Raw genomic sequence first — 72,089 nt, forward strand, 5'->3', positions numbered from 1 at the left:
TAGGATTTATATATTTCTTGAATGATATCACATCCTAAATGATTTTAGTGTCATGGGTCTTTGAATCAGTGTAATTCTACGAGAAAAAAGTCTTTATAATTCCTTAAGGAAATGAAAAAATGTAGCCCTCTCAATAGGCACGTATCCAATACCTAGATAAATATTTTGTGGGTATTATTTGTTACAGAGATTTGAACCACATATTTAAGAAATAAGTTCTCACTCTTTGGTTTTGCATCTAGAGGCAATATATTAATTTGTTGATCACAATGTCAATTTTCATCAATGGTTGATCCCCTAAAAGTATCTCCCTATGTGAGGAATTCTAAAATAGGGGCATCATCATCAAAAAATATCTAGTTTGTAATATTGTTTGGTATAGAAGGTCTGGAAAATTGTTCATTAGAAAACATGTCCATAGAAAAGTTTTCCAATGGTATAAATATAGGAGTTGTGTTTGAAAGTAAATTTGCATTTGCATTTTGACTTCAATGTACATAATTAATATTGAATGTTTCAAAATTAGAAATAATAAACAATGCCTCATCTCTATAATTCTTAAGGTGATTAAAATACAATGAATTGAATTTCCTAAATGTTTGATAACTACTTGTAAATCCTTATTAGTTGGAGCTATTTAACATCCAAATCTATCACTTTTTTAAGGCATTGTATCAAAGCCTCATACTTAGTGACATTATTTGTGCATGGGAAATACAAGCGACAAGACATCAAATATTTGTATCCTTTAAGATCTCTACGAGTGCATCTAGAGCTTAGTCATGAACTCAAATTAGAGCCATCAAAAAATAAAAACCATACATTTTAATTTACATCTAAATTTAGTAATTTTAAAGACCTAAGTTCCTCTTCTCCCCATTGATTACCTCTGTCTTCACTATTCCAGAGCTCTGACGCAAGTGCCACGCATAAGGTTAAGATTTTTTTCATCATAAGCCTTAGATTCCCAATTTCCCATTACTCTTTTTAAGAATTGCGATTGATAGGTTTAGTAATCTCAGTTTTTGAGCATCTGGGTACTCAAGAAACTATTGATTTATTGTGTGAAAAGGAAGTGGGTCTAATCAAGCACATCTTCTGCAGGATAGAATTTGGGAGGGTTTTCATCGGATTTGGGCACCTGCGGTTGTTTGGCATGCTGGGAAAAATTGCCCTGTTCTATTCCTTAAGGGCCCAAATACCTCTTTTGTGATACATTTTTTATTGTTTGGCATGTTAGGAAAAACTGCCCCCGTTCTTTTCCTTGAGGGCCCAAATAACCCTTTTGTGATACATTTTCGATCTGGAAAAACGACCCACTCCCCTTATCAGTATGAGTTCTTTGTTTCTTGAAACCCTCTGCTTCCCATGGTAATCTCTCCTTCTGCTGCTGCAGCAATCTCTTTCTCTGATATCAGCTACAGAGGACGACTTACTATGAAATGCTATACTAGTGTTCGGGATTTAAAAAAGGTTTGGTGCACCTAGTTTGGTAATAAAAACATGTTTAGAAAGTAGTTCCTTTTCTTTATACGCCAAGTTTGGTCCCTTGGATCCTAATATAATATGCATTGAGTTTAAAACGACCTTGCCTCCAAAGAAAAAGGAAGACCAAAGAGTCCTAGATGTTGAAGCCCTAAAGGCCTTATAATTTGTCCTTGAGATGAAGTGGTGTTTGGCTGCGAGGTTTAGTTTGAGATTAGGAATGAGGCCACATGGTGTAAGTTTCCTAGGCAGCGTGAATATAATATAACCCACTACTAAATTTTCAGCATATAGACAGGTAAATATACAAATAATGCAAATCTAAATTGTGTCATAGCTTTCCTTCCTGCTGTGAGTCAATTGCATTAAAACATGCCTTGGTTTCAGCATATAAATGACACCTTTTCAAGTGCATGTAGCACAAACACTTGGCTATAGAATTTCCAAGCCTTTCTAGTGTAAAAGTGATGTTACGTTCTGAACTTAGAATACCCGTGTAAACAAAGATAGAAACCCAAATCTAAAGCCCTATGGCCAACATACAAGTATAGACATGAATACTGTTATATAGATGCAAACCAATTCTTTTAATGTAAAATAGTTTTCATTCAAACACATAACAACTTCAAAGTTATAAATTTTGAGTCATAATTAAGAGAGTATTGTTATTTCCAGGCATTAAGAAAATTCACGAATGTTTACTTTGCATCTATAGTCATCATCAAAAGAATAAACCAACTTTGTTCTGCATGTACAAGAAAATTCATTCAGAAAATTCATAAAAATTTAAGTCTCTTGTCCAGCCAATTAGGGCCAGTCTGTACTGGTTAGGTACCAGTCTAGTCAGCAGGCTGTTTCAATACCATGCCCAGTCCAATGGGGCGATTTGACCAGTTCTGATTCTAACAGGACCTACATATGAAAAAGCATTCAAACAATTGCATTGCTTTCTGGTGTTGAATAATAAGACCCTAGTGCCTGTTTCTACTCAGACAAACCACTAGAACACTTGCATGATAAAGATAGGATAAACACCCAGGGGGTTCTATCAAAAATTCTCGAGACCTAAAGCTAAATTACTGGCACTTTTCATCGTCTGAGACTGAGAAAGGGAAGCAAAAACACAGACTGAAATTTCAAATTGTCAAAAATGAAAAAACATGGAAAGTTTTACTTCTACTATCACTTCAGTGATCAATAAACAGCCTCCTCCAGTCTCTTAAGAAGACCCTCAAGTCTGTCCAAGACTTGTTAGTGATTGTCCTGCCATATCTCTCAACGTGGCTCTCAAAGGTAGAGAGTGCAATATTGATATGGAAATATGCATGGGTAATGAAATTTCTTGAAATAAAGATGCACATTTAGCACCTAGAAACATCGGAACCCACAATGGAAAGCTCACATATAGGGCAGATATTTCGTTGTATGACTGGAACAAAGCATGTTGTACAATATGGATAGGACACATCCTTCTGATTGACCATGGTATATAGGTGTAAAAGTTGCTGCACCACCAACAAAAGGATTTCTGAAGTCAAAATCATAATTCAATTTTTTGGCATCCTGCAGCTGCCTTTCACATGTCTGCAGAACTTGTTGTACCTTTGTTGAATGGTTGCGGGGGTTCACTTTCCAATAGTCATCAAGCAAAGTTAGCTGTTGTACTAAAGCTCCATCCCTTATAACAAACACCCATGGTATTCAGCAAAGCCAACCTTAAATGGAATTTTTGAAGGTTGCTATGACTAAAATAAACTGCAAGCTCTTTCTGTTGAACAGTATCATCCTTAACTTCCTTTCTCTTGAACTGCATCTAAAGATCCAGAACACAACCGCAAGCTCACATATAGCACATAGATTTCCCTTTATGATTGGAATAAAGTGTGGTGTACAATGTGGACAGGACACATACTTCTGACCACGGAATAGAGGTGTAAATGTTGCTCCAAAAAAAAGAAAAGGATTTCTAAAGTCATAATTCAGTGTTTTTTGCATCCTGCAACTACCTCCCACATGCCTGCAGAACTTGCTGGGCCTTTGTTGCATGGTTTGCAGCGAGCTCATTTGCCAGCAGTTATCAAGCCAAGTTAATGGCCCTGTAGAGTTCTGTGCAGGGGGGGCGACAGCGTGAACTTGCTACAGCAAGGCGGTTGAGGACTAAAGGAGTAGGCCAAGGCTTTGAAGCCTGCTACAGGAGGACTGAGGAAGTAGACCATGGCCTACAGGACGTAGCTAAAGAACTGCAAGATGGGTAGATTGCTGATTGAGTGTACAGGGGGCATGCCAGGAGGGCTGCCAAGTCACTACGAGTAGTCCAAAGTGTCCAAGGAGTTGGTTGTTGGAGCTGCTAAAGGAACAACAGCTATTGCATGTTGGGACTTCAGTTTATAGTTTATATAGAGCTAACAGCTGTAAGTATTGTTTCGTATTTGGAATTTTGTGCAGGGATTGTAAAGGGCCATTATCCCTAGTGAATAGAAAAGAAATTATCACTGGTGTTTTATTTCCAACTGGAATGATGATATGGTGAAGACCTTGTTGTTGTAGTTAAATGTACTGAAAAACCAAGCTTTTATGTTTTGGAAAACTTGAATTTCCCTAGCAAACACCTATGGTGTTCAGCAAAGCCAACCTCAAATGGACTTTTTGAATGTTGCAATGAGTAGAATAGGCTGCAAGCTCTTGTTGTTCGACAGTATGATCCTTAACTTCCTCTTGACCACCATTTGAAGACCCAGAACACATTCTTTAGCAATTCCAATCAATTTCTTCACCTTCTCAACCTCCTAAAAGAAATCTACATCAATAACTTGAATTGCGTGCAAGATTGTAAGAAATAACCTTAATGCTTCACTAAACTTCCCATCTGTTGTGGCTTTGTAAGCTAACTTCCCATCTGTTGTGGCTTTGTAAGCTAGTCTAAGTTTCTCATCTAATAGAAAAAGCTTAAATACCAAAGCTCTTGGACCTCTGACAATTGAGCTAACAGTCTCACTCTAGCCTCCCTCTATTGCTAAGAAGACCACAGTGCAGAAACAAATGTAGGGAGGTATGTATGGCTGCCAATGTAAAGATCCAAAAACAAAGGTTTTAACTTTCAATGGAGTGAAATTCTTAATACCAAGTTGTTGACTTGAGAGCTGCATCGCCATATTAATGTTACTAGCAGCTGCATTCTCACCTGCAAGAAAAGATTTTCTATATCCATATTTGAATTACTGGCATACGTGGTGATGGTGTAACTAATGACATTATGAGTTGTACCTGCAACATTTGCAGCTTAGACATCTGTAGGGGGGAGGTTCAAAGCTTCTACATCCCATCCTACCTCATCGTCATTATCTCCTCTCACTTCTCTATCATTGACCACTACAACCTCGCCATTTTGTTTTTCAACTCCAAAAGTGTCAAGGTCTTAACGCCTATTGGCTGCAGCTCCTTCATCCTCTTCTTCATGGACTGCACCCCCTGCATTATCCACCCCACCAGAAGTGTCAAGGTCTTAACCCCTATTGGCTGCAGCTCCTTCATCCTCTTCTTCATGGACTGCAACCCCTGCATTATGCAACCCACCCTCAAAAAGGCCTTTGGTAACCCTCAATAACAGTAATTCACAATTGCGAAAAATTGATGGAGGAGGCACTATAAGTGATGATTTCTTTCCAGATGGCAGAGTGGGCAGATTGCTACCTAACAATTAAGTACAAGCATATCAGCAATCTCTGTAAGCCCATGAACTGCTGCACAAACATATGGGCATTGTGAAACTAACCCATAACATCAATTTATATTTATGCAATCCCCAACATCTTCAAAAACTTATCAATATTGTCCATGACAAGATACAAAATGAAAGCCTTTCAAAATTCTTTAATCTTTGGTAAGAATATTCAACAATGGCAGCATTTCCTTACCAAAGGGCCTCAGTTCCAAGTGTATACCAGTGACCTTAACATCTCTCTGTTTTGCAGAAGCAACATCAATTTGATTAGTTTCACCCTACACTGCTAAGTTAAATCATGCCTTCTCATCTTTGAAAAAGTGAAGAGTCGCTTCTGGGAAACCCTTCAGAAGCAGCTAAGCAATCACTGCCTGTCCACAAATCAATTCCTAATCATGCTCATAACATTGTCATACTTCCTTTTTATCACTGCCAGCTTGAATATATACTCATGCAAAAATCTGTATGACACGGTTATTTCCAACTCATTCATGCGATTGACAGAATTCTCAGACACCTTCATTATACATACTTGAACATCAAGTGTTCCAATAAGGCCACCGTTTCTGTTTGGAAGACAACAAAACACAATTGTCACCCCGACCACCACTCTTAAGTTTTAACACAAATAATCTTATGCAGAGAACAATGTACAAGCTCCTTGCTTCCAATGATCATTGCATGCTTGCTCAGCAAGGCTACATTTTCCATGTCATCTGACTAAATGTATTTAACAAATGGAATATGGAGGTCCCCAGGTACAATCCTCTGTTGCAAACCAAGGTTGTTGTTTTTTCTTCCTGCATTGTGTCACTCTTATGTCCCAGCACTATCTTCTGGGCCAAGAAGGTGGTTTTATGTTCCTGCACAGAAAATTGTATCCACAGTTACTGGACAACTAGACTTCTTGATCACCTTATTTCTGCGATTTTTATCACTTGGTTATGACTCATGTCAGTGACTGCCAATTGATTGCAAGTAAAAAAGGCAGCAGGTCCTCCAAGTCGCTGTCTTTTCTTCTTGCATTGCGTCACTTCTCCCAAGTCCCAACACTATCCTTTGGCCCAGGAATAAGTTCATATCACCCACCATCAACATCCAAACGTATTAGGACAACATTCTCCATGGGGCTAAACAACAATGATCATCATCCTTGATCCAATTCATGGATCCAACCCTTCTTATCTGTATAAGTTGAGAGTATTTTTGAGTTGCAAATTGATGAGAAAACAAAAAATGTTCATTGTTGCAGTATAGGGTGCCCTCATAAACAACAAAAGCAGATCTTTCTCTTTCTAACTTGAAAACAATCATCCCACGGTCATGCCCAGCAGCAAGAAGATTCATATCAAGATGTGCTACAAAGATCCAGAAGCAATCATGGTCTCTACGAAATGTTTGGACACCTCTACAATACTTGGATAGATCTCAAACTCAAATAATTTTATCTTCTAAATGTTAACAAAAATGTCGTGGCGTGGATGGAACATCACATGAGACATATAGTTCACATGCCCTCTTAAAAGTTAAAATATCCAACTTCCCAAGCTTGGTACCTGAGAATAAGAAACATACTAACTTTTCACAAGTGAATTATCTACAAATTTTTCACGTGCCCTCCTAAAGTATTCAACTTCCCAGGCCTTGATCTCTGAGAACAAAACTAACTTTTCACAAATGAATTATCTACAAACTTTTCACATGCCCTCTTAAATTATCCAGCTTGCCAGGCCTTGGTATTCGAGAACAAAACAAACTAACTTTTCACAAATGAATTACATGCAAACTGAGATGCTACTCAAGAAAGAGGAGTAACAGACAAAGAAGGAAAAAAAAAAGAAAAAAAAAAGGTTAATATATCTCTAATGAAATAGATATAACTTCACCAAGCAATTGAATCTGCATGCCATTCAATCTGCTTGGTGACCATCTGCTCCTGACACAATCAATGCAAGCTGGGATGAAAAGCAGCAGCCCAGTTCACTCCACGGTCATGACATTCCTAAACATATTTGACAATAGCATCACCCTCTCCAAAAACATCTGTGTTCATTTGTGTTAACCTTAATATCATCAGCATACGGTTTTCCTCCTCGGAGCACAAATATCCCATACACAATCAGTCTGATACAAGGGGCTTCAAATGACCAAATCTTCCTTATGATGAAAAGAAACACACATTACACAAAAAAATGTCGCCAGTAAGGTCAGATACAAGTTCAAGATTACCAGTTCCATATCATTATTGTTTGTTCGTCATTGGCATTGACAATCTAAGGATACTCATTGTGGAACTTAACTCTCCGGATATAGGCAGCGGTGCATATTGTAGTTCCATATATTGATCTTAAAGACATTCCCTGTAACATTAACAAGTAAATTGGAGTTATAACAACTTTTCATAATTGTATTTTTTACTGTTATGTCAGATGACTTGTAGTTAATATCATTTACAATCGAAGGCACTACTCTTTAGATGTCATAAATATACACGTACAATGTCTACATAAGAAGCTACATGGTTGGGTAGCTTCGCTAAACCTACCAATTCTAAAATAACTTTGTTCCTTGGATGGGAGAGGGTGGGATTTTTTCTTGCAGCTCTCCTTTGGCTAAGTGGTTGCACTATGAGAAGCATTTCTAAGTCTGCCAAAATCACCAAGGACTTATCATCTGGCCCAATCTCCGCCCATTCAGAAGATTTTAAACTAGGTATAAGAGTTTGATTACCTTGCGACCTTTTTCCTTGCATGTAATTTCTCACCCCACCCTCCATCCAGTAGTGAGACTGATATATTCCTCATAGCTCCAAACAACAATTGACTCTATTCCTCATAGATCATGAAGAAGAGCTCCAAACAACAATTGATTCACAAACAGGAAAGATAACATTTTCTTCCCAGCCACCCAAGCTAGACCCAATTGACACCACTACAAAACTTGCCACTAGACATGTGTAATTTCTAGACATTTTACAATACAGAGCAAGTAAAGGTAATCTCCTAGTTGATCCATGAAAAAATTTTCAAAATACATGAGGGACTCACACACCACCAATGTGTTCAAGACCCTCTCCATGTCACCAAGGTGTTAGACACCCACCATTCCAGGATATAAAAATGTATCCATTGAAACCCATACCAATCGTCCAATTGATGGAACTACTGAAAAATGAACGTTGGTGATTAGTTTCAAAGCGCTTCTCAATCTCTGAAATACAAAAAAAAAGAGGTTCACATGGACTACAAAACATGCAATAAATATCCAAGCCAGTTGGCTTACCTACAGACACAAACACGGCTGAGCCTTGTGAAAATGTACTCCTCTAACCGACCCATCATGCTCATCAAATCTATCAATGTTCCCACCTGATAATGCCATTGTTAGTGTCAGTCTTTGCAGTCTTCCACCAATGATCAAATATGCTCTTATAAAGTGGTCTTGGGGTGTCGAAATCAAATTTTTGTCATTTTAGTGAGTCTTCAAGTAAAATTTGGTCACTAGGTATTAGGTCTAGGATTGTTTTCATTCCTTCCAAAGTTTTCCAAGTACTGGTCCATGTCATCATTCGACCGAGTGTGCCATCATTCAAAGAGTTGTCATCATTATTTCAGGTTCCAATGGGCCATTTTACACCTTGTTTGTGCTTCAGTTGTGCTTAAGGCTCATTTCCCTCTCCTAGGGTTTTGAAGGTAATTTTTCTTGGATGGTCAAATCATCAAAAAAACTTGTATCTTGATGTTCATACACCTTCCCCTATCCTTAATATACCTTCTTAAACACTTCCCATCACTTATATCCCTCAAATTCATCATTTTCCCACAAACCCTAGCCTACTGCTACAATTTAACACTTTTCTAGGTTAGGCCTGTGTTTTGCCCTTTTAGACCCCTTTCCCTCACTCAATCTTTGAAATTATACTTTCCCCTACTTCCTAACATCCCTCCCTACTTCCCAAAATTTTCTCAAGAAATTAGAAGCCCCTCATCCCCTTCATTTCCCTTCATTTCTACAAATGCCCTGTTCCACACATCGGGATAGGTTTTATTCAAATGATGTTTTTGAGCAAGAAAAGATGAATTTGAAAAAAGTGAGAGAGGTTTTTTCCCATAATAGACTCGAGAAAAAAAACCTCATTCAGTTTTTACACAGGTGTCATGGTTTAGGAGAAATGTCCAAAACATCATTTGCTTTGGGAGAGTTGCTGCATTTCTTAAGTGACTTTGGGAAAATCAAGATTTCTCCTAGCTGGATTGACCAAATGACTTGCTTGATGAGTAAAATAATAATTAGACACAGAGATATTTCCATTGAGCTATCATGAGCTCAATTTGGAGTTGAGGAAGACCTCCAAAAGTTGATTGAAACAAAACTCTGCATTTTGGCAGCCTCATTCTGCACATTTTGAGCAGTCTTGGGAGATTGGGCTTTTGATAGGGTAAATGAGCTCCAAATTGAAAAAGTAAAAATATTCTGGAAAGTAGACTCGACAAGCATTCCAACGACCTATCCCACGCCCAATTTGGACATCGGGAAGGCATTCAAAAGTTGATTTGAAGTCGGCGCTGCGCGTTTATCCAGGAGAGGTGCTGCGCGTTTCCTTAAGGCGCTGCGCACTTGACAGGCAACCCAAATTTTCAGTGTTTCTTTGGTTTTTCGCTTTTCACCTATGGGATTTTAATCTTTTCACTAATGTCATGTAAAATCATGATGTAATTAAAGTGTATTTATGTTACCTAGGGTAGATACATTAGATGAAAAGCTTAAATGAGATGATGAATCAGTTTGCTTCATAGTAGGAATGTTTTAGTTTCAGCATCATAGTCTTCAGCTATCTGCTCAACTTTTTGTGCAACTGACTCCTCCTCTCATGGAATTCGACCCCTGAGCCTAGGATTAGTTGTTTGGGGGTCTATATCATGTATCTTCTCAGTCATTGTGTGGGTTGGACTCATTTGGATGCTCAGAGCTTGATTGTACATCATTGTAAGCAGTTTGACAAGGAGATTAATAACATTTGCAGCTATTTCTATGGGATCCCTGTGGTATGGATTTTTAGCATAGTTTCTTCTTTTGTAATCATTTGTTTACATGTTTTATGTATGCCATCATTCATTTCATTGCTTCTTATTGAATGTTATCAAGTTTGATGGGTAGAATCCATTGTAACAATGCTCTGCCTTGGGAAATAATTCAATAATTCATGTTTTCTACTATTTGAGAAGGATCCATGATTGTCACATGCCCTCCTCAGCTCCTCATCAGTCTTAAACACCTCACACCATTAAGCCTAAAGTGCTAAAGCCTATGCCTACCTTGCCCCATAGAACACCCTGCATTTTTGACCTAATTTCCCAGACCTAAACTACCCAGCTCCATCTGATCCAACAAAACACCAACAAATTCAATCAAAACCTTTCGTGCTACTATAACTAGCCTAAAATCCTTTACCTGATCAAGTCATATTGACTGAGATCCTTATGGAGAGATCCCTCTCCCAGCCTAGTAGGGCTAGCTACTAGGCTAAGCTTGGTTTGTGGTTACCCTGGAATTGTCTCCCTTCAACCTGAGGTCAATCTAGGTGATAACAGCCATAACTGAATAACCCCACCGTGAAGACTGGCCAGGATCCATGGCCTTTTCATATAAAAGCTCAACCCCTTTACCCAGTTACTCTAGCACTCGAATTTGGTCGACATTGCAAATGATCTTCCAGCCTATATACCATAAAAGGGGTTGAATCAGCATACAGAACCGGTACAAACCCTAGACCAAACCCCACATGTAATGGCATGAACGATCCAAACCATTTTCCCCATATTTATGTGGTATTGTAGTGATGCATTATTATTTCTCCTTTAAGATTCTTATTTATAACAAACGTTTTGAGGCATTCCCCTCCTTTATGGGGAGAAATTGCTTAATGTGAATTTTATAGATGGCCTTGTTCTCACTACAAAGCTCATTCAGTCGTTTAGTGGATGGAATAGCACAATGTCTTGATATCGTCACTACATCAACAAGCATCATGGTTAATCAAGAAAAGATAGGGGCCTTTATTATTTGGGCAGGAATACTTTCTAGATTGGCTTGTCAATTATGGGATTATTGTTTCTTAAGAGAACTTAAGGAAGTATTGAATAGTTCAGAGAATTCCTTCTTTCATGTATGAAGGCAGTTGTTTACCTTTGGACACATATTAATGGAAAGTGTATTCTGTCTCCATTTAAGAGATTTTTGGAATTGCCTTGCACTATATTATAATCAGTATTTTGACCTTTAATCAAAATGAACGAGTACATCTTCCACAATTTTCTAGGGTTCTAACATTAGAAAATACTCTGACTGCATTTGATTTCGTGTATAAAACGTATTTTCCCATTGGATGTTACATGGTATTTCTGATGCCTGCCTCTAGTATTGTTGTCGTCTGGAGTCAATGAGTTTACACCGGATTCTTTGTTTAGAGACTTGATGTGTTTGGATGTTTCTAATATTGTGTAATTGCAGTGATGAATGGACTGAGTTTGACCCAAGTAATGGTACAAAACTTTTGTTTAAGGTCCATTTTTGTCGATTTAACTTCATCCTATTGCCATTGAAAAATTAGAGCCTTCAAGGTCATGCACATTTGATCCAGAAGACCAATAATACTTACAAATGGTCGTTTCTCATTAAAAAATTGAACACACAGTGAGGGGAATTAGAAAGATGGAACCTGATTGTTTTATAGTGGTCCACTCACTATAAGTAACGTCTTAGTCTCTTAGAATCTGTTTATGAAATATAATGCCCAGAAATTGATACACAGACACAACACTTCATAACGGTGCTTGTATCACCATCAAACCCTAAACCCCATAAGCTGAGTGGTCAGAGCAGCCAGATCTTGTTTATGACTAGGTTGAGGAAACATCCTCTTGTTGGTTTCGAGATCATTTTGACCTATATCATCGATCATTCCAAAGTGCACCTTTTCCAGGCCCCAAAATTGTCCCTCAGTGTTGACTTCATGTGGATTTGTTAGAGGTTCGTTGTCTACATTTCCTTTTAAAAATCTAGTGCATGAATGATTGTCCAGATGTTCATGAAGAAGAGAACATCTTTGCATTTGATGTGGTCCAGAGAAATTTTTTATTTGGTCAAGCCTGTATTCTTCATCAATTATTTTCTTGACATCGTTTTCATTCTTGGCACTGTAGTTGTATATGTCATCGAGGGTTTCATTACAGGTTTCATCAATATCCTGGGCTGTCCAACTTTATTATTGTCAATAATAGAGCCATCTAGAGGTGGAAATGGATCTGTATGACTGAAAGCTTCAATAATTGTGTGTTTATAACATACCCTTTTTTCGTCTACCAAGGAATATCCATCACATATGTCAATAACATTTTCTTCTAGATGAGTATTGGCAGTAAAAGGAAGAGACTTCCCTATCCCATCAGGCTTGAGGAATAAATTCAGATTGTAGGCATAAAAAATAGCAGTACTGTCGGATTCCATGATATAGGATCTTTGAGGATTGAACTATAATATTAATTGTTTCTTCATTCAAATAATAATAATGGTCACATTATTACTTTGCTGGCTTTGAAAAACCTTTTGAGTTTATTGACCTCAAACTGTAGGAAATCATGATTTCTTCCATTTATTTCTTACATGATCATGATTAAAATCAAAGTGCAACGTGGGGGTTACATGACTCCTCAAACTCACAATGAAATGTTGAGGTGCCAAGTATATTACCATGAAAGTCTACAGCTCCCTTAATTTCAGTGTCTATGAAAATAGGATTAGTGTGATTGAACTATATTTCTGTGACCTCAAAAGTGTTTTCAGGATTTAAATTATCAGCAAGGGAAGCATGATCTTCATCATCCTTTTCATATGGTTGATCTTTTGGGGTAGAAACATGGTTTCTACCTGTCTAGAACTGCATTTGGGTTGTATCATTGGTGGAAATATTAAAAAAATCTTCATTTCCTCTCTTTATCACTTTGTCATGTAGGAAATCATGACTGGCATCGTCACAATGGTGAAAACTATTATCATGCTCCTTGTTTTCATGCTAATCATTCATAGAATCTAGGACAGATACATCAACACATAGTTGTTCTTTGATGAGGATGGGGTTTAATGTGGGGCCACATTGGTCACAAGTAGCCTGTCCATCAAGAACTAATCTTGTGAATTTGGAGGGTCTTTTCAGTGATACTGTTATCATCTTCAAGAGAAGTGGGAACTTCTTCTTCTTGTACGTCTACTACAAGGTCTTCAAAGGTATTTTCATATCATCGGAACCCAGGGCCCCAACGCTTGAAAAAGCCCTCAATTAGACTAGCAATAGAAGATATTCCCTTTAGACTACCGGATCTAACCCAAGCCTTTTGTTTTTCCTCAAGATAGTATAGAATTAACCTCATGCATAACGTATATATATTCTTTTGAGAAGAGTATATATATTCTTTTCAATCCATGTCCTTTCCTTGCAGGACCTTGAGAGGGGTATATAGATTCTTCTCAACGGAAAATAGATTCTGTTTGTATGATTGTTTATGATCTAATCATCTGCAGAATATCATAGTGCAAGGATTGTTAGGGGATCTATATTCAAAAGAAGGCTTGAGATAATATCCACTATCAAATCAACCAAGGGTAGGCTTAAAATATGAAATTGAAAAACATTTTACTTCCTAATTCTCCCTACAAAAGAATTTTCAATTGCAAAGACTAAGCACAAAGAATATTGTGTGACTAGTCTTTGACCTTGGGTAAGCTAGCTGCTACCCTCTCAAACATGATCAATGATGATGGTAAGTCTTGGGATTACACAGATTCCAGTGCGAATTCTATAATGCTACCTAGTACTTTGTCAATCTAAACATTTTGTATAGGTTTACAAAGAATCCATCACAAGAGCAATCATTGAGAACCAACTTAAACAAAGGTATTATCAAGTTTATACCCAAACCCAATGATTCCAAAGTGACTATGAGCTGGAAACCTATCACTCCGTTGAATGTCGCATGTAATAGTCTTACCAAAGCTCAATGCTCATTATCAAGCATATTCTCATGATTATTATCAAACTTGGGCAGACTTGTTTCATCAAAGGGTGATTCATCATCGCCAATATTATTGCAGTCTGTGAAGGCATGGAATGGCCCAGTCATTATGGCCATAACATCCTTGTCATCAAAACCAGCTTTGAAAAAACCTACGTGATAGCGTGGTATCCCTTTATTCTACCTTTTGCATTTGAGCCAATTTCTCTAAAGGCTTTTAAGATATTATTCACCAAGACCTAACCTTGCCTCTCTCTTAAAGAGTGTAAACCAGAGTTAATCCTTTTCCGATCAAGTTGTCAAACAGAGGCCAGTGTATGTCTGATATCTCATAGGGTCAAGCAAGGTGTCATTAAAATGGATTCATCTGCACAAACCATATCCAAATAATCTTTTGAATGGGCTAAAACTCATTGTTCTAGATTGGAGTCAATTGATAATGTGTTATAGATTACTTAGGCATTTTCTGCAAGGCCCTTAGCTCTAAACATAAAATGAGTGAAAACCTATTTCTACAGGTAGAGCTCAAAAAACATGCCCGATTGACTTAAAGGTAGAGCTCACAGAAGATGCCAGATTTACTTAAAACACAAGGGTGGGTTTGGGTCAAGTCAAGCCAGATTTTTAAATTCCTAGGAATTCCTTTTATTTTCAAGAAACATGTGAGGAAAATGGGATATGCTTATTCAAATGTGGGAAAATAATTTTGGTAAATGGATTTATAAGCCCAAGACCTTAGCAGCATGATTTCAGATCTGTGCTAAGTGTTGGCTTCTATGCATGTTATTCTTTATTGTGGGTGCCCTTGGTTGATTCTTTGTGCCAATTTTTACGGGGGGATGGGTTTCAACTTTTCGTAGATTCAAGAACCTTTAATATAGATGGAGGGAATGGAGTGGCTTTGGTATTCCCAGGACATCTGTAGAACTGTGGTTGTGTGTACCTTTAATGTATTTGATGACCACTGTAAATTTTTGCAAGAAGGAAATCCAGTTGAAATGATGTCTTTGGTGCACCTTGGAGTGGATTTGAAGGAATTAGAAAGGCTTATGATATAAAATGATAATTGTCTCTTGTCCCAATAATTTAAGTTATTGATGTTATGCATAACAAATGTTGTTATATTCGATATTCTGCCAACATGCCATGCAGATTTTGTTTTTCAATGTGTATTCATGTATTAATTCAACTGTTTTAAAACTATTTTATGTGATCAATGATATGCAGAGGCACTTTCATGGGTGCTTCAGATCCTAAAAGGCTAAACTTGCATACACAGGAGTTTATATATAAAAGTGAAGATATGACAGGAAGTAAATTTTATCATTCTCTAATAACCAACTAGGGTTTTGGTGAACAACCTTTTGAAAATATGGTCTAATGGTTCTTATGTGTATTTGTATTCCTGTAGCAGGATAGTTCCAATAGGATTTGATTTAGACAACTTCCAAGAAAGCCATTAAGGTAATTTTTACATGTGTTAGCTACAACTACATACTATTTTAGCACACTTTGTCTTGATGCTCTTTGTTTGTCACTAAGGATTAATGAGGATCACTGTTTCATTGATAGCTTTGTGCACAAACATTAATGATTAAATAGGTTATTTTAATGATACCACAGTTGTGCATATTTGTTGTGATTACCCTTTTGTTCCCAAAATTGGTTAGGTCTCACCAAAATCATCCTACACCTTTTTCATCTTTCCACTTTATTTTCCCCGGCAAACAATTCCCTATCTAATGCATAAGGTTTATGGTGGGTCACACCATCTTTAATGACGAGAATGTGTGTCATACATTATGACAATCCTGTTTCTTGTGTCACTTTATTATAGGTGACATATCTGTCAGAGGTTGACTGCAACCAGGAAAAGCCATTTTGGGATCTTGTGATTTGATGTGAGCTATTATAGGAAAGGTCCTGAAAGGCTTGCCTTGGTTCTGTTGTTAAAATGTTAGGTCAGTAAAGTAATGGTCAAATTTTGAAATTAGTGTACATGAAACAATCATGTGTGGTGCAATTTGAGGGTCTGTAAAATGGCAAGTCAATAAGAGGACAAACTTGGCTACATATGTGGTGAGAGAGAGATTATAGGAAGTGAAAGGTTATTGGGCAAATAAAGAGTCATAGGAATTGGAATGTTTAGTGTTAAAAGCTCTATTATGTGTTCATGTGCTTCCAAATCCATTTTCTTTTGCTCTATATTTGTAATAAAATTGTCAGTGTCTCATTTTCATAGTATTTTTGTCTTATTGAATGATCTATGTGATCCAGTTTCAGTGATAACATGATGCTAATTTGCTTCAAATTTGACCTGGCATCAGAGCTGAAGCATGTGTTTTTGGAAAGCTGAAGATGGATAGCTTTGAAATATCTACATTGAGAGCAACACAAATCACGAGTTAATTCATAGTGACATTTGTGGTCCTATCTTAACAAAATCACTTTGAGGAGCAATCTACTTAAGCATCTCTGCCATGTGAGCCCTGGAACTCTTGTTTCTAGGAAAAAACAAACTGTAAAAAATAACAGTTTCTGGGAATCTATTGAAACTGACTCTGTAGCAATCCCTAATCACTATAAAGACCTAGATACACCTGTCATCAAATATAGACCCTAAGATATATTGACTGCTCAACAGATTATGAATCTCAACAATAGATTTTATTCAAGGTCGAATATGCCAGATGAAGGTATTGTACTTCTGGAAAACTGAAGCCCATACATCATCAAGATGTGCCCTGATTGTCATACATAATCATACTAATAGTAACATATGCTGACTTCCCAGGATATCAAAGAAACTGCTTTAATATTCTATTCAGTTGTAGACATATGACAAATACTTTGAAAACCTTGGTAGCTTTGCCTAAGCTATTAAGCAGGCCTTCAAACTTCTGATCAGCAAGTCTTCCATCTTTCATCTTCTCCCACATGCATCTTGTCATATGAGTTATCAATACTGTAAATCAGCTATACAAAATTTTGACAAATCTCACTCAAAGACAAACCCTAGGCACCACCGAAAACATGACTCTCAATCTTGATGTGCATTATACTACCCTGCAATCGTTATTTCACAATTGTGTATGCAGTAGTACTGACTCATGTATAGTGATCTCAATGTCAAGACTTTCACAATTCTCAGCCTTTGCAAAATGCATACAACACCTACTCTCAACAAATGTAACTATCTGAAAGTATTGTCAATAGAATATCTGGAGAAGCAATTGAAGTGACCTTTTGAGCTATTGCTTTAGAGACAATGACTTGATATTTGAATCTCCAGAAGGGATATAGCAATATTCAATAGTAGTAAGCCACCAATCAACTATGGATGATCAAGTGAACAAGGTAATCATCATATTGTTCCAAGGGTGATCTTCACATGATGAAAAGCTTAGGACATACTACCTCAAATTATATTCTTCAGATTTGAGCCACAGAGGTATTTCAACTAATAAAATTAGATATTCAAAGATTGACACAATACAAGGTTGTGATCAAATTGAACCCCATATGATGCTTTTGTCATTTATCTTCATCCTCAGGATTGTGCCATTTATATTTATATGATATACCAGCAGCTACAGGGTTTACTGTGCTAAAGACTTAACCTTGTCAATGTTACTTCTATGCAAGGTTCATGTCAATTTATAACCAAGATCTAAGGAGATATGTCATAGATACTGATTTCAGGGCACTGAGATAAGGTCGTATTACAGGAGCAAGCTATCTCTGGCTAGAACATAGTTTAGACAGCTTCAAATAATAATCACAGGTGCAAGCTTGATTAGTACGAAGTTGATGAAATCTAAATTATGTTATACTACGAGGTTACAACAGTACACATATGTTATAGATAAGAATTGTAGTCACTATCATGGGATTTGTAGAGTATCAATTTCCATGTGTCATATCTTATCCATCGTATCATGGCCAATATGGAGTTTGAACGGACTATTTTACATATCAAGGTGTTGTGTAGACATAATGAGTCATTGTCATGCGACTGGAGAGATCTGTAGTGATTCTTATGAACACCAGGCAGGCCAGAGTTTATAGAATGCAAATCATAAAATGTGAGTCATAGAAACAATGTAGGTCAAGGATCTTAAAGGGCTGAAACACTTCTGTAATGATGAACTGAGATAATGCCAATTATTGAGAGGGTTTGATGGCAAACTGTTACAACCTTCTTTCTTTGCTCCTGGACCCCTACATGACTGTGGCCTTCCTCCAAACACCTCTGTTCCAATTTGCTGATGGTTTGGACTATTATTCAAACAAAAGATAAGAGTCACAGTCTCCCATCCAAGTGATCCAAGGCCTGCAGCCTCCTGCCAGCATTTCAACCTCCCGTCCAAGGCTGTCAAGGCCTGCGATCTACTTGTAACACACAGCTAGGGCTGTGGCCTGCTGTAGAGAGAAAAATCCAACTATGACAAGCCCAAAGATCATGAAGAACTCGCTCTCGGATGCATCTTCCTCCTTGCTGCAGTTTGGACCTATGAGAGATTACAAAGCAGTCCCAAACACATGGAAGAGTGCTTGACCTAGCTGCGCTCTAGCCTAGGCATATGTGGCCTAGAGAGAAGGATTTTACACCCTCCAAATTGCTTACCAATAAGTTGTTGTAGCAGCCCTCTTTCCGTGGCTTGTAATAGAGATGCAACACACCAAATGGCACAGAAAAATACCCAATGAGCATACCTCTGACTGCGGCCCTATCCAATTAGAAACTCACTCTCATAATCAAGAGTTAAACCTCCCAGACAATCCTCTAGCCTCCACCCATGGTGCCTCAGACCTACGACTCTCTCCCAAGGAAACTGCACCCTAAATAGAGATAAACATCTTCATAAACTTGACTCTTGGCACCTACGTCCTTGCCTTAGATGTCCACCTTTTTCAGAGGCATGGATGATGCACTTGGATGTGTCGAAATGTGGTGAGAGGACACCTCTATATACACAATTCGATGGGGGCTCATGGGACGTGACCATTAGGCTTGATGAGTCGACATAAGGATGAGGCCGACCTTATAAATTTACTTGAGAGAACATACATTCGAAAACCCATTTTCCTTATCCAAGTTTGGCGATCTTTAGATCGATTTTGGTCTTATCGAAGAGAGGAATTTAATGTTGCAATAATCTTTCCCGTAGGAGCTGTCCAAAGTGGAATTTGGCTCTATTTTCCAATTTTAACAAACCAACATGATGGAGTCTAGCTAGATTAACCCTCCAGTTGTGCAAAGAAATTTTGGGTTGACAGACTTACCTTTTATAGGACCTAGTTCATTCTAACAAATGAGAAATGCTTGAGAATCAGTGCCATGTGTCATTTTCAAATGCTGCAATGGATTATGAGTTCTCCGACAATGTTCTCGAGGCAATTGTTACAAAAATAACAAAAAATTATCTTTGGTCATTTCATAGAGATTGTTTTCCTTTAGAAACAGAGAGAGATTGTTTTTACAATACCTTCTTTTGTTTGTGGCGTGTAAGTAGATCTTGAGAGTAATATAGAATAGGAAAACTAGTTGGTCAGCTTGTGATAAAGGTGAGTAACTGCTTGGACACCAACTTCTAACCCTACCACATTCTTCTAAGAACACTAGATCCAGAAATATCCAAGGCTTCAACTACACTGATTATGTCATAGAAGTTGGAAGAACCAAAGATGCCATGGATGTGTAACTGTTAACATTCTGAAGATGATAGCACGTGTGTCTTTCAAGGTTCATCGCCAATCATAGTGAAAACAACACATTTTACTTCTAATATAGTTCCTTAGTCATGGATATCAATCAAGCCTAGTTAGCCTTACTTGCTTGGTAAGGAGATGAGGCTTCATGTTTTCCATCCTGCTTTCCCCAAAGAAAGTTATTTTTCCAATCTAAAGTATTCATTACTTTCCCCTTTTACAAGCAAACACTTGGTGAAAAAAGGATTTCACACCTGGGAGTGTTTTGTAGGATAAAGGGAAAGGTGAGTGGGTATCCTAGTAGTAGTTGCATTGGTCTTATCATCATTACAACACTTTTCATATGGGTCTTCACAACAAAGAATCACCATTACACTTTGTTGATTTATAAGTAATGATTTGGCTGAGTGACTTGGTGCAAAGTCACTACGATATATGTCATTTGTAGATCAAGAAATGTCAAAAGATTCTCCTTGTATGGATCATACTAGAATAACTGAATTGTTTCAGAGATATGGGAATGACGACCTTATATTGTTTGACCTGTCAGAGATAGCAGACCAATGCCAAAGAAAGAAATTACACATTATATATGATAAGTGGGATCACCCATGACAATCTTTACTTCAACCTAATCTAGATGAATTCAAGGGGCCTGCTCTCATAATTACTTTTGAAGAGACTGTGCTAAGTATGGAGGAAATATGCATTCTCCATCTTAATCCTCCATGGAAACTTCGAGGTCAAACCCTTAGCTATGGTTCAGGCTTACTGAGTTGTTACCTGCTATGTGACCTTCCATTGATAGTTTATGATGGATTTCTTTATTTATTTGATCCTTTGGGTTTGGTCCTTAATATGTCTTCGAACCCTGGTCATTTTATACCTTCAAGATCACCAAGTGCAAAAATGTATTATTTACGAGGTAAAAATTTGCCTGGGAGAGTCCAAGATCAATTTCTTCCACTTTCTGTTAGCAAAACTCTTTCTTGGGGATCACCTGATTCTACAATTATTTGTATGCCTTCGAAGTCTAACTCTACAAAATACACTGTTGAAAGTGGTGATCAGATAATCAAATGATTATTTAACAAATTTAAAGATCATGGTTTTGTTGTATTGTTGGTTTTTATATCAGTTGAACAGGTGTTATTATCAACTCGGGAAACAGGATTATAATTTCCATGCTAGAAATATGTTGTCTTTGTGGGTCCCACATTTTCCATTCTAAGGAGTTTATTTCCTGAAAAAAAGGTGGAGAAAATTTCAAATATCAAATCTATTTAGTAGCTCAAGTGTTGCGACAAAATTGCATACTATAGATGTATGCATAGTTGAAGATGGGAGCGAAATTACTGACAAATGGCTTGTTGCCATTACCCTTGGCTCCGGACAGACAAGTGTGGCATTGGACAGGAGGTATATGTCTTACAACTTAGCTCAAATTGCTAGTGTTGCTACAAATGTGTCCCAAAATGGAAAAACTGTGAGGGTTTGTTTAGATAATTACATCTTATCCCCCCTTCCATTGAATTTCTTAGTCAACATGCTAGTGACGATCATTGTATGTTTTCTTATATGCCACATTGTGGGGCGATATCTATTTGAAAATGAAGCCTTCGTAACTGCTTTTAAAAATAAACATGACACACACAATCAAATTATTGCCTCTTGGAATAAGGAATTGATGGCTTTTGTTCACCATTCCTATGTGGAATTAATGGTGGAATTTCAAAGACTTAGAAAGGATCCTTTAACTTCACATGTGGACTTATCTGTTGCTCAAGTTGTGAGTGGGATCTTGCAGATATCTACTGATAAATTTTATTCATTTTGGCCACAGGAAGCCTAAAAGACTATCTCTTAATCAACTTCCATCTATTGAAGGTTTTATGAGTACTTCGAAAATTCCAGATGTTGAGTGGCAATGTCTGATAAAGGGAGTTATAAGGTCTTTTTACTCACATCTTGTTGAACTACTTGTTTGGAAAAAATGTTGTTGTTTGCTTGTGTTTCTGCTATGCGTAAATCTAACACATGTTAGATTTTATTCACCTTGCAATGTTGTTATTGACAACATGCTTCTATTTTGGCTCGAAGAAATCTAGCATGCACTAGATTTTTTTTCACTACAATGTGGTTGTTGGCAATATGCTTTTGTTTGTTCTAGAAGTAGATATTACCAGGTGCTAGATTTCTTTTATCGAGAAATGTTATAATGTGTTTGTGATGGTGCTAGAAGGAAATCCAACATACATTAGATTCCTTTCACCCTTCTATGAGTTTATTGACAATGTGGTTGTATATGCATTACAAGGAAATCTAGTGTGCACTAGATTTCTTTCGCATTGCAATGTTGTTGTTTGCAATTCAATTGTTTGTGCTAGAAGGGAATCTAGTATGCGTCACATTTCCCTCACCTTACAATGATTTTATTGGCAATGTGCTTGTGATTGTGCTAAAAGGAAATGTAGTATGTGCTAGATTTCTTTTTCCCTAGAATTTTGTTGGTAATATGTTTGTGTTCTTGCTATAACAAAATCTAGCATATGCTAGATTCTTTAGCCCTACAATGTTGTGTGTTTGTGTTTGTGCTAGAAGGAAATCTATCACACACCGGATTTCTTTTGTCTTGCAATGATGTTTTTGGCAATATGCTTGTTTGAGCTAGAAGTAAATCTAATATGCGGTATGTTTCTTTCACCCTACAATATTGTTATGTGCTTGTGTTTGCGAGAGAAGGAAATCTAGCATGTGTTAGATTTCATTCACCTTGCAATGTTGTTATTGGTGACATGTTTGTGTTTGAGATATAAGTACAAATAGCATGTTAGATCTAATTCACCTTGCTATATTGTTATTTGAAATATGCTTATGTTTGTGATAGAAGAAAATATAGTATGAGATAAATTTCTTTTACCCTACAATATTGATGTTGGCAATATGTTTGTGTATGGTGGAAGGAATTCTAACATGCACTAAATTTATTTTGCAATGCACTATTGGTGTTAGAAACGTACTTGTGTTTGTACTAGAATAAAATCTAGTATGCAATAGATTTCTTTCGCAATGCAATATTGTTGTTGGCAACGTGCTTGTATTTGTGCTAGAATGAAATATAACTTGCATTGGATTTCTTTTTCAATGCAATATTGTTGGAAATGTACTTGTGTTTGTGCTAGAAGGAATTCTATTACACGTTGGATTTTGTTTGCCCTACAATTTTATTGTTGGCAATGTCCTTGTGTTTATGCTAGAGGTAAATCAAGCGTATGTTAGATATCTTCCACCTTGCAATGTTGTTTTTGACAATGTGATTGTGTTTGTGTTAGAAGAAACTCTAGAATGTTTAAGATTTCTTTTACTTTTAATGTTTTTGTGAGTAATATGCTTCTATTTATGTTATAAGGAAATTTAGCATGTGGTGGATTTCGTTCACCTTATAATATTGTTATTGGCAATGTGCTTGTGTTTGTGCTAGAAGGAAATCTAGCATGTGCTAGATTTATTTGACCATGTAATGTTGCTTCTAGCAATATGCTTATGTTTGTAGTAGAAGGAATGATATTGATTGTTAGCTTTCATTTGAGGTGCAATGTTGTTGTTCGAAATGGGCTTCTACTTGTGATAGAAGGAAAGCTAGCGCATTATATTTCCTTCATAATGCAATGTTGTTATTAGAAATATGTTTGTCCTTATGCTAAAAGGAAGGTTAGAATGTGTTAAATTTCCTTCATCTTGCAGTTGAAAATGTGTTCGTGTTTGTGATAGAAGTAAATCTTGCGTGCGTTAATTTTTTTTCGCAATGCAAAATTATTGTTGGTAATGTGCTTGTATTTGTGTTAGAAGGAATTATAGAATGCATTAGATCTTTGTTCTTGTGCCAAAAGGAAAAATATCAAGATTTCATCCTCACCAAGGTTAGTGCTCTGATATTGTTCTTGGCAGTGCATTTGTGATTATGCAAGAAGGATACCTAGCGATTACTAACTTTCTTCTAGACACCATTACACTTATGCAACCAATGCTCTAGGAGTGACATTGTTTAAATAATCACAATGGTTAGAGTTATAGCTTTTGATGTGCCTTTTTATTGAATTTGGAACAATTTATGAAGATCAATGATAGTGCAAAATAATCATATATAAATATATGTTATTGTTGGCACTACATTTGTGCTTGAGTTGGAAGGAAAGATAACGGTATAGCTTTCCTTTTGGCACATACACAATAATCCATTCATAATTATTTGATCCATGGAGAATAATGTGAGCTTTGTATAATTTTGAAGTTTATGAATAAATGTCTTATTGAGGTATACTATAATTTTCTTTCAATGCAATTTCTTTGCTTTTAGAATAAAAATGAGAATTATCTAGTATTTACATTACCAAAACTTTTATTTGGAAGAAAACCTCTAGTTTGGCTTTCGATTATCAAGTTCAAACATCAAACATCTTCACTAAGTGAAATATAAATATAATTTCTCCTTCTCATGGGGATTTTAGACATCTTATGTAGCATCGATCTTGGAATTTCTTATATTTTCCAAAGGACCATGTTTTGGTTCTTCAACTTCTACAAATTTCTTATGGTCATTATTCATAAACATGCATCAAGACTACAAGTGTCATTTCTAAAGTTAAATAGGAACTTGGTGGTTTGATATGAGGTTATATTTTTCATTCTATGATACTATCTACATCTCTAATTCCCCGGTCTTCATATATATATATATTTTGTGTAATTTGCATGTAAAGTAATTTTTGGTAGTAGGCACTAGATGGTGGGAAACAATGTTTCATTACATACGATATGACTACCATACTATTTAAATTATTGCATTTATATTACTTTTTTGTAAGTTATGTTTTTGCGAAAATATAAAGTCACACTTTACATGGTTCAACCTTTTAATTACATGTTACGATTTAAATTTTGTTACAAAATTGATACAAGCTACAATGGAAAATATAATTTTGGCAAAAGGGGACTATGTTGATCTCCTTATTAATGATTAGGTCATTGGGCTAGGAAGGGTCGAATTTGTAGAGTCTAGAACTTATTATGTCAGAGAAAGGGTTAATGCAAGTTATGTTACAATTTTGATAATTGGTATCACTCAACCACATTTGATTGATGAGGATGTTAATGAAGGGGACATACATCCATGGAAGATCATAGATTTGAGACACAACATAGGTAAGTCAAAATATTGAGGCATGTGTTAAATATTATTGATAGTATAGTAAATGTTTTATTGAATCAATACTAACCTTATTTACATTCGTTTATAGGTGCAAATGTTTCTTCTACATTTTCTATTGGAGACAAGGTAGATTTTCTGCAACATGGATTGAAGTTGGGTGAGGGCTCCATATTCAATACAAAGCTTGGGCATAAAGTGTGTAGAAATGTGGTAAATAAAGGATGCATAGTGGTTAAAATTGAGGTGTTAAAACATGATGCTCCTCTACCACATGCAACAGGATTTGAGCATACATTAGGGGGTGCTTTGGAATCTTATGAGATTTGGCCAGAATCAGATTTGGAGCCTCACTGTCATGATCATGCCATAAATATTCCCTAAGACAGGGTTAGATTCATATGTACAAAGGTTTCTCTTACACATGAATGCATGGGAACATACATGTGCATTGGCAACAGGTGTATGTTGTAGAAAAGATTGTCTTCAACATGTGGATAGGAAGGCCATTGCAGGTGCTAGGAAGGGTATGAGACAAATAATTAAAAAGAGGGAATTTGTCTTGAATTCACTCATGTCAAACACAGTCATGTGAAAGAGCCATGGCCATGGCCTGCCACCTATTGCTAGAAATGTAAAGGACATGATATTTAATGGGAATATTATTTGTAAGAAAGCCTAGTATATGATACATAAGATTCCTCAAAGCACATTCTATAACTACCAACGTTATTTCCAACATGAATAGATCAAAGCTATTCATGGTAACACCAACACATGCAAAGCATGAGCTCACACAAAGACATCCATAGAAATATTGCACAAAATTGTAATGGATAAGTCAAAATTTTCACCAAACCAAACACGTCAAGTTGAAGAAGGATGGAACATATTCTCCTTTAAGATTGCTTCCTTCGACTTACACACAAAATTATTTGTTAAAAGAGATCAATGACGCTCTTCAAAAGCTCAACCACCCATCAATATCACAATCAATAATGAGCAAGCTCTGGAATACTAAGTTTCGAGATGTGGCATTTTCAAAGAACCCCAACTTTAGTAAACGCAGTGACTGTATTGTGTTGAAAGCACAAATGAAGTCAGAAACTACAAAAGAGTTGGAAGAAAAGGCACAAGGTAGGTTGAACAAACATAACAAGATTGTTATGTGTGGAAGATAATGCTACTATGCCCACATAATTATGTTAGAGCGGTTTCCAGAGGAGTATTTGAGCATTATCCATGATAAAATGGACGAAAAAAAGACTTCAATCCCAAGGCTACGTGTCAAATCAAAATCTATTGCAGGAACAAATTTAGGTTTGTAATTGAAAGGTATGCTTACACATGGGCATAAGACAAGAGGTTTTGGTCATTTCTCTTTACCATTTGTACATATGGGATCACAATTTACTATTACATCCCTTGCAAAGTGCTTAAGGGACCTTGAAGACCCACAGATGGATATGTATGGTGATCCACTTTATGAAAGTGGAAGTTCAAGAAACCCACTTACAAATGCATTACTTGACACCTCTATTTACTCAAAATGTCAAGTGTACAAGGATGATTTTATATCTCATGGAAGATCAACAAGTCAAAATGTTGATTTTGAACCTCTTCCTTGACATTTGTTGTTACATTTGGACAATGCAGCAAGTGATAATAAGAATCGCTATCTTTTCATGTTTCTATCACTTTTAACTGCACTTGGTGTCTTCATCACTATTGAGGTTGGGTTCTTTCCTGTGGGGCACACCCATGAATACATAGATGGAACCTACAGAAGAATGTCTCTAACCTAAAAAGTAAAGATATATATTCTTAACCTGAAATGATGGATACATATCGCATAATTGAAGAAAATCGAGTGTTTCCACCTATACTTATTGACAAGGTCTATGACTTCAAAAGTTTCCTTAGCGGATACACGGAGGGAAAAAATGCACTAGTTGGACATCTTAATGTCCAATACTTCCAATTTCTTGTACTCAATGATGTTTCAATACTAAGGTACAAAGAATCAATTAGAGATACTAAGTGGTCAGAACAAGTTGAGATATGGAGATGATGAAGGTCGACCTATAATTCCCATAGGGAAGACATCTTTCTGAGCTTCCAAACAGAATGATGTCTATTTAAAAGAACTAAATGAAGGGATAAAATCATACATAAAAATGTGGAAAGACACTATCGGGAATGAGGATTCACCAACTATTATAAAGGAATGGAAAAATAAAGTAGTGTATTGGGAAAGATTTCTTGATACATTAGAAGGAACCTATGATGATCATAGAATAATAGATGGAAGTGATTCATTTTTTGAGGAATCTGGCCCAAGAGAAGGCAAAGCATTGATGTTGATTGTAATGCATTCCATGTAATCTCAAGTATTATGGATGGAGATTTTGATAATGCAATAGATGAACCAATATATGTTGGATCCAAATGAAACAAGCCAAAGCCAAAATTCAATATGATGATTGATGTTGAGAAAGGAAGGATGTTACTAGTTAGATCAGGAAATGAGGATGCAGGAGAGATGATTAGGATGGCAAAATCCATCTCAGATATATTTAAGTATAATGAAATTGAGAATCTTCATGTAAAGATTGACTAGTGGAAGCCTACGTCAGGGAAATACAATGGAAATTTTTTAGAGCAATATTGGATACCAAAACCTGATGACACAGAGCTTGGTTCTATTCTAATTAATACCATAGTGTGGGCATGGATACCAAAGAAAGAACATTGCAAGAACACATATCTTAAGATTAGGTTTATATGATTCATGAATGTAATTTTTTTTTGAAGGATCTATTAATATACATTGAGACACACTTTTCAATATTTGTTGTATATAAAATATTATCTTCATATTAATTTTGGAGTTTTATATTATTCATTATTTCAATGTAATCATGTGTTGATACAAATTACATGACATTGCCATAAAATATTTAAGTTTCCATAAAATATTTAAGTTTTCAAAGCTTTATTTGACCAACATGACTTCTCACCATGTCAAATATGCATAATCAAATTCAATAATACACTTAAAAACATCTTCTAAACTTGGTCTATTAAAACAATAGTGGGGTACCTAATTAGTATTCTATTTAATATAAATCATTTAAACACTTAATGAATAGATGCTAGACACTTGTAATAATGTTTGAAGTGAGTTTTCCTTAATATTCCTTATTATAATTGATATAAATCCAATTTGCTATTTTGTTGCACTCTAATTTATAAGAAAAATATTTTGATCATTGAACAACACAACTAGACTTGTAAAATATTCCCTCTTATAGATTTTGAAGCGGTGCCAACATTGTACCATTATAATAATTTTGTACTCAAGTTAGGAAAAGTAGCTAGTGTCAATTTAAAATGGTCAATAATAGTAAGAAAAACAATATTAATATATTGTTAAAAAACTTTATAGGTAAGAATTCTTTTACAAAATCTACTATTCATGAGTCAAATTTAATACATAAATATAAATATTAATGATAATAGAAATAATTTAAGGAATCTAAGTTTTAGATGAATGTTAATATGTTCTTTTCAATACAATATCCTTAAACACTACATGAACAAAAACTAAACATTTGTAATAAATAGTTTAGTCAATTTTCTCTCTTTCCTCTTGTATTTGAAAATAATCAAATTGTACTACTTTGTTACTATTCTAATTCATGATTGATTTTAATCATTAAAATGATTAGTAATTGAGTTGAGAGGCTCATCCTACAACCCAATATGACGAGATGTGTAAGTTTGTTTGTCCGTTTGTGCCCCTTTAAAATAAAAATTATGTTCTAAATAGAAAAATAAAAAAAATGAATATGTTGTAAAGTAATTAGAAGAAAAAAAAATGTGTGAATTAGATGTTTAAATATTATACTTTTCAAAAATATTTCAGCTAGAGATTCAAATAAACTATTTGAAGATCTATATTAACTAATTTATGTCAATATCAACTTCATATATATCTATACATATAAAAAAGAAGTTTTTATGGTTAAAATTTTTATTGGTCTTATGTATACTCTATTTAGCATTCAAAAATATAGTTTCAACAATGAAAAATAACACATTGTATTTTACACTCTAAAAATGTTTGCACGTGAAGAAATTTGATCCCTACATTCACACTTAAGATGGATCTATGTTGGTATATATTGGACACATTACTATGATCATTTGTCATTAAATAATTTTATACTTAATATGTATCTTGCATATTAATCTATTATTCATTAAGTAAGCCTCAATCAACTTAGTTTTTAACACAAAAGTACAAATAATAAATAAAAATAAATTATGCTACTACTCACATTCAACATTTAATTTGATCCAAAAAAAGCATTTTCTCCTCAACTCTAAAATGGTGCAAATTTCCTACAATAGTATGAAATGATAATGGTGATAATGATGATTATCATCCACTAAGACCAAATATGGTATATAAGAAGGCAAAAAGATATTACTCAAAATTATTTCGAATTTTATTGTTATGCTCAAAAAGCATTAAAAGAAGTGTTTCAAGCTCATCATAATTTTGTTTAGTTAAAAGATCAAGAAGGTTGGTAGCGTCACAAATATTTTGAAATTTAAATCCAATATGAGTATCAACTCGATGATCTATGAGATTTTTTAAATCTTCAACGATATTACTAGTGTTGCAAAGGTGATAGACTTTTAAATTGTGCCAACATTGTCTTAGTAATAATTGTAACTTAACACATACATGATATTTACTATATCAGATTATAATTAAATGGGTTAATAATAGTAAAATACACATCATTCTTTTCATAAAATAACCTTAACAAACTTATATTTTAATACAAACCATAAAAATATTAAAATAGATAATGTAAGGAATCCAAGATTAAGACGTGAAAGATTTGTTTTTGCAAGTTTATATGAATTTGTTTAATAAAGTTTATCATGATAATTTTTTCACAAAAAATGATGAATATCTACCTTAAAATTAGTGAACTAAGTGAATTTCTAATTCCCCATTTTGAAAAAACTTAATCTAGTTAAAGTTATATATTCTAGATCCACTGAATACTTCCAAATTTAATGAAATATGTGTTCATTCCTTAAGCTATCTATTTTTTAGATAATTCTATTTAATAACCTATGACCAAATACCTTTGCCCTGGAAAATTTTCAATAATTTCTTCACAATTAAAGCCTTACTAAAACATTATGGGTCCTTTATACCCCACCCTCAATCATTCTCATGTCTCGCAAACACCTCTAAATAGACCAAAAGTATATTATTTGTGGATTTAGGCCTAGCCCAAGGGAACGTAGCTATAATAGCATAAATTATTTCGGTCTAAAGATACTGAGGTTTGAGCCCTCTAATTGCAATGAAATCACCTCCTCCCCATTTGTCATGAAATGCTTTGAAGATGTCAATTGTTTAGGGTTTTGTCAAAGAGTGCAGGAAATAGGTTACCATGAGCATATCATAGGTATATTTCCCCTAACCTTGAAGAAAGACAAGATCACTATTGTAGGTACTGATTTCATGTTTTCAGTGGATAACATCTCTCAAGCTATAGTAATACCAAACCATGGCGAAAACTGGTTCAAAGGCATGAACCTAGACCTAGAAGAGTACAAACCCTACTTGAAATCATAATACAAAAGAGCTCACTCACATGTTTTCCCATTCAGATAATTCTTGGAGAGATATGCACCATTGATGAAGGATGTCATGAAGTTCTTCACCTGTGAGGGAAGATTTTCTAGGCTATATCAATATCACATAAGACTACTCATGCAATTTACAGCTCCCAAGCGTCTAAATTTGTCCAGCTACTTGTACATGAGCGTAACCAAAATGTCTGAAAGGGTGAAATTGGAAGGAAAAGTGCATTATCCGAGCCTCTTTCACCATAGCCTGATAAAGGTTATAGTACTCCATCAATTGAAAGAGAAGAACATGACATGGGACACCTTCATTGAGGAAGCCTTTAAAACACATATAACCACTTCACCAAGGAAGCACCAAACCATGTCAATACAACCCATGGAGGTGGGGTCATCAAGCAAACATGATGAGCCTAAATTTTTCCAAAACCCACCTGAGCCTATCTATCTAACCTAATATCCTTTACATTCCAGTCATCTCTTAGCTATGATTTCATAGAGAGATCCCTCTCTAGTTTGGTAGGGCTAGCTACCAAACTAAAATCTTGGTCTATGGTTACCTCCGTTGATCTCCTATTCCACTTGGGACATTGTAGAGGATAAAAGAGGACATAACAACTAGGGAGTGTCAAGGTGTTCTAGTGAATGTAAGGTTCCCAAGTCATGGATAAATGTAATGCTAGTTGTGAGGTCATGAGTGTCAAGGTGTGTTAGGGAATGTTAGGGCATGCTAACATGTCCCAGATAGTACGAAGAGATGTCAAACAAGCTAATATGTGCTAAGTTCTAAGGCATGCCAAGATGTAAAAGGGTGTGACAATGCATGCCAGGGAGTGTCAAGGCAGTAGAAGGGAGGAACAAGTTAAACTACAAGAAAATTAGCACATAATAGAGTTAATAAGTCATCAATTTACCTTTTCCATGTGGGGCATGCTAGGCACACTAACAGTAGGTACCAATAGGTGCCAAGTTCCAAGTGTCAATGCATTCTAAGTGCCAAATCTTTCTCCGTTTCTTCTCATCTAGTTTTCAATAATTGATCTCAAATAACTTTAATATTAAACCATGATAAAGCATACAAAGTCATCTCAATGCATGCCAAGCATGATTATAATTCTTGCCAACTGCTAATGTATTTTAGGGAGTGTGATGCATGCTATGAAGTGGCAGAGCATATCGAAGAGTGCTAAGGCATGCTAGAGAGTGCCAATGCATGATGAGGAGTGTTAGGGAGTACTAGGAAAACACAAGTCAGCACTAGGTAAAAATTCATCGAAGTAAATGAATATGAGGGTGTGTCGGGGAGTGTCAATGAGTGCTAGCTATCATGCCAATGAGCGAGTGACAAGGTATGCTAAGCATGGATAAGGCATGCTAGGGAATATCAGGGAATGTCAAGAAGTGCTAGAGTGTGCTAGGTAGTTCCAGGGTGTGCTAACATGTTCCAAATAGTTCTGAGGCATTCCAGGTGCTAAGACATCCTAGGATGTGTAGTGTGCCAAGGTATACCAATATGTGCCAAGGAGTTTCAAGGAAACAAAAGGAATAACCAAGCTAAAATTCAAGGAAATGGACACATAAGAGGGTTAATAAGTTGGGACTTTATCTTTTTCCAAAGGGCCATGCTAGGCACACTAATAATATGTTCCAATACATGCCAAGTGCCAATGTGTGCCAAGTGCTAATTTTTTCAATGCAATATTATGCCAAGGTGTTCCAGGGAATGCTAGGGACTACAGGGTATGCCAACACATGATAAGGGAGTGCTATGCTATGATAGGGCATGCCAACATGTGCTTGAGCATCCTACTGATGGCAAGATGTTCAAGGTACAGAGATGTTCCAAGACATGCGAGGTGCCATGGAATGTTAGTGTACTACTCCAAAGCATGTTAACGTGTGCGATGAGTTTTGAGGAGTTCTAGGTCTCTCTCATTGATAGAATTGACAGAGCTTGATTATGTATTAAATAATATAGTTCCTACAAACACTAGTGGAACTTTATTTAAAGGAAATTTGCTTGATAATAAACATAATAGAGATGAATCATGTGCTAAATCATAGGAAAACTATATTCTTATGACTTTGGGGAAATGATACACACTAATTACTTCTTAACAAATTGATTGGCTATTATAACCACTATGACCTTGGTACATAATGAAAAAGACTCCACAAAAATGGTCTTAAATCATTATATTTTGACAAAAAACAGAATAACAGGTACATAGCATAATAAAAAATTTATTGCAATGATCAATGATGATGTACATTTTTTTACCGTCACCAAAAGTAACCAAAAAGACAATTGGTGAGGGTCAATAAAAGATCGTCACTAGAAGTGTCACAAAAGAGAGAATTAATGATGGGCCTTTAACGACCCTCATCAATAGTGTCACCAAAGAGGTAATTAGTGATGGGCCTTTAATGACCCTCACGAAAAGTGTCATTGAAAATCTCTTTGGTGAAAAACCTTAAAGGACCATCACTATATACACTTACAACAACGATTTTTAAAGACTGTCACCATATGCAACATTGGTGACGGATCTTACAGGTCCGTCACGGGCATGAAGCATCATCAAAAAATCACTGGAATGATCAATGATGATGAAAATTTATTGACCATCACCAAAGTAACCAAGAAGGTCATTAGTGATGGTCAATAAAAGATCGTCACTAGAAGCGTCACCAAAGAGAGAATTAGTGATGGGCCTTTAACGACCCTCGCCAAAAATGTCACCAAGGAGAGAATTAGTGATGCACCTTCAACGACCCTCACCAAAAGTGTCATTGAAAATGTATTTGGTGACAAACCTTAAATGACCATCACTATATACACTTACAACAAAGTTTTTTTAAATAACATCACCATATGTGACATTGGTGGCGGACCTTAAAGGTCCACCACAAGCATGACACTCACCAATGAAATTTTTTCTTGTAGTGTAATAGGAATTGTTTCTTCAATATTGGAAGGTTTCGTTTGGATTCTATTGTGTCTGAAAAAACTGTATTCGGAAGGAAATAAACAACTGAAGGGTGGTTTAGCTCATTTGAAAAATCTTCGATGTCATCTGGAAGATGGGAACGATGATGATAATCTTCCCAAGGTTCTTCTCCTATCATCATTGATTGAATGATTCCTTCATCTGTAGAATGTATATGTGAGAAGGATTAGAAGAAGTACCATATTCTAATGAACAATCTACCCATACAATTGGTGAAAGTGGATTTGGGTTTGTTGCACAAGCCAAAAAAATTGATTGCTATGCAAGCTCAATGGGGCTTAGCAGCATAACCTCAATGTTACTATCAACTTCAAGATTGTTTGTAATCCTCCTTAAATCAGATGAGGTGGAGGAAATCATGTTGCAAGTCTCTACTCTTTCCACTTCCACCAAATCATATGGTGATGGTAGCGTAAAAGTACCCATTAGAAAAGGATCTTTAAAGAGACCTACTCCAACACTTTGAAGTGATAGCGGGGGTCTGTGTGCCAATGGAATGCTTCCCGTAGCCTGTGAACTAGATGCAAAGAAGGAAAGCTGATCGATAACTATGATTCCACCCTTATGAGCGAATGAAATAGTACGAAAGTAAGTGGAAACCATAGCAACCATAGCATATACCAATGACCTTCCCAGTAAAATGTTGTAATCGAGGGGTCTGTCAACTACCTCAGCTTCAATAATAATTGTTTTGCCCCCTAGTTTGATTTTAAAGTTACTCAAAATCCCATAAGGAGTATATATTCATCCGTCAAAACCTTTTAACATGGTTGATGATCGTGACAACGGTGGTGAACGAAGTGTTTTCCAGCAACTCATTGACATAATGCAAGTAGATTCCCCCTCATCAATAACAGTTTGATGAACATTCTTATTGAGAGCTTTTACTTGAATTAGGAAAGCTAACTGTGCTAGTAATTGTGGTGTATATCCTGCATGGTTAAAAACCACAAGATTGGAATCCATAGGGTCTATTCCACCAATTGCTGACAGTAAATCCTGCTTCTGGGAGGGACAGTTTTGTAACACCTCAAGTGTCGACATAGCAGAAGGTGATTGAGCAAGATCTTCCACTATGTTATAGTTCTGAGCTGCTCGAGCTCAAGGGTTAAATGTCAATTTATGCACAACTCCCTTTGATGGTTTTATTGTCAATTCTAGTGTAATAGGTGGTGGAATATTTTCAAATGAAGTCAAAGTCGAAGGATTAGGTTGATTAGTGGCCTGGTTATTCAACGAGGATGGTGGATTTCCATAATCTTTATTTCTTATTGACACCAAAACTTCATTTTCTGGCTTTGTGATGGATAACATGAGTACTTGGGATGTGGAAGCATGGTCTGTCGCAACCAAATGTGTATCCGGGTTTGGAAATGGATCAGTCAACACTACAGATGTGTTAGAAGTCTTTACAAGCTTAGAGACTTTTTGAGCAGTGTGGAAAATCTCTTGTAAAATTCTCATCATTACAAATTAAAATTGTTAATGAGGTTTCCTTGTCGAAGTAGAGGAATCATATGATTTCTCTTGAGGGGAATTATCTTGTTTCTCCTTGTTTTTCCCCTTCTTTTTTCCTCCTGGTCACTTTTGATTTTTCCCCTATCAGATGACACGACATTAAATTTTGAAGAAAGAGTGTTTTCTAATGCATTGGTAGTTTGATTGGTAATGGAAAGAGTTTTACCAGATGATCTGTTAGGGCTCTGGACACCACATATCTCCACAATGGTATGATATTGTCCACTTTGGGCCTAAGCCCTCATGGATTTGTTCTTGGGCTTTACCCCAAAAGGCCTCATACCAATGGAGATATTTGTCCATCCTTATATATCCATGATTCTCCCCACCTCTAGTCAATGTGGGACTTTGGTCATATACCCAACAATCCTCCCCTCGAACAAAGGACCATCGAGCCTCCCCTCAAACGATTATCCATCCGTCCACTCTCTACCAACCAGGATTCTCCGCTCCAATGCGTTGGAAGCACACGCCTTACATGGAGCACCACCTACCTCGAGAGCTTGCTCTATCCCAGGTCAACTCCTCTTCACCGTGTTGGGGCCAGGACACGTCCATGAAGAATCTGGAGCACACCGCCTATCTAACCGAGCTCATCCACGGATCCCATCGTCATATTACCAGGGCCCACCACCTTCGTTCGACATTCCGAGAATTCATCCACTTGGCTAACTTCGGGGCATGGCTCCGATACCACTTGTTAGGGCTCTGGACACCACATATCTCCACAATGGTATGATATTGTCCACTTTGGGCCTAAGCCCTCATGGATTTGTTCTTGGGCTTTACCCCAAAAGGCCTCATTCCAATGGAGATATTTGTCCATCCTTATATACCCATGATCTTCCCCACTTCTAGTCAATGTGGGACTATTGGTCGTATACCCAACAATCCTCCCCTCGAACAAAGGACCATCGAGCCTCCCCTCAAACGATTATCCATCCGTCCACTCTCTACCAACCAGGATTCTCCGCTCCAATGCGTTGGAAGCACACGCCTTACATGGGAGCACCACCTGCCTCGAGAGCTTGCTCTTCCCAGGTCAACTCCTCTTCACCGTGTTGGGACCAGGACATGTCCATGAAGAATCCGAAGCATGCCGCCTGTCTAACCGAGCTCATCCACGAATCCCATCGTCATATTACCAGGGCCCACCACCTTCGTTCGACATTCCGAGAATTCATCCACTTGGATAACTTCAGGGCATGGCTCTGATACCACTTGTTAGGGCTCTGGACACCACATATCTCCACAATGGTATGATATTGTCCACTTTGGGCCTAAGCCCTCATGGATTTGTTCTTGGGCTTTAACCCAAAAGGCCTCATACCAATGTGATCTTCCTTCCATTTGCGTGCTCAAAGAACCGATCACACCGTCAATGGCATGAGAGTCCTTACTTGATTGTGGAGGAGGGGGAACAATGAAAGATGGTCGGGGTGCATTGGGAATTTTTTCATAGAGCACGCCAGATTGTGTGTAAATCAAATCCAAGTATTGGGCATGAGTTGAGAATAATTAATATTATTTTGATATTAATGGAGAAAATAGTTACATTGTTGTAACTTTCTCCCTAGTTTAGGATTAGTTCCTATAGTTATGGGGTATGGGTGCAACTTCCTATTTCCTAGTATTGTATTTAATGATGTAATCTTTGATTGATTGAGATATAGAGTGGACGAGAGTGATATCTCAAGTTTTGTGAGTGTAGACCTCAGGTGCAGGCCACACCTGAGAGCTACATCTCTTTCTTTTCAACTCTGTTCACATTTTATCTTGGTATCAGAGCTCAGCTTGAGTGAGCCTGATCTTTTGTCACCTGTGTGGTCGAATTGCTTGTGTGGCTAGAATAGCCTGTGTGGCTTGAAGTGCCTTTGTGGCTGTGTGTACACGAGAGCTGTGTGCTCAATTGAGCAGGTGGACTGTAGAACACCTGGCTCGGACTCGGAAAAAAAAAATTCTAAGTGGAAAGGCAGATTAGCATGGATTTTGCACTGACAGTCGCGCCAGAAGCCCGATTAGCGCGAATTTACCGGGATAAATCGCGCCAAAGCGCTAGAAAACCCGATTAGCGCGGGATTTTACTGGGAAATTCGCGCCAATTAAGGGATACTTACACCGATTTTTAATTAGCGCGGATTTTTCGCTCGGGGATGCGCCAAGGGGATCTGTGATAGTGTGAACTTCGTTTGGCGGTTTGCAAATGGTGCAGATCGGCGGAGTTACAGATCCGTTCGGGAGAGACAGATCGGGAGAGCGCCAGAGGAGATCTGCGAGAAACCTTGACTTCGTTTGGCGATCTGCAGGGAGAGCAGGATCGGCGAAGTGGTAGATCGATCCGGGAGAGGTGGATCAGATCAATTGTGATCAGATCATTGTTTCGGCTGTGTTGAAAACACCGAATTTGCTCATTGGAGAGGGAGTGCCAGACACTGTAGATCGGTGGCAGAGGTGACATATCCATCTGTCAGGTATTGTATTTTGTTATTGTTAAGTAGATTCACAATGAGTAATACGATGGAATCTTACCTTAACGAATCTGGTAAACTCAACAGGTCTAACTTCACGAATTGGAAGTTTAAGATCCAGACCTTGCTCGAAGGTGCGAATGCCTGGACTATAGTGACAGGCGATGAGCAGAAGCCAACTTCAACCACACAGAAGGAAGACTGGGAAAAACGAGAAAACAAGGCCAAAGTCCTGTTGAAAATGTCTATGAAAGACAATGTCATTGCACACATCAGATACTGTAAAACGTCTGCAGAGATTTGGACGAAAATCAAGAATCTGTATGAAACCCAGAATGCAAACAAATATTTGGCTCTAAAAATCAAGGTATTTTCAATGAGGATGGACGAAAGGGATTCTGCTACTGCATTTGTTTCGCGAATTAAGGATGTTAAAGATGGATTGGGGGCCATTGGAGTGGCGGTGGCTAATGAAGATCTTGTTGCAATAACAATGAATGGGATGCGTGATGATTTCCAAACCTTCATCACTGGAGTCTCAGCAAGGGAGAAAACACCCATGTTTGATGAACTCACTGCGATCTTGCAGCAAGAGGAAGAGCAATGACAAAACCTGGATCTGAACCCCCAAAGTGACGATCTTGCACTGATGGCAAAACGACGACTATCCAAAGGGAAGCAGTCACAGCAGCAATCAGTCCAGAAAGGAGGAACAACACATAAAAATCACTGTCATAAAGGTATGCTTGCAAATCATTCTAAAAAGAAATGCTTTTATTGTTGAAAGAAGGGTCATATACAGAGAGATTGTTATTATAAGAAGCAGGTTGATGAGGCAAGGAGGAGACAGGTAAATCCAAAACACAGAGGATATTTTGTTGTAGAAGAAGACTTCAGTCATGAATTTTGACTGTTCATAGTCGACTGTGCCCTTTCAGCATCGAATGAAGATGACATCTGGTATGTTGATTCCAGAGCATCCTCTCACATGATAGGTAATAAGGAATTTTTTGATAGTCTTGAAGAAATTATAAATGGATCAGAAGTATATCTAGGGGATGATAATGGATATCAGATTAAAGGTCATGGGGTGATTTCAGTTAAGTTACCAAATGGAAATATTAGTCACCTTTCAAATGTTTTATATGTACCTGGAATAAAGAAAAACCTGATATCTGTATCCATGATGGCTGATCAAGATATACATGTCGAATTCTTCAAGACTCACTGTGTGATAAAGGATTGCAGGAATGAAATTGTTGCAACAGGCATGCGAGTTGGAAGCCTATACAGATTGGATGCAAAAAGTATATCAAAGAAAGCCATGGTTGCAGGAGAGTCGACAACTGAACAACTCTGGCATCAGAGGTTTGGTCATTTGAATATGCAGGATCTCATGTTGTTACAAAAGAAAGGTATGGTTGAAGGTCTCCCCATCTTTCGTAATATTCAGTTAAACTGTGATGGTTGTGCCTTAGGAAAGATGCACATAGAGCAGTTCCCTGTGCATGATAGAAGGAGGCAAACAAAAATCTTAGAGCTAGTGCACACCGATGTATGTGGTCCCATGCAGACAAGGTCGCTAGGGGGAGCATACTATTTTTTTTTGTTTACTGATGACTGCACTATGTATTCATGGGTTTATTTTTTAAACAAGAAAAGTCAGACTTTCCAATGTTTTATAGATTTCAAAACCTTGGTGGAAAAACAGTTTGGAAAAAGTATTAAAATTCTCCGATTTGATCAAGGAGGAGAATACAAATCAAAGGAATTCATGAAATACTGCAAATCTCACGCGATTGTTCAGCAGTATACAGTACCGCACACACCACAGCAAAACGGAGTTGCAGTGCGTAAAAACAGAACCTTGGTGGAATGCACAAGGAGCATGCTGCAAGGTAAAGGTCTATCTAATATTTTTAGGGTAGAAGCGATAAATACTGTTGTATATTTGAAAAATAGAAGTCCTACTAGGTTTCTTGGCTTCGAAACCCCTTTTGAAGCCTTATATGGATTTAAACCAGCAGTAAACCATTTAAGAGTCTTTGGGTCAAAGGAATTTGCACATGTACCCAAAGCTGATAGAAAGAAACTAGACCCTAAGGCAGTGAAATGCATCCTTGTTGGTTATGGTACAGAGTTTAAAGCATACAAACTATTCAATCCTGAGTCTCGTAAGACATTTGCAAGCAGAGATGTAGTCTTTCATGAACAGGTACAAGAAAGGAAAGTTGATGTTGGATATGATTGGCACATTCCATTGCTGTTGGAGGAACGCAGCGAGGATGAAAAGGAGCAAGGAATAGGAGCAGAAAGAAGAGAATGAAGAAGAACAACAAGAAGGTGAAAAAGCAGGCCCAGTTATGGCAGAGGAAAACAAATTTGAGGTAAGTCCCGTACCAAGAAGGTCAGGTAGGAAGACTCAATTACCATTGAAGTTGAGAAACTATGTGTTGATGTCAAAGTTTTTGAACATTATAGAGCCCTCTAATTATAAAGAAGCTAGTCAATTTGAGGAATGGAGATCTGCAATGAATGAGGAGATGGAATCAATTCTTAGAAATAATACTTGGAAATTAGTAGAGCTGCCTAAAAACAAAACACCTATAGGAAGTAAATGGTTGTTTAAACCCAAAATTAATGCAGATGGAAATATAGATAAGTTAAAAGCTAGGTTGGTTGCAAAAGGATACTCACAGCAGGAAGGTATTGATTTTGATGATACTTTTGCACCTGTAGCAAAGCTAAATACAATCAGATTACTCATTGCTTTAGCTACTAAATGTAATTGGGAATTACACCAACTAGATGTTAAATCTGCATTTTTAAATGGTGATTTAAAAGAAGAAATTTACTTAGTACAGCCAGAAGGATTTGTAAAACAGGGGCAGGAACAACTTGTTTGTAGGTTGAAAAAGGCTTTATATGGTTTAAAGCAAGCTCCCAGGTCTTGGTATGAAAAGGTTGATTCTTTCTTTATAGAGCATGGTTTCCATAGAATCTTAAATGACCCAAATTTGTATACCAAGTACAATAATCAGGGGCAGATTATTTTGATTTCTCTATATGTGGACTTAATTAAAGGAATCAAAAGGCTCATGGCACAAGTCTTTGAGTTGAAAAATCTCGGAAGCCTTAACTATTGTTTGGGATTAGAAGTATTCAGAGATGCTGGGCAAACTTTTCTTACCCAAGGGAAGTATGCTAGAAATCTGTTGGAAAAGTTTGGGACGAATCGGTGTAGATCAGCAGTGACACCTTTGCAGCAAAATCTGAAATTGAGTAGTGACGATGGCACTAAGTAGGTAGATGCCACAATGTATAGACAACTTGTTGGCAGCCTGATATATCTTACAACAAACAGACCTGACTTGGCATACTCAGTTAGTGTGTTAAGCCAATTCATGTCGAAATCGCGTGAATGTCACTGGACAGCAACAAAAAGCGTGTTGAGGTATCTTTGTGGTACTGTTCATTTTGGTATTTTATACACTAATGTATCTGATGTTACTCTAGCAGGTTTTTCAGACTCAGACTGGGCAGGTAACCTAGATGATCGGAGGTCCATCACAGGTTATGCATTCAACATAGGTTCCGGGGTCATAGCATGGAGCAGCAAGAAACAGAGTACTGTAGCTTTTTCATCATGTGAATCTAAGTATCAAGCATTGTGTGCAGCAACATGTGAAGCAATCTGGTTGAGGAGACTTCTCAAAGATGCAGGGAAAGAACAGAAGCAACCAACTTCTATCAAAAGCGACAACCAGAGCACCATCAAATTAGCATACAATCGAGTGTTTCACAAAATCACGAAACATATAGACACTCAGTTCCATTTTGTTAGAGAGAAAATACAGTCAAAAGAAATTGTTGTTGAATATTGTAAAACTTGTGACAATGTGGCAGATATTTTTACAAAGCCTCTTGCACGAGTGAAATTTGAATTGTTTAGAAAGATGCTAGGAGTCCATGAGAACCCTTTCTCCATTAAGAGGGGGAGTTGAGAATAATTAATATTATTTTGATATTAATGGAGAAAATAGTTACATTGTTGTAACTTTCTCCCTAGTTTAGGATTAGTTCCTATAGTTATGGGGTTTGGGTGCAACTTCCTATTTCCTAGTATTGTATTTAATGATGTAATCTTTGATTGATTGAGATATAGAGTGGACGAGAGTGATATCTCAAGTTTTGTGAGTGTAGACCTCAGGTGCAGGCCACACCTGAGAGCTACATCTCTTTCTTTTCAACTCTGTTCACATTTTATCTGCAATTACTTGCTCTTCTCTAACAACTCCACCTTTTGTCACATCCTTGGTGATTGATGGAAACAAGGGTTTTATGAACCACTCAGCCAAGAGCTGATCAGGAACATATGTCTTAACCATTCGATGATGACGCTGCCACTCATGAATATGATCTGGTATATGGGTAGAAGTAGTCTGTTTAAATCTGGTTAGGAGTTTCGTTCCAGTCTCATATCGGATAGGTAATTGGAAGTGGGTCAGAAATGTGGTGGCTAAAGTCGTAAAGTTGTCGGAATAATCTCATGGTAACTCAATGTACCACAGTTTAGTAGCTGGACCATTAAGCGTTCTTGGGAAAAGACAGAGTCTAATCGAATCAGCATTTAAGGAGTTTGATTAACACCACAAATAAAAGGTGATGACATTATTTGATGGGTCTTCTCTGGGATTTCCATTGAATTTCAGAATGTCAGAACGTAACTTATGTGGAATCACCAACCACCAAGGTGGATATAATATTGGATCATTAGTGAGCCGATTTAAATCTAGTAATTCTAAAGTTGCTACAAATGGCAACTGTCGATTCAGGTCAGGTTGGGCATACCTAGGATATGATGGAATTGTCTGAGCAATATGTATTTTCATACGAACATAGGGAATCTACATTTGGTAACCTTGATAAGGTCATTTTTGAACAAATCTGACATAAGGTTGTTATTGATAACCAAGTTGAATTTGTGGTTGTCCATAACCTGCAAAACCTTGTTGACCAAGACCTTGGTAAGCTTGATATTGGATTTAAGACTTCTGTGGTTAATATATTCTAACTTAGAAACCGGAGAACCCACAGTAAAAACCATTTTCTGTCAACGTTTCAAATCCCAACAGGGATCCATCATCAGGACTATTATTGAATGATGATAGTAGAAGAGCTCAAAAGTGAGATATAAATAGTAATGAGGTAAGTAGTTTGAAGGAAAAGAAGGTCGATTGATTTGATTAAAGGGAAAAATGAAGGTCGGTTGCTTAATAATTAATATTATCCAAATATTCAATAGTTTTTAACTAATAAATTAAGTTTATTTTTCTTAATCATATAATACTTATTTTTGACGATGGATTCATATATATATATATATATATATATATATCTTTTAAATAATTAATAATTTTCTCATAATAATTTTTTAATTTTTTATAATATAATTTATAATAATAATAACACTTTCTTTTAAAAAAATTTCTAAATTTATCAATAATCTAAAATAATTGATAATAATAATTTATGAATTAGCTTGATATTGTCCAATCCCAGGTTGAGCCTGTTCGACCAGTCCAACTTGGGATTGGAATTGCTGGAATTGAGGCTGTTGAAATTGGGGCTGCCATGGTTATTGAATAAACTATTGTTATTGTTGGTTCAATTGTTGTTGATTTAACGGTTTTTGTTGCCAAGCAATGAAAGGTTGGCCACATTGTGAATAAAATATACCAGTGTAAGCCTGCGTCAATCTAGATAAGGTTATACTAACCTGAGGTTGTTGAACCCTGGACACAAGTGGTTTTTATACAACAGCCTAAGAAACTTGAAATTATTGACCTGAAACTTGTGGTTGTGAGATAGATGGACCAATTTGTACTGGTTGAGATACAACAGTTTGAACTTGTGACTATGGTACAGTAGTAAAAACAGGTGTAGTAAGAATAGCTGACATAGTTTGCATTGGTTGTGTTGGATACACAAGCCTTGGTTTAACTGGCATTGTTGGTTGCCATTGACAAACTTGAATTATAGGCTGACCTGAATACTATAGGATACTACCATATGATGGTCCTCCATAGGGAGGATAAGGTGAATAAGTGTATTGCTCTCCATATGGCGACAATCCAATATGTAATGGATGCATAGGTCTTTGCCAACTAGATTGCCCAAATTGATATTGATATGTAGGACCAAACTATTGAGTTCCCATTAAAGAAGAACTAGGTAGAATTCCAGTTGAGGACATGGGTGATAACCATGCTGTAGATGCAACCCACGAGTGGGTTACAGATAAAGATTGGTAACCAAACGAGATGGATGATTCACCATATAGATGTGACTTAGGTGTGGTAGAAAACATCAAATAGGTCACAATAAAATATTTTGCTGTAGCTGCATTAGACGATATAGTCTGGGATGTTGACGATTGTTTAGTCATAGTTAACTGACCCAAAGTTGTCCTAAAGAATCGATGGGTACTTGAAGTGAAGAAGGATCAAACAGAGCAGTAAAATGAGGAGTATGAGGGTAAAGGTAAAGCCCAGTTCCAAAGTGGAATGGGGTTCCTGGTGTAGAATCTTCTTCCAATTCTTCCTTGACAACAATTAAAATAGGCGGAAGAACTTCACCGTCTGGTCTGTTTTCTGTTGTCGATAAAGTGGAAGTTTCAGTAGTTATGAATATCTGAGGGGTAATTGGTTGATTGTCTTCTGGTAAAGTAACAACTTCTGAATGTTAAAATTCGATGTCTAGATGTTTGGGTAAAGGAACAACAGTTTCAGAAAGAGGTTCTTGAACAACTTCAGGTTCCGATGTAACTTCTGTCTAAACTGTGATAGGTTCTGGATTAACTTCTAGTTGAACTGATTCAAGTTAAGAAATAATTTCTTGTTGAGCAACTTCAATTTGAGGATCAACTTGTTTTTGAACAACTTCACTTACTCTTTCACTAGGATCAATGTCAATTTCCTCAGGTAATTGTGAAACTTCTTCCTCAGAAACGGATGTACCAGAAATGGTTGGAGCAACTGGATTCTAAGTACTTACCGAAATAGATGATTCAGGTAATTCAAATGAAGAACTAGGAGTTCTTGATGTACTTGACTTAGTTGAATGAGACCTCTTTGACCGAATAAGTGTAGCTTTGGGCACCAGAGGCGGTTTACTCTCTGTTCTCCGTGAACGACGGGGTAAGGGTTGATGTTCCTCCATGATTTGTTATTAAATTTATTGTCAAAAAAGAAATAAACAAAAAGGGGTAAGCTAGGAAAAAGGTTTACCAAGCAACTATGAATTGCAGAATACCTCTTGGCAAACCATGAAGTACGGGCAAGTAATCTCCCTGAATGATGTGTTCAATGTATCACAATGTACAAGGTAGCCGACTTGGTTACCTAAGGATGGATAGGAACCAAGTGTTTTCCTCCCATATATACCAGAAGGTATGTGGAGGCCCAATCCATATACGCGTTGTCTAATGAGAAACTGCACAATGAGAGCATTCCCATATACTTTACGTACTATATCACCACCCTATATACCCGAAGGTATGTAGACGAGCTACGATATACTCACATACGTGGAATGAGGTATCACACTCGAGATGTATTGCAAACAAGTAAGCGACAAATGCTTTGTTATACGATGCCGAAACATGTCTCCAGCCTAGAACCACTAAATGTTTTTCATTAATGACAATGCTCCATTAGGTAAATTGATGTTAATTTTAAGTTTATCTTGCTTAGGAATTTTCCTTTCAACTTCACCATGTCATGTATTCTGAAATTCCTAGGAATGCAACTATCATGATAAGCATTCTTTCCATTCAATTTAACAATGAAAATCGTAGCTACTAAGGGATATAAAAAACAAATTTTGTTCGATCAAAGAGCATAGAGGACAATCTAATGCAATTTCCCTACACTATTCCTATGAGCACACACAAACTTTTTTAATGCAAGACACACGTATTTCTTTTAAATTTCCTTAATGTGAATATGAACAAAAGGAAATATGGACACACAATAAATCAATCTTTCATAGGAACGAAGACTTTGACGACATTTCTATTTCGAAGGAAAAGAAGACTTTACAACACTTTATTTTGAATAAAGATTAATCAACTATATTCTAACTTTGACTATAGAACAATAATGATAAAGAAAGCATTTAAGAAACATTAATCAAACAAGTCAAAGTAGGGCTAGAGAAGGAGATAGAAACTTGTTCTCTTAAACATAACATTCACTGATCAATCAAAAAACAAGCAAACAAAGAAAAGTTGGAAAAAACAAATTCGAAAGGTGGGAAACTGACCCTAGGAGGATCAGCGCAACCATGAATGGGAGATAGTGCACTTTAGAGCACTGTCCCTGAGCCAGGGGTGCATTGCAGTGCACTGTGTCCCTCACAAGCCCGTGCTGGTGACACTGAGCCATTTCAAAAGGCAAATTGACATAGTTTTGACCAAATTTTCAATGCAAAAGAGCTGAATTACAATATATTCCCTAGCAGAGTAGCCAATTTGTTTTGGAGAATTTGGTATCTATGGATAAATACTAATTCCCTAGATAAGTAGCTATATCTAGAACAAAAATTTAAAGTATTTTAGTGTTTCCCTACAAGAAATAGATAAGATGAGAAGACCTACTTGTAGTTCCGCTTTCCTCTCGTCTTCTTTGTATCGATTTCATTGCTCCTTCCCATAATTAATACACTTGAGAAGTACCTATAAACACAATAGAAAGCAAATAATCCATCAAAGAAAAAGATCTATTGAATATAAGTGAATGGAATCAGATACATTTCACACATATAAACATTACAAAACATTAAAAACATACGAGAGAAAGGTTCGAACAATTTATTGAATAGAAGAAGGAATTACAACCATTTGTGTCTGAGTCAAAGTCATTCCTCCATCTTGGATCGCATCGACATCACATCAAAAGCATGACAAACTTGTACCATTACAATACTTGCTTCAAAGCCAAGTCTCACAACAACATTATCTCTTTACAATTCAACATAATCCAACCCTTGATCACTTAGATGACTGGTCAATTTATAGGGAGATGAAGGAGGTTTTGTTATAAATGGTGGCATTGAATGTCCTTCCATACTTAGAATTAGTTGCATGGAGGAAGCGATGAGAGGATAGGATGGAAGTTAACTCATTCCTCATCCATTTTAGAGCTCATAGGAGTTGATAAGTGAGGTAACCTTCTATATGACTCCAACAGATAAGAATATTCCCCAAACCCTATGTTAATTTCTCTCAAAATTTCCTAGCACAGGTGGAAGGAAGCTTAAGCGCTCTAGAGAGCACCCTGTCATGGACTTAACTGCTCTGTGGTGCACCCTTACATGGGCCTACCTGCGTTGGTCCCTCTAGAGGTCATTTCAGGATGTCTTCATGTCATGAAACTATTTGGGAAGGAGGCATTCAAAGGGGTGACTTGTTTAGGGCATGTAGCAACTGAAATTAGGGTTTGATGAGCCCTAAAACACTGATCTGGATGATGGGATTGATGTGCCCAATGGATCTGTAACAACTATGATTTCCCTATGAGCTGATTTTCATTCCTATCTCTAAAAATTGATTTCTCAAAGGCAATAAATGAATGAATGGTTCCATTTCATACAGTGGATAATTGGTATGTCTCCAATTTCGAATTCTCCTGGTGAGAAAATCTTCTCCAAATTCAATTTTTGAGGGACAGAGAAGAGTGTATTTAAAAAAATCAAAATTGATTTTTGAGAGACACAGAACAATATTCATTTCCAAAATCGATTTTTTCGGGACATAGAAGAGTGTTTTATTCCAAAAATCAATTTTGATTTTTGAAGAGACAAAGAAAAATATTCATTTTCGGAAATCAAAATCAATTTTTAAAGGATGGAGAGGAGTTTTTAGTTAAGAATAAAATTTTATTTTTAAGAAGGCAAAGAGGATTCTTCATTTCCAGAATTTTACGATTTTTTGAAGCCATAGTAAGATTTGATTTCTAAAATAAGTATGGTGTTGATTAAAAGAAGATAAGGTTAAAATCAAACCTGAAGGTGTCTAGAACTCATCCATAAATAAGAGTAGGGATAAGAAATGTTTTCTCCGAGGTGTTTTGATAAGGTATCTTCCAAAAAGGGTGTTTTCAAAGCCAATCTCAGAATATTTTTCTTTTCTCTCATCACAAAAAGTGGGAAATGTCCAGATTAAGTATTGGTAAGTCACACTCTTGTGAATTTTGAAACAGAACCTTGTTTCAATACATACCAAGAAAAATATTTCTCCTCTCGCTATAAGTATGATTTCTCTGTTGTATTAAGCTTGAAACATAATTTAGAAAAAAAAAAAAAAAAAACAACAACAACACAAAGTTATTGTCATGTCATGAGATTATTTATAGTAGAGGGTTATTTAAATTGCTATAGAAACCAAAAGGAACAAAGGCACCCAGATTTCGGTATGGGAAGTAGGATCGAACCAAATGGGTTTCAATTGGAAAAATGGAGTAGAGAACTAATAGAAAGACTCTACCGAGTAGGGCTATTAGAATTTCTATAAAAATTTAATGGGCACAAGGGAAAAGTAATATAGGAATTTATAGCTAACTTTATCATGAGAAAACTAGAGTAGGAGATATGTTTGTTCCCATTACTCCATAATACATTTCCCAAGCCACAAATTTTCGACTCACAAGAGAAGAATACCACAAGGGGCAACATTTTAGAGAGAAAGGGTGGAATTTTTTCTTAGAAAAACAAACAAAAGTAACAATTGATATGTCTAAGGGAATTCCTAGGGATTGGATTAGAGAACTATTGGGCCTAGATTTTGGCCATTTTTGACAGTATTCATAAGGCTTTTCTTCCACTTCAAAACCTTTTTTCACCTCTCTAATTACTATCTTTTTGTCATCCAGTGCCTCATTTTGACCAAAAGGGGTGACTTAGACTCTCTAGTATGCAAATTGCTAAAAATGTATCATTTCTTTCTATTTTTCGTTAATTTGACATTAAATTATACCTAACTAACTGATCGATAAATTTCAAAGATACTGATTGAGTCTCATGCAGATCAATAGACTCTGGGAGGTTCTGCGATTTCCTGCAGAAGATTATGGATTTATTGTAGTAGCGCCATTTCCTACAGCAACGCCGATTTCCTATAACTGGTGGTCTTTCCTATAGAAGCCGTGAATGTAAGACATCTTCCACTCATCCACAAAAGAGACAGGGACATGGCTTTTGTTTGAAAACCCACCCACATGCATGTTATCCTACTAGATGCTCCAAATTAGTCTTTGTAACTACCGAGACGTCCTTTTGCTTATTTCCAGCAAATTTGGAGAAAACAGACCAAACAATCAAGTGTATTCCATTCGATCCATGCTTCTAATCATGGATCGAACCTAGGATGTAAATGAACTTTATTTTCAGCTAATTTTAGTAAATTGTTGTAATATTGTACTTTCATGTGTTTGGGGAAAGGTTGTTCTGTGCCCTGGTATAAAAATAGTAGATTCAATTTGAATAAGGGGACCTACATCTCAAATTTATATAATCCTTTTGCAAATTAATACAAGGTTCATGTTCTTCTAATTTCGTATTGTAATTTTATTTAGTAGTTGAGGGGTTGTGAGTGATGGAGGGTCCCCTTTACTCACAACTCCTGTAGTTTTAAGTGTGTGTTTAATCTAGTTTATTTTCATGTGCTAATGATAGTTTTTTTTTTTGTAAGCTAAGGTAAAAATTCTATTAATAAAAACTATGTACATTTACATATGACCACCCGCCCAACAGGGAAACCAGGTGATTTTCTAATAATATATAACCGTCATGAAAAGGTAATAGAAAATCTGTGTCTCAAAACCATAGAAAATACGACGCTAATCTATCCAAAAACAGACTAAGCACTAGCCATATTGTTCAAGACTACAACCATTATACGGCTATAAACTACTATTATCTGGAAAAAGCACAAAAAACTCCATGTAAAAACCTGTGAATGTGTTCAAACTACTGTGGCTACAGATGCATGGCATCATTCCTCACTGCATTTTCATCATCTTCTGTCTTCACAGCTATTCCATTATCTTTCAACAGCTTTATGAGCTGATCCATTTTCCTGTCCTGCATTAGAAGGGTCATTTGTATATTTTTCAATTCTCTTTTGAACAGTGGCGTACCTTGTGCGAGCTCCACCATTTCTGCTACTACCTGTTCGAGGGCCTTGGCAAACAGATGCTTCATTCCCCAATATACGTGCAGTGACTGCTTATAGAGGGACATCCATCCCCTTGTATGTCTAGGATCAGGTAATAAGCTCTCCCAATCAGCCATCTCTGGATCAGATTGATCTTGCAGAGCCTCTTCCTCTAACTTATATATTATCTTACAGATTTTAAAATTTGTTTCCTTGTTATAAGCCGCCTCTGCATCCTGTAATTTCTGGCGCATATCCTTCTTAGCCCGACCACGGACAGCACGGCCAGAGCCCTCTTCGGAACCGCGATGCTCCTCTCGCCCTACATGCCTCCCTCTGCCCCTAACACCTCCTCGACCCCTTCTCCCATGCCCGCGCCTGCTCCTTGCTTCAACTGACTCATCATCATCCTCAGAATCAATGTCAGTATCATCTTTGCCCACCTCTGCAACTGAACGCCTCATCCACCTACCCACTTTCCCACCAGAGGAGGGGCGTGGAATATCCTCCTCAAGAAACTCGCGAATGTCATCTTCCAGCTCGTCCGAGTCTTCAGGGATATCTAAATAAATGGGAGGGAGGGACTCATCCACCACTTGCTTCCCTTTCTCTGCCATCGTCGCTCCCTGACTGCGAGTTCGCCTTCCTTCGGAGCGAGTTTGATTAATATCCATAGTATCCGCTCGCTGATTCCACTGCAAACAACCTCCTTTACAGTCTGGGCTCGTAAACAAAACAATGTAACACAAACCGGCAGTCTCCCACCACCTCCTCAATAACTGCAACTCTCTTACCCACTCTGAGCCTGTACAGAGGACAAATGAGACCCTTTCTTTCGCTCTCCCAACAGCAGGTAAGAAATTTGCGTCGCTGCAACTACTATCATTCCATCTTCGGAAAAGAGCATGCAGTATAAGGACCTCGCTCGACCACCTTCCCACGTTGTGAACAATTATTCTCCAGACCCTCCCATTAATACACGTTACGTAGCCCAAATCCTGATGTGATGCTAGCGCTTCCCTCCTGACGCCACCACTCTCCCACCTCAGTACCTTCCCTGCCGTCAGCCTTAGGATGAGCAGGCCTTCGCATGCATGGATATAAGGATGCCGCCCATTTAAATTTTCGAGACATGTAATCCATATGCTGCTGCTGTCATCATAAATGCTGTTATCATATTCAGTCGGAAGCATGTTGTATGCATAGTTACATTCCTCTTTGTTGATTCATAGCAATGCATGTTTTTCAATGATTAATGAATGAGTTATTGCTAATTTGATTAAAGGTTAAATTAAGTTATGCAATTTCTGCTCTGATTTACATTGTTAGGTTTGAATGATTGGAATTGGGTTTGATTTAATTGATGATGGTTTATTGTATATTTGTTCTTCATCTGTGTCAGCAATTTTAGGTTCTATAGAGAGATGAGTTATCTACTCCATAGCCCTTACTGCTATGTGCTGAGAGAGAAGAGACATTTGGAATTTCATGTGGTTTTTTATGCACTAAAGTATCATTTTGCATATATTTTGCATTTCACCTCACAAGGTTACAATTATGTCTGGTTGATAACTAATGTGTGTAAAATTATAAGTTTATAATTTTCCCCAATATTTTGGCGTCGTTGTCGGGGAGGTGCTAAGGGATAATACTGAAAGTGCTTTAGTATCATTTCTTTTTGTTTATTTTTTTTTAGGACAAGGGGATTCAAAGTGTTAAGAAATGGGGTAAGGCCTACGCACCTGTGAATATTAGAATTTGCCAAAGCCACTTCTTGATTGTTTAGTAAGTAGAAGTTTTGATCTTGTTCTGTATAACGCATGAATAGGAATAGAGGTCAATATACTAGGACTAGATTTCCAAGTGCTTCTAGTGGTGATGTGAGCACCACCTCGTCGACTAATAAGATGTTGGAAATAATACTGAGAGGGGGATGAATCAGTATTATTAGATCAATAATTTTATTTCCAAAATTGATTTATATACGCTAGTTCTGTGAAGTGCACTAGCATCTACATGCAAATGTGATTCGAGAAACCAACATATATCGAGAGAACTTGTGATTTAGAAAAAAAATTATGTGTTGGTCTTTAACCAATGCATCAATAAATTATTAAACAATGCAGTAAACTAGAATAAAGCATCATACATAAGAAACACACATTAACACCAAGATTTAGGTTGGAAACCCAATGTGGGTGAAAACCACCTGTTTTTGTCATCTCTGTCTTATTTTAATAATAAGAAAATCTATTTACAATCTTGTATTGGTGCAGACTCATTCCAGTACACACGCACCGACCTACAGAAGGCTACAACCTTCTATCATTTTCCAGCTTCTACTTAAAGGGAGCTAAAACCACCTAGCTCTTGTACTAGCCAATGTGGTTACTAGTACGTAGGTACCAAACTATAGAATTCTATGACCTTCCCTCTTCCTCCAGGGACCATGTTTCATAAATTTTCAGACTAGATGATCCTAGTACACAATAATACACATGAAGGCCTCGTTTCATCAAAGTTTCATATTGGACCCATCAAAAACTCTGAAACTCAAACTGCATAAACCAACAATCAATGAATCTGAACAATTAGATCACTGTCACCAGAACACTGTGTTGAACCCAGGAATCAGCTGCAATATAAAAAATCATGCATCAGAATGTACACGCTACTTTACTAAATCCAACCTACATGTATAGGCTACTTCTTGTAATCAAACCTGCGTATACCTTAAAAACTACTGAAACATTAAACTTATGAATCAAGTATGTATCAACCAACAATATACTGACCATCTACTGTCTATTTAAAGAACTTTACATAGGAAGTAGTAGAGATCACCCTTCTCACTTATACAATCAGTCTATCACATATCAAAATCCTTATTCATTTAGTTTTACATTCAGATCTAAAAAGACTTCATTGACAGACATCAATAAAACAACATCACTAATCTGATAGATCAGTCATGCTTGAACATCTAGATTTTCTTTTGAACACGCTACTCGGAAGAGATTAACTAGCGTGTATATGCACCTTCACCAAAGCAAACTAACATACAAATCTTCAAATAATTACTGCATAACTACGTTGCACTTCTGGACTTCAGACAAACCCAGATCATGATATTTGAAGAATAAAATAGGTGTACATGATCAGATCTAGACCAATATTAGATCGTTCAATATTAAGTCATTTCATGTCTCATGATCTTGATCCAATATTGAATATAAGGTGAACAAAGTATTTCAGATCACAAACATTGCCCTTGCAACATAAAATATACTTCAGATACAAGTATTCCTTAGAAATCCATACACTTACACATTTTATTTTTATCTAACACTTCATAATAAATTCATTCCTGTACACTTAGCCCTTTGATCTTCTGCTCCTTATATACTTAGATCCTTTATCAATACCTCAGACCAAAACCACCTAGGATCAATACCTTGGACCAATACCTAGGGTCAATACCTCAAACCAAATAGCTAGGACCAAATACCTTGGACCAAATACCTCGGACCAAAACCTTGGTTTTCCAATGTGTACGTGCTTTTCCTCATGTGGGAGTGCATGTATACGTATACACTCTTTTTGTTCTGTGGAACATCATTTATACGTTGTTTGACTAAGTGGACCTACGTATACTTCTTAAACTGTTTTACATCAACCTTTTCCTTTACCTTCTTTATTCTGATCAGTAGACCTTGGTTCTATCTTCCTCTTCTTATGTACCACTACCCTGTTACCTCTGAATATACCTATTGTACTATGAGTTTCCTTTCACCAAAATTGAATTTACCTATGAGTAAGTTGCCATTAAGAACAACACTTGTATCATAATGCCAAGAATATCCCCCTTTGGACTTGATGGCAACCATGAAGGTCTTGATTACTGCAAGCTGTAAAAGCTGTTAGAGATAACATTCAACACCAAAGTATTCTCCCCCTTTGATATCAATGGCAATGGGTAGACCACGTAACTTTCCTCCTTTGATATACATTATGTTGTCCATGCTCCCCCTAAGTACATGCCGAGTCTGCGGAGATATGGTTCAAAAGAATAGCATGACTCTATAAGTCAATTAGGTGAGTATGACCTCCTTATGACCAATGACTCATACATACATCAATCACCCGACCAAGTGGGGATACACCACATTTGACTCATCCACCAAACTAAGTGGGGATATACCAATTGCTTATACATGATAGGAATACAATAAATATTACATCATGCATCCCATGCAAAGTGGGGATACAAATTACATCATTTGTCCAATAGGCCTCATTCAAATATATGAGAAGTCATATCACACCCTAGACATTTACATGATTTAAACAATAAATGGTATAAACATTTGAAGCCATATTTTGACTCAGCAACCATAATGCCAACAATCCAGAATGCTTGTGAAGGCTAATGCTCCCCCTGAACCTGTCCTTCCTGCACATTGTTAACAAGTCATTCATCAAGGCATATTTGTCAGTTAAATAAAAATCAATGAAAAAAGCATATCGCCGGACTGTAATCATCAACCTTAGAGAGAGCTCCCATATCGTAGTTTCACCCACTATTTTTCTGTCAGAAAAACATATACGCTCCATCAGCCACAGGAACTCATGTGTATACGTGACTATACTTCATGAAACCCATGTATAATAAAATTCCTCCAAAAAACTAGATTTAACAGTAGGATGATGCAACAACTACTCCTAGATTTTTTCCGAGATATTGAAATTTTTTTCTAGACAATGGTTTAGTGAATATATCAGCAACTTGTTCTTTGGAGGGAACATACTCCAATTTGACCTTTTGTTCAAGCACTTGTTCTCGTAAAAATTGGTACTTGATGGTTGTGTTCTTGGTCTTGGAGTGCATGACTGGATTTTTTGAAATACTGATGGCACATGTATTATCACATAGAATGGAGATGGGTAGAGTACATCCGATCTGAATGTCTTGCAAATTTTTCATCATCCAAAGTAGTTGTGTGGATCAAGATATAGCAGCCACATACTCTGCCTCAACTATACATAAAGCAATCAAACTTTGTTTCTTTCTGAACCAAGACACTAACTGAGAACCCATATAGAATTCACCTCCACTAGTGCTCTTTCGATCATCAACACTTCCTTCCCAATCTGCATCTATATATGCATGAAGAGTAAGGTCTGTATCTTTAGGATACCATAGTCCAAAATCCTGAGTTCCTTGAAGATATTTGAAAATTCTTTTTACTTCCTAGAGATGTGATTCCTTTGGATTTTCTTGGAACCTTCCAACGATTCCTACTACATGCATGATGTTAGGTCTGGTACCTATTAGATAAAGCAAAATTCCAATCATGGATCTGTAAGTTGGTTGGTTTACTGGTAGTGATTCATCATTAGAGATAAGACTGCATCCTGTTACCATTGGAGTACATATTGGCTTAGAATCTTCCATTCCGTACTTCTTCAAGATCTGCTTGAGATATTTGGTTTGGGAAAGAAAGATACCATATTTTGTTTGCTTAACTTGAAGACCAGGAAAATAAGTAAGTTCACCAAGTAAGGACATTTCAAATTCTTGCTGCATTTTGAAGCAAAATTTTGACTCCTATATTCTTCATTGCTACCAAAAATGATATCAGAAACATAAACAATAATAATTAGCAATTTATCATTTTCAATCTTTGTGTATAAATGTTTATCTGTGAAACCTTTTGTAAAGCCTTGTTGTGGTAGATATTTTTCAAGGCGAGAATACCAAGCCCTTGGAGCTTATTTCAAACCATAGAGAGCCTTTTTGAGCTTGCATATGAACTTTGCATCATTTCCAATAATGAATCCTTTTTTCTGTTCAATATAAACTTCTTCTTCTAAATCTCCATTGAGGAAGGCTGATTTTACATCCATTTGATATACTTTGAATTTCTAAAAACTACAAAGAGAAAGAAACTTCCCTATGGATTTAAGTCTGGAAACAGGTGCAAAAGTTTCTTTAAAATCTATACCTTTTTGTTGAGCATACCCTTTACAAACAAGCCTGGCCTTGTTTCTAATAACTTCCCCATTTCGATTAAGCTTGTTCTTAAATATCCATTTTGTTCCAATAATATTTTTATCATGAGGTCTAGGAACTAATACCCAAGCATCATTCTTTTCAATTTTCTCAAGTTCTTCATCCATGGCCTTGACCCAACATTCAGGTTTTAAGGATTCATTTACGTTTTGAGGTTAGGTGGAGGATAGTAAAGCGAGATAATTCAAGATCCCTATAAGAGTTCTTCTTGTGTTTACTCCAGACCCTTTTTCTCGTAGAATTTGAGATTCTGGATGATTCTTCTGAACATACCTTAATGGAGTCTTTTCCCTATCTGTTATATCTTCTTTTGATGCTTCGTTTGTTTCTTCTTCAATATCATTTTGATTTGATGCGGGAAAGAATTCCCCATCTTGCTCATTGTCATGTTCCTATATTGATTTTATCTATTCTAGATTTCTACATGCTTCATCAACTACAGCATCAATTCTTTCAAAAAATTTCTGAAGTCTTTTATTATAACATTTTTATCCTTTACTTTTGGAAGAATAAACAAGAAGAATACCTTCATCTCCTCTAGGTTCAAACTTTCCATGTTTTTCATCAGTCCTTTTGATAAAATATTTGCTTCGAAAAACTCTAAAGTGTTTTACAGTAGGAGGCTTACCATAACAAAGTTCATGTGGAGCTTGATTTCTATTTACCTAAACATTTGCTTTGTTGAGAATAGTCACGACTGCGAATGTAGCTTCACCCTATAAGGTTGTAGGAGTTTCAGATTCATCTAGCACAGCTCGAGCCATTTGTTGAACTGTTCTATTCATCCTTCCTACCACAATATTTTGTTGAGGAGTTTGTGCGGTGGAGAATTTCCTTTTTATTCCATGTTTTTCACAAAAGTTATGGAATTCATCTGATATGAATTCTCCCCCTCAATCAGATCTGAGACATATGATTTTTCAATCTGATTCATTTTGAACTAAAGCTTTGAATTCTTTAAACTTTTCAAAAGCTTCATGTTTATGCTTTAGAAGACATATCCAGCACATCCTCGAAAAATCATCAATAAATAAAATAAAGTAGTCTTCTCCACAACGTGAATTTTTCCTTGTTGGTCCACATAAATCAGTATGGATGAGCTCGATAGGGTTACTTGATAATTCTTCCTTTTCAATGAAGTGAACTCTGGTTTGCTTATCGATTTGACATGGTTTGCATATGGTATTTTTTGGGATGTTGATATCTGGAAGATCATGAACTACCTTGAGCCTGCATGCTTTACTTATTTGAGAAAATCTTAGATGTCCCAATCTTTTATGCCACAGTTAGTTTTCATTTCTTTTTTTTTATATAGAATTGTTGTTGTCCTCCTTTGAGTATGTATAAGTTATTTGGAGTTCTTGTACCTTTAATCATGGTATTTCCTGTCATGTGTTTGGAGCATCCACTGTCGATGTACCACTAATTTTCTTGTCCTTTTTCATACAAATCTATACCACATCTTTCTGATTGGGATTCCTTTCTTCTCCATATCCTGGGATTTAATGGAATTTTCTCCTTTCGAAATGTTGGTCGAAATTTTCTCCTACATTTAGATTCTTCATTACCAAAGTTGCTACAAATCGAGCATTCTATTTCATTTTCAAGAGGACAAAAGTTATTATAGGAACTTTTCTTGATTCCCTTTGTACTTCTTTGATTTCGTGCTTCTCTAGTCATGATGGTTTTGTAAACAACATGTTGAGAAACCTTGTGTGCAAAGTTATGACATGAAAAACATTTCCCATTAAAGAAGTTTCTGTGATCATAGAACCTTTTGACATTGTTTACCTGTTGGTTGCAGCCTCTACTGATATTCATCCTTGGAGTAAATTGAGTATGATTTAACTAATGAGTAGTTTTAGGCCTTTGCTGACGATTTACATACTATTCACTCATAAACAGATGGCTGCATCCATACTATGTCTACATGTGTCTATACTTGTGATGTATTACAAGATCATTCCTATATCAGAGCAGTAGTTAGTTTTCTAGTCAGTTTTAATTTGAGTGTGGGAATGCCTACCTCAACGATGATATGATCTCATATATATATTTTTCATTGAATGTTTTTACAGGTTCCGACCGGTCTCTCCACAAGATGATCCTCGAAATGATAAAGTACTTCACTCTTCGTAGATGATAAATGAAATCCTCATCTACTACAAACTTCGCACTTTAGGGGGCAATCTATTACACAAAATATTGTCACCATGACTATTTGCAGTCAGTATGGGTCTATCATCATTCATATTGTCCTCCTAAGCAAGTCTCAAACCTCAGCTCTTCATGTCAAGCTTTGAAAATGAGAGAAAGACTTTAAAAATCAGTAAAGCTTTGGTTCCACACTTTCTCTCACTATTTCTTGCGGTCCCGCACCCCCTGTTCACATTACCTGTGGACCTGCCCGCTCTGTCTCTAAAGGAGTGGGTGCGGACCCTTGTGAAAGTCAAAAAGGCGCAATTTTATTCTAAAAAACTCACTTTGGGTTAATTCTAGATGATTCTAGAAGGAATTTTGACATGGATGGTTCGCTCTTAGGTGGTTCATGCATCCCAAAAGAGAAGGAGCTAATCCCTTGATAAGAGGAGCTATTCCTTTGAAGGAGAGCTTTATCCCTTTGAAGGTGGACCTAGTAACTTCCCTCCATTGCACTATAAATTAAGGCATTGGGCTGGTTGGTAGGGAGGTTAGAAGCTGAACATTTTTGAGGGTAAATGCTGGTGGAACTGAGACTTCCTAGTTAATCTTGAGAGGAGATATCACATAACTTTTGGCTTCATTGGGAAGAGAGTGAAACTTGTCAAAGTAGAGGAGACTTCATGTTGGACCCTAGGAGGAGCTTGTATAGCATCAAGGCACAGGTTGTAAAGTTCTTCTTTGATTTGAATTAATAGAATCAGATTCATTTTTCTCAACAAATTATCTTATGTCATTTGTTTCATGAATTCCTTGATCATCATGATAAGTATGCTTTATTATATTGGCTTTTCAGGTGCTATTTAATTTGTGTGCTTGTTTGTGTTTGCAGATTCGTTACAAGGGAGCTCATTTGGATCAAAGGAGCGAGGCTTCGACAAACTTGCATTGGAACTAAGGTAGGCCTAAAACACTTGTTTGCCTTTGTTTATAAATTACATATTTAGAGAAAGATAGGGTTTGATTGGGTTGCTTGTCACTAGATATCATTAGATACTAGGGAGGTCAGTCTTCTCCCCAAGAACGACTCATTCCATGTGACAGGAGGAAAGAAAAAAGACATAGAGAGATAGGGTGGAGAGAGAGAGGAGTGAGAAGGGAGAGATGGAGAGAGAGTGAGGGAGAGAGGAGAGGAGGGAAGAGAAAGAAGATAAGAGGATAGATATAGGGAGATAAGGGGAAGGGAGAGAGATGGAGACATAGAGATGGAGAAGGGAAAGGAGGGGAAGAGAAAGGGATAAAGTTGGATGGAAGAGAGAGATAGAGAGAGAGGAAGAGTGATTTGGAGGGAGAGAGAGAGGGAGGTGGGAGATAAGGGATAGAGAGGAAGGAAGATAGAGATGAGGGGAGAGAGAGATGGAATTGGATGGGATAGGAGAGGGAGGGAAAAATAAAAACATAGATGGAGAGAGAGTGAGAGAGAGACGAGAGTGGGAGGGAATAGAGAGAAGGATATAGATAGAGAGGGAGAGAAGGGGAAGATATATATATATATATATATATATATATATATATATATATATATATATATATATATATATATATAATGGGAAGAGAGGGAGAGAGAGTGTGTGTATCTTTGGGGGGTGAGATAGAGAGAGGGAATACCAATGAGACACAAATATAAATATAGATATTATATAGCATTATATAACCAACCTAGATCCATATTAACCCTTTGACTATCAAGTGTTGAGAGGGATCCAATCTCTCGTGGTGCAAACATTTCCTCAAGTTTTGCACTAGAAAAAAAGTTTGCACCTCGAGTGATTGGACCCCTCTCGGAATTTGATAGATCTAGGGTTAAGATGGATCTAGGTCAGCTAATATGAAATTAAAGTTGTTTTTATTTGATATTACAGTATTAAAAATTAAAATTTCCCTTCAAATTAAATTCAAATTAGAACTAGATCAAATTAGATTCAATGAATAGATTTTTAAAAAATAGATAAAATGTTTTTCTTATTAAAAAAATATTTTTAGAATTACAAATAATTAGAGATACATAATGCAAAGTTGGGTCACCTATACACCATGTGAGAATGAAGAAGTGTTTAAGGAAGGATAAACTTTCAACCAATCTTTAACAGCCTTTCAATCCCCTATCACTTGTAAGTTTATATTTCTTGACACAATTAAGATTATTAACATAAAAAATTGATTCATATTATTCTAGTACTTGTTAGGTAGTTTTATTTCTGTTCTTAGACTAAATTATTCATTCATGTTAGTCATTTTTTGTTGTATTACTTATTAGCTAGTCACATATGTTAACCCGCGACTAAATTAGTGATTTAGGCTAGTTGTTTTTAGTTCGGTCATTTAAGGTTGCTGATTTTTGGTAGTATTTCACTTGGAAAAGATGTGGTGACTAAAATTTTTAGTCACCTATTCATTAGTTTCTCTTTTTGACTAGCGAAGTCTCCAAAGCCAATTGAAATGAAAGTATAGAAGTTTATTGAAGAGTGGAAATACAGTCTCATTAAGCTGTTCAGGAAATCTCTTCTAACACATGAGTTAAGCATGTAGACATGTGAAAAGGAAAGATATATACCTCCTCTCCAACCTATTGGATCGTGCACCCTCCTCTTGGCTTTTGATTATGAAGTTTTGACCTTAAGTTCCTTTCCAGCGACCAAACAAGTGACTATGGGGGCGAATTCCCATGGTACCTTAGATTTGTCTTGCATCACTTCGATAGTACTTTTAGAGGGTTCCCTTGCAAAGCTTGGTTACTTACACTAGAAAGGCCTATAGTCTAGAGGTCAACGTAACTACTTATGATACCTTCGTTGGTAGGTTTGGGATCGTATCATCCCAAAGTACCTTCGGGAGGTCCTTTACTTTACCTTCATGTATTTTTGTGTCTGTTCCTAACAACCAGAGCAAAAATACTTGGAAGTTCCTTGTTTGGTTATAACTTTAGGACTTTACAATGCAGTGCTCTATGTTGTTTGTATTTAGCTTGCTTTAGGTGGAGTTGTCTTGTCACTTTTGTAACTCTTATTCTAACTAACTAAATGACAAATCCACTGGTCTTGAAAGGATTTTGATATTTCTCTTGAAATTGTGGATTTTCATCCTTAAGGGAAAAGTTTTGATTGTGCATCTCTCTTCCCATAAAAATCATTTGAACAATCCCATAATGGAAGGATATATCTATAAGTTGGGTGTGGCCAATATTCATGTTGAGCCCATCCAAGGGACCCCTCCAAAATGGGATCCTTATGATTTTCCTTTCTTTGGAAATGTTGGTACCCCCTTGATGGCCACTTTGAATATTCCTTGATTGAGTGTTGGACTACAAGTTTGGCTATGGTACACTCTGAATATTCCAAATGTTATTGAAGCTTCTTAGATGAATGCTTTATTTCAAGGTCATAAAATGGGTGTTAATTTTTCATGTTCTTCACAAGAGAAATCTAGACTTCCTCTTTCCCCTCCATATTGTAATAAGAAATGTAAAAAGAGGAGACAACACAAGAATAAGAAGAAGAATACTTCTCTGCATGAATCATCACCAACCTTTGCAAGTCATGTTGGATATGAGCCTTCAACCACTGCAAGTCGTGCTAGGGGCATAATTCAAGTCACTACAATTCATACTAGTAATGAGTCACCTACCTCTGTGAGTAATATTCATGTTCACTCACCTACTTCTATGAGTAGGAATATTGGCACAAATCCTATCTCTCTTGGGAAATATTCACTAACCTTTGCAAGTCATGTTGGAGAGTCTCCACCAACTACTTCTAGTCATGTTGGGGTAATGGATGTCGATCAAAAAACTAGGTGTAGAAGATATAAACCTAAGTTCCCTTGTAAGAGATGTAAGGGAGACAATATTACTCATTTGTGCCTTGGCATTTCAGTGGTACAAATGTTATGTTCCAATTCTAAAGGTTCATCTACTTTTGAATATACTATAGCTTCTCAACAATTTAGTCAGTCAATTGTTGATGATGTGGTCAAGCATGTGAAATCTTTGGTTGATTCGACCCCTCCTTTGGGGGTGCAGTGCCTAGCAACAAAGTCTTATTGATTTCTAGCTCAGAGTTTTCTGGTATGGGGGGCATGTTGGTATCTTTCAGTTTACCCGCTCGAAGTTATAGGAGTGTCTCCCTTGATTGGGATAATCTTGTTGAGCCTCACCTTCCTTTTTTCACACCCTTCCAAAAAAGGGTCAGGTTTAATTCCACAAATATCTATCGATGTATGGTGGATGAAGGATCATATGAAAGTATTATATCATCCTTGACTTGGAAATATTTGGATTCTCCAAAGTTGTTGGAAGTTGATAGTCAATTCTTACCTTATGATAGAATACCTCATGAATGTATGGGTTTTCTTCCTCAACTTTCTATTACTTTAGGTGGGAAGATTGTCTTAATTGATATGGTGGTGGTCAATCGTCCTTTACACTTTAATATGCTACTTGGGCATGATTATGTCTATGCTATGAATGTTGTGGTGTTTTCACTATTGATCAACTTACATCTGATAATCACCCTCCTAATTAGAATTTAGGGCAAAATACCCCTTCGTATGTTCCAAGCATTCAAGTATACTTATCCCTACCGCAGATGAACTATGTGCCACTGTATCCTCAATGCTCAATTTCTTCTAAGATGGATCCTTTGAACTATTATTCTCCTTCTTGGGACTTGGTCCCAATAGTTGATTAATTGATTTCTCCTATGGGGGCATAGAACCCCTTAATTCCCTCTTTTGATCCTTCTAGTTAACATGATTTCCTGGAAGTTGAGTTTCCCTCGCAGGAGGAATTTTTTGAGGCCATGAGTTTCAGCTACAAAAGGATTCCTTAGCATGTGTACTAGAAGAGGCTTGTTCTGAAGAACTATTATGCATAAGCCACAAGGTTGCATGGTTCCCTATACCATATTGTTTATATAAGGTACATAGTTCTGGGTTTTGTATTGTATGACACAAGTTGTTACATTAACTTTATACATGGGATGTATTGAAACTTCTTGCCTAGGTTACTACATATGTCTATAAAACATCGTAAGGTTCTCCTCTAGGGATTTTTATGGTTGATCCATTCTGACAGGTATTGGTTCTCGAAACTCGCATATAGGTTAGGTTTTTCACCTACATTGTGAATTTATAATTTTCCTTTTCCGTTTTGGCCTTAGGATCGACCCTACCAAGATGTGACATGGACCTTCTCACTTCTTAGAAGTTTCATAACTTATGTGGTAAAAGCCTAGCTTATCATGGGTGCCCAAGGTATTAGCTTGTTGTTACTTGGCACCCATACTAAACATTTTTTCTTAGGCTTGGTATTCCTCTTTTGTCTTGTAATGACTTTGCAATGACGCCTCATTCCTCTTCTTCTTTGTTATGATTCTGGCTTCATACCCTTGAGTTCCCATGTGTTAAGTTCTATTTTTGCATTGCATATTGACTACTTGTACCCTTTTAGACTTAAGACGACTTCAATTTAACTCATGTATAAGAAACATTTGACCATGACCTTTCTGCAATTTCGAACCATGCATTTATCAACCTTTGCAACTTGACACCCTTTTCTCCATGGAGAGAGCATTCCTTTTAGTGTTGACGACCAGTATTTTCCACATTGCATTTAGAACATTCCCAGGAACAAATGCATGTTCCCTTATAACTCGTTATTTCCAATGTACTATATGAATTCTTTTATTCTTTTCCAGGCTTTAAATATGAAGAAGACAAAAGAATGATATATTCCAAGAAATAGTGGGAACATGACATTTACTTTTGTATTTGATGGGAACGAGATTCATTTGTGTCACCCTTGAACAAGGAACTCAAAACAAGTCTTTCCTTCATTGGGATGTGACATAATTTGACTTTAAAAGAGCCATAACCTTGTCCTTGAGTCAGTCTTCTTTCGGTTGGTTATTTCTTCCAAGCATATGGACAGTTTGTTAATGCATCCTTCATTGCAAACTTATATAGAGTTATTTTATGTTTTCATAGAGTAATATTTGAGTCAAGATTTTTTTAAAGGGAAGTTAACCTATGTCGACCATTCTCTGATGCCTCTTTACTCATTTTCAATTGGGCATACCTGATCTGTCAAGTTATCTTAAGTATCACATCATTTATTTAGTCCTTGCCTCGTGATGGTTAAGAAGGTCTCCACTAAATTCTTGTTACTTGGTATGCTCTTATGGACTTCGAAAAATTACTCTGGGAGTAGCCCTAGAGTTGTACCCTAGCGCTATTTACATCATTGATAGGTGACCTTGCACTCAACATTGATCAATATCATCCACCTTTGATAGAGTGCTTTCCCTTATGTTTGGCTTCAGCTTATATTATCACACATTGGGATTTGTGTAGTACCTTGGTTCCATTTGACCCTATTGGTGTATTCGTCACTTCTATGTTAGTTCTCATTATTGGTTGGTTCAAAGGGCTTCTTCTATGTGCTAGCCTAATCTTGTGTATGCCATAAACATACTTGGAAATGGTTACTTTATCTCTTTTCATCCCGGTTCTTCCAAATTATTTCCCTACGGTTTACACTTGTGTTGGTTGATGTGGGATGCCTTAATACCTTCCTTCCAACATATATTTTCCCATCGATTCCAACTCATTGCTCTAGGAACATGCTCTAGAGTTATTTTTTTTGTACCTAATGGATTGTAGTCATTAGTGGAAGACTCCTTCACTATTCACAGTGAAAATACATCAATGTCTCCTGATTTATATATTCTCTCAAGTGTTTGGCCTCAACACACTTATTCACACTTGTTAGATTGTACTGGGGTTCCTTGACTCTCATCATCTTTAAGAGTGTTTTTCTCACATTTTTTAATGGTATACATCAATGAATAGTAATCAAATGATTTCTCACATGGTCAATTTCAGCTCATTTATTACCATAGTGTAGAAATGTATCATCTGCATTCGGTGAAGACCTTGGGTTGTGTCAGCATCTTGGTTCAATTCTTAGCTCGTTCAGTTTATTACTAGTGTTAATAGTCATCCTTATATGTTGTAGTTCATCACAAAATCATCCTCTATGTTGATACCTACATTTATGTAGTATGACTATTCCACCTATATGACTTGGTACTATTATGAGGATCAATTATTCAGCATCAATGATCAGACATTCCTCGAGCATCATTGACCATATTTTCTTCTATATGTGATATTGAGACATAGCTCTGTCATGTTCCTTTGTAGCTATGATCAAATGATCCACTTTGTATTCTTAAGTCTTCTTTGTACATGTATGTATACATGTTGGATCCCCTCTATACTTTATCAATGGACATGATTTACTATCTCTAAGGATGGATATGACTGCCTCAGACATGATTCTTCTTTTTGATTCCTTCCACAGGTATTCAATGGGTTGGAATATGGTGATCTTCGTTCAGGTACTCAAATGATCTCTCTTTTTACTTAATACATTTCAGTCTTCATGTACCTTATGACCTCATATATTAGGGGGAATTTGTTATATCAACATTGAACACTTCTATAGTTCTGATGCTATAGTATGGGCTTGGGTAGACCTTTCCCATATAGAGTTGATCATTTACTAAGAAAAAATATTTTGAATTCCATACATGACTCTGCCCTTTAAAAATCACGTACTCACATGGGTACCATAATACAAAACCCACACATATTATCTAAAATCTGAATAAATAAAATAATATTTTATTTTTTTGGTGGGGTTTACATGTTTCATCAAAAGCCCACCTACAAGATCACGTGTTGTAACTGAACCAACTGATTTCTTGTGGTATTTATACACCTTGTGGGAAGGCCTAATAACATCAAGGAGATAGGATATTGACATTATAGTCTTTTCGGTCCTGTGACCAAGTATAAAACTAGAATTTTACAGAATAAAGTAGTGTATATGCTAGTTTCTTTGGAAACAGTCACGTCTATATGTGGGTCTGCAATTACACGGTCACGTATATCTAGAAAAAAATCATTTTTTTCAAGTTTCTCCTTCAATCAGGGGTGCAGCCTAGTTTTTAATACTTTCTTGAAGTATTCTAAGGTCTATATTGGTTTTATATCTTACTGGTCTATGTTTCTTTATCTACTTTTGCAAGAATATTTTTATCAACCTAAGATTTACATTATTTGAAAGTTTTTCCATTATAAGTTTGGGTCTCAAACCTTCTTGGTCAAGTTTCTAATTGTTCTATGTTTTTGGGATAGTGAGTTGGTTCTCAAATTGTTTATAATCTAATATTTTCATTACTTCCTTTGAATTCTTATAGTTGAATCATTTGGTTTCTTTTTTATTATTTGGGAAGTGTCTCTATAATTTTAGTTTAGTGAAGGACTTTGGTCCTGTAAAATATTTCTGTCTTTCTGAATATTGTATGTATCTTTTAGGATGGTTTGTTCAAGAGTTTTGGTATCTTATTCAATTTAGACTTTATCATCGTGGTGATTGTTTATGGCTTGTGAATTTTGGAGTCTTTTTCCTTGACATTGACATTGAAGTGATTGATTGCTTTTCCTTCTTGAAAATTTTTTCATAAGTCCTTAAAAAGGAAAAAAGAAAAAACATGTATTTTTTGACTTTCTTTTCTTTGGTTTTTGGTTTTTTGGTGTTATTGGCTTTTCAACAAGTGTGCAAATCTTTTCTTGGGGTTGAAATTTTCTTCATTTGGGAGATCGTTTCGTGGATATTTGTTTCTCCTTGTTTGTCAAAATTTGGCTTTTGGCCTTTTAAAGAAAACATTTTTTCATTTTAGATGCATTGTAGACATCATTTAGTTCTTTTTGTTAGTTTTTGAATGTGTGAATGCAAAATAAAAAGAAAATAATTTTTACTTTATTAAGTTCCTCATAGAATCTTTCTAGAAATAACTTTTCATTGAAGAAAATGAGTTCCATTTTCATGTAGCCAAGTCTTCTATTAATTTCTTTTGCATCAAAACACCTTTAGTTGCACTTCCATTTCCGTATATCCTAAATAAATAACCACATAAAATAAGCGTTTAGTTAAATTGATCTAGAGTTTTATTTCTGTGATAGATACATTAACTAGTCGAGGAAATTAGGGCCTTGGAATAGGTGTGTGGAGAGTAAACTCTCAAAGGCCACTTGAACTAAAAGTATAAAATTTTAATAAAGAGTGGAAATCTAATCTCTTTAATTAGTTTTGAAAATCTCTTCTAACTCATGAGTTAAGCATGAGGATAAGGAAAGCGAAAAACCCCCTCTCCTACTTGTTGGATCACGAGCCCACAACTATTATGCCCACCTTCTGATTACAAACTGGTGACCTTAGTTTCCTTTCCTATGGACCACACATGTGGCTACGCTGGGTAATTCCAGTGGTACCTGAGGCAAACGTTGCATCACTTTCATAATACTTTTAGTGGGTGCCCTTGCAAATCTTGGGTACTTACATTGTCGAGGATATTATTTGAAGGTCAGCATAATTGCTTTTGATAACTTCAATGGTAGGATTGGGACCTTATCATCCCAAAATCCTTTTGGGAGGTCCTTTACTTAACTTTCTTGTATTTTGGTGTCCAGTGCTAACCACCCGGTGAGGAAATACTTGGAAGTTGCCTACTTGGGTGTAGCTTTAGGACTTTATAGAGGAGTTCTCTTTGTTCTTTTTATTTAGCTGGAATTAGCTCAACATTTCTTATCACTTATGGACCTCTGATTCTAAGTACTAACAAGCCACTCCACTTATCTTGAAAGGATTTTGATCTTTCTTTTGAAATTGTGGAGTTTCCTCCCTAGGGGAAGAGGTTTGATTATGCATCTCTCTTCCTTGAAAAGTCATTTGAACAATTCCGTAAGGGAAGGATCTACGTATAAGTTATGTATGGCCAATATTCCTATCGAGGCCAACCAAGGGACCCTCTAGGAGGGGATTCTTATGCTTTAATTTCTTTGGAAACATTGGTTCCCCCTTGATTCCCACTTTGAATATTCTTGGATTGAATGTTGGACTAATATTTTGGCTGTCATCCACTTCAAATATTTCAAATGTTCTTGAAGCTTATTAGATGAATTTTTTGTTTCAAGGGAATCAAATGGGTGTTATTTTTTCATCTTCTTCACAAGAGAAATCTAGAATTCCTCTTTCTCCCCCATCTTGTAATAAGAAATCTAAAAACAGGAGCATGAGGAAGAATAAGAAGAAGAATAGCTCTCTCCATGAATCATCACCAATATTTGCAAGTCATGTTGCAGATGAACCTTCTGCCACTGCAAGTCATGCTAGGGAATAATTCAAGTCAATTCAATTCATACTAGAAATGGGTCACCTATCGCAGTGAGTCATATTTGTGTTGACTCACCTGCTTTTGTGATTAGGACTAGGAGAAAAAATTCTATCTCTCTTAGGAAAGAGTCACTAGCCTTTGCAAGTCATGTTGGAGACTCTTCACTAACCACTATAGTCATGTTGGGGGAATGGATGTTGATCATAAACCTAGGTGTATAATATTTAAACCTAATTTCCCTTATATTATATGTAAGGTAGACCATCTTACTCATTTGTACCCTGGTATTCCAGTGGTACAGAGGTTATGGTCCGAGTTTGAAGGTTATTCTACTTTAGAATCTATCTTCGTTTCTCAAAAATCTAGTCATCCATTGGTTGATGAAGTGGTTGAGCCAGTGAAATCTTTGGCCGATTCCACTCCTCTTTTATGGGGTGAAGTGCCTAACAACAAATTCATATTGATTTCTAGTTTATAGTACTCTGGTTTGGGGGGCATTCCAATCTCTTTGAGCCTCGTTTTCCTTTTGCGACACCTTTCCACATAAGGGTTAGGGTTAATTCCATAAATATCTATTGATGTATAGTGGATGAAGGATCCTTTGCAAGTATTATATCCTTCTGAACTTGAAAATATTTTGGTTCTCAAAAGTTGTTGGAAACTGATACTCAGTTGTTAGTTTATGATAGAAGACATGGTGAGTCGATGGGTGTTCTTCCTTAATTTTTTATTACTTTTGTTATTCTGAAATTTATTTGAACGTGTACCAAAAACACTTCACTTAAATCACTAGGTGACAAGTGACCCTAACAACAATTTTATGGAATCACATAGAAGTTCGAAACATTGGGTTTAACAAAACTCTGAATAGGTTATTCAACATTTTCTTCAAAATAATTTGATGGTTGTTTACAATTTATATCTGCAATAAATATTGAAAAACCTGCAACAAAAACATATACGATCCATAATAGAAAAAATGAGTAAATATATCAAATGCAATAATCCAATGGGAAAACTTTAATTAAATAAATCCTTTATTATAAACACTTGGTGAAGGAGATCTATAAAAAGAGTCTGCAAATCCCCCTCCGTGGGATGGGTCCTATGATGTCCTTAATGCTTCAGTAATCGATATTCTCTTTCAATATGTGAAAAACCCAAACAATGTGAAGAACTCAAATATGAGCTCAAAAGGAAAGAGATGATAATGGTGACAATGATAATGATCATGGTGAAGAATGAATGGAAAACCCCCCTATTTATAAGAAAGTATTGAGTTAATCTCGAAAATGGAGAATAATAAAATAATATTGACCAAATCAAGGTCTAACTGCTTGGAATATTTTATTATATTTATAGGAGAGGGAAAAGATATTTAAAATTGTTAAATATATTTATTTGGAAATAAATAACAAATAAAAAGATTTATTAACTATTTTGTGAGGAATAATAATGGTGTGAAATAGATATAATTGTTAAATAGTGATTTAACAATTATTCCAATAATTGAAATAAGGAATAATAAATAAATAGTGATTTATTTAATTACTCCTAGTGGACTTAGTCAAATATGATGAAGAATAATTATTTAAACAATGACTTAATAATTATTCCTAGATAAAATTAAATAAATAATGAATTATCTAATTATTCTCATGGGATTTTATATTTAAATCAGAAAATAATTTAATAAAATTCATTTACTAAATTATTTTCCACAGTGAAAGTGATTTTACTATGGTAAAATTAATCCTACGTGGTGTATTTCGATCCACCTAGCTAGAAATTACTAGGTGATTATTTTTTGGTCATAATAGATTGCCCCCCAATGTATGAGTGTTAGGAGAAAATCATATGACTGAAATATGTTGTAGGTCACACATCCATGAGACACCAAAGGGGAGTCAAATAGAGAGAAAGGACCGAAGCAATGCAAGGATAGACAAACAATAGAGGGGGTGAGACCTACTAAAATGAGAGAAGTCTCCTTTTATGTGGGAGTACATTATCTCAAATGAGGTGGGGGAGGCATGCCCATACCTACCGAGATAACTGCATACAAATAATGGTGATGATACAAAAAATGTGGGATTGAGCTACAAAGTACATGATACATGATACATTAGCATCAATAGGCTAAAAATTACTACAATGGATCCCACATACATAATGAGCCTGGGAAAACATAGGTCGGGACTGAATACAAGAACATTTGGGTACATGAGAAATAATTTCTCTCAAGCTAATATGATGAGGGGATATCGCAACCAAAGAATCGCTACGGAACTGGAAAGGGATCTTAAGATATGAATGAATCGTCTAAAGGAGACATACATGTTGTGGGTGATGCAAGCGGCTGAAATTGAACCCATCACATCTATGGAACTACATCTGAGGCGGATCAACATATGTGGTAATATGAGCATGTGAGGGGCTACCTAAACGTCCACCCCCTCATGATGTCTAGAACATCTCACGCACACCTAGGAATCCCTGGGACAATCGTTTGGATCACTGATCTGTTATGTGTACAAATATGAATCGTACAATAAGGAGTTCGTGTCGAGCACATGAGAAACAACCAAGGAAAAGTGAAATGTTAATTCCCTTTGCTTGATATAAGGCACGAAACGAATATGGAAGTTGTAACCAAGGTACACCGCCATCTTGACCACTCTTCTGGAATAAATGTGCTAAGATTGATAGAAGACAACCCACCAGAGTTAAGGCAATAAGGAATCGTTAACAAAGGCACGATGAATCATAGTAGAGTGACTGATGGACTAAAACCAGGGACGATGATGGAAGGAAACAATATGGGTGTTGGACTCATGACTTCCATTATCATATCATAATAAGGATGGCTGACTTGGCAGCGATTGACTCAATTCCAGAGGGGATGATCAATGACTCGAAAGGGGTTTCGACAAAGATAGAGCAGTATAGTTGGAGGAAAAATATGAAAATAATGGGATGGATGTCACATAACAACATATGAAACATTGTAAGAGGACTCGAGGGGACTTAGAACAAACTCCATAAATACAAGGGTCACTCAATGATTCTGCCATGGGGTGGGGGGTTGGGAAGGCCCGAAGGGGACCATAAACACATGAGTAAATGATGGTTACTCATGATGAAAATTGACGGATGAGTTAACTTCTAAAAATGTAAAGTGGTATCAGATAATGGGTGGCTCAAATGAAGAAATTTGGTTTTGAGAGGCAGCAAAGTGATACCTCATGGAAAAAATGGCCTCCTCGTGAAATGTCGAATTAGTAAAAATAAAGAGAGATCCATTACAGAACTTGGTGATATCTTTCTAGTGGTGCTAATAGTTCTTCAAATGGAGCTACGTTTTGGTTGGAATAGGTGATATAAAAAACTAGGGTTTTTCCTATAAAAATGCTTTTTGCCCAAAAATCCAATTCATTTTCATAGTGAACTGTGGGTATTTTTCAAAAGAGGTGAAGGCACAAAATGTTTTGGAGATC

General features: G+C 36.5%; 1 pseudogene; it reads right to left on the bottom strand.

Moving 5' to 3' along the window:
* Positions 1-2,721: 2,721 nt before the first annotated feature.
* LOC149158583 (coatomer subunit alpha-1-like) lies at positions 2,722-51,275 on the bottom strand (annotated as a pseudogene).
* Positions 51,276-72,089: the final 20,814 nt, after the last annotated feature.

The sequence above is a fragment of the Pinus tabuliformis genome, chromosome 5_2 (assembly GCF_031772625.1).
Source record: "Pinus tabuliformis cultivar Carrire ecotype Pingquan chromosome 5_2, CPIR1, whole genome shotgun sequence".
NCBI lineage: Eukaryota > Viridiplantae > Streptophyta > Pinopsida > Pinales > Pinaceae > Pinus > Pinus tabuliformis.